This window comes from Mizuhopecten yessoensis, unplaced genomic scaffold, assembly GCF_002113885.1.
Source record: "Mizuhopecten yessoensis strain PY_sf001 unplaced genomic scaffold, ASM211388v2 scaffold9963, whole genome shotgun sequence".
In the NCBI taxonomy this organism is placed as follows: domain Eukaryota; kingdom Metazoa; phylum Mollusca; class Bivalvia; order Pectinida; family Pectinidae; genus Mizuhopecten; species Mizuhopecten yessoensis.
The window spans coordinates 1,121,024-1,189,414 of NW_018408310.1; the positions used below are offsets into that span (position 1 = coordinate 1,121,024).

Here is a 68,391-nt window from a genome sequence, read left to right on the forward strand (position 1 = left end):
TGGTACAATATTGTTATGGTTTGAGTCCTGTGATAATCTGTGGTACAATATTGTTATGGTTTGAGTCCTGTGATAATCTGTGGTACAATATTGTTATGGTTTGAGTCCTGTGATAATCTGTGGTACAATATTGTTATGGTTCGAGGTCTGTGACAATCTGTGGTACAATATAAATATGGTTCGAGGTCTGTGATAATCTGTGGTACAATATTGATAAGATTCGAGGTCTGTGACAATTTATGGTACAATATTATTATGGTTGAGTCCTGTGATAATCTGTGGTACAATATTGTTATGGTTTGAGTCCTGTGTTAATTTGTGGTACAATAATGTTATGGTTTGAGGTCTGTGTCATTCTGTGGAACAATCATTTTATGGTTCGAGGTCTGTGATAATCTGTGGTACAATATTTATAAGATTCGAGGTCTGTGACAATTTATGGTACAATATTATTATGGTTTGAGTCCTGTGATAATCTGAGGTACAATATTGTTATGGTTCGACCTCTGCGGCAATCTGTGGTGTACAATATTGTTATGGTTTGTGTCTTGTGATAATCTGTGGTACAATATTGATAAGATTCGAGGTCTGTGACAATTTATGGTACAATATTATTATGGTTTGAGTCCTGTTATAATCTGGCGTACAATATTGTTATGGTTTGAGTCTTGTGATAATCTGTGGTACAATATTGTTATGGTTCGACCTCTGCGGCAATCTGTGGTGTACAATATTGTTATGGTTTGAGTCCTGTGATAATCTGGCGTACAATATTGTTATGGTTTGAGTCCTGTGATAATCTGTGGTACAATATTGTTATGGTTTGAGTCCTGTGATAATCTGTGGTACAATATTGTTATTGTTCGAGCTCTGCGACCATTTGTAGTAAAATCTTATTATTGTTCGAACTCTCTGACGTACGCGATGATTCAGATATGTGTCGTTGTTTGTGTTCGTGCATAGTTATCACAATTGCGGTGTTATTTCTTATCAATACAAACGAAGAAAATATACATAAGTTATGAAGATTGCCGAAAATCGAAAAAACATACCAGATCACAATTGACTCAGTATACATAGCAACAAGACACAGTGTCCAATGGATACCTAATATGAGGATAATCTTCGAAAATACACAGCAAATGTATTCATCCTCTGGTCGCCATGGTTTTAAAATACTACTTCTTTGAGAATATATTTCATACATAATCAATGTAAAACAGATGGCATTGGTCATAAAGTATAAAGATATGGGACCAACAACACTATATACAGCTGTTGTTCTGGATAGCATGCACATGTTTAGATCCCTGTCGTACGCGTACACATTGATGTTATTCGAACGATGGAGGTCCATGATTAGACATATAAGATTGATCGGGATCGGTCCTATCCAGGAGCATGCCGCGTGCTTTAGGTATAAAGTGTTGCTTTGAGGTGATTCAGACGGCGTCTTCTTCCTAAAGATTAACATTAACCCGTATGATAGGATGGATGTCCAGGAGAAGATGGATAACCAACAGTAGTGCAAGAGAACTCCAATGACGAGACATGACTCCGGTCGGTGGTTTCCAGCTTCGTAGATATAGATGAGTTGAGAAAAGAGGAAGGTTAATGACAACGATAGCACATTTTTGCTGTGAATATTCCTCAACTCTTTGAACGTAGCAAACACGAACAGGGTCATTACAACAGATAATGAGGATACCGTTGTTAACACAAACTGGATTATTTTGAAACTGACAGGTCTTTCAGTTGGACTTACTGCATCTGATATGTTTTGCTTATGTATTTCAGTCGGATTTGTACAATAATTTGGAAGTAAAATATACGTCATTGATTTCAACCTGGAAGGTTTAGGTATCATTTTAAAGCGTCCCGATGAAAAATAAGATATTTGAACAGAACAAGTCTTTATATGTTGATATTTTAAAGATGTGTTTGGGGACTTTATAAAACAAGAGCAAAAATATATGTGCCTCTGGCTGGCGTTGCTACACCGTGAGTATTTGCTCATGTACAATGAATCACTAGACAACTTCCGCTCCTCGAATTGGATGTCATTGTTACATCTTCTTAGAAATACTTCGTGTTTTGACTCGATACATCCCCGAATAGACGTAGTAACGGGATGCAGTTGATTTTCTCCTTGAAATTGTGACAAAGTCCACATATTGAAAGGGACAGTGCTATTTTCAGTGTCCAAGGCTAGTGACCTGTCACACGCACAGAGCTTGCCCTGGTAATGACAGTAGAGAATCCCGCGATGGAGAAGACCCATGCTGCTGTTATTGATTGATATCATTTCTACGTCACGTGTTTCGTTTCTCCGATGTGCGTCTTCAAGGGAATGAACATCATCCCTTTCAAGATGAATAACGTCATAGTGATGCACCTTCTCAGTGACTGATGCAACACCGTACTCCCTATCAGTCGGTATGGTTGACGCACTCCCTGGAGATAAATAGAAAAAGATATAAGATGTATACAGTCTTTCATTGAACGTACCAGTTCAAAACAAAGTAAAACTAAGATTTAACGGATACATGAACGATACACACATATACGAGTAGATCTAAATTGATATGAATATTGAGCGTAGCAAAAATCAGAATGATCAGAAAAGGGAATCAGTTTCCAATGCTTCATTACCAATTATGGTAGTGGTTCAGGGATAAATAAGCTGAGGCTGCATGTCGGCAACTTCGAAAATCACAACAAGAATAAAAAGATCAAGAAAGGTTGCACAATTTTGAAGAAATTAAAGCGATTTAGAACATTTTAAGTATGATATGTACATCAATATGACAAGAGTATAACATGTATCAAGAGTTTATAAGGACTTATATATAGACAGCCACTTTACCATACTTTGCTTTTCGTAGTTTTTAATTTTCGCAGATTTGCTGAAAAGTTCATAGATTTAAGAGTAATATCCACGAAAATATTCAACGGTCAGGAAGGCCGGTTATACTATCTTATCTAATATCAGTTGTTCGTATATATTACGTGTTCCTCTTTGTGTGCTCGTTTGCACAAAAGTCCACAATGTTTAAGCATTGAAATGGTGCTGGTAGCATTCATAGTTAATATGACTGTCAACTGAATGTAACAAATTCCAGCAAAGGCTATAGTGTTTCATCTTGAATATTCTACGTTCCAGTTGGCATACACATTGACAATGAATTTCAAGTAAAAGATGTTCAATACTTAAAAACTTACTTAAAAAAATGTATCTTATTATATTTTATCTAATCAAAATGTATCATTAACGCATAGAGGCTCGTTTAATGAATACAATAACAATTTTCAAGAAATGATCGGCAGTATCAAACGTTCCCACTATGGCCTATTATATTATAATAAAGACGTGAGCCAAAGTAACATCATCTAAATATGTATCATAAATTGCTGACCCTCAAGAATACCTATGCCATACGTTGTGTTTTCTTTACAGTGGTACACTTTTTATCTTTTTACATCCCCTGGCAATGCACCGAGCTACAAAGTGCAAACATACCCTATTATTTTAATAGCAGGTTATGATACATTGCTTTGAATTTTGTCTCTATGAAGGGTTTCCCACCAGATTTATCATTGATGTATATGCATCATCTCCTCCTGATACTTTACATGCTTATGGCTAAATGAGATGTGATAACATTCAACCGAACCCTGGTCTTAACGAAGATCAGTATACGTATCTTTAAAATAATTAATTGTGTCGTATCAACTTAACTGGCTATATGAAACTTATCTCAATTAATCTCTTATAACCACTTTTGCACTATTAAATGTTGGTAATATTACAAATATATAATAAAGCTAGTTATAGCGGAGATCATCCCTCAAATAGGCTAAAATTCAAATAAATATATAAACTTTAACGTAGCTTTGATCTTGAGACAGATGATCTTTGATATTAATTCGAGTAACCACCCATGACAAATCTATTTTCTCTTTCTGAATGTATGTACAGATCCCATAACTCTCTTATTTGTTAAATTTGTTAATGGCATACATTGGATGGTATTGTTGATCTGCAAAAGGAAGTTATTATGACGGAATTTGTGGACCAAAAACGTACATTCCGTAACTGTTCCTACTAGGATCACTGTCCTATCCATACATTACTTGATATAGTAATACAGTACACTCAGCAATAGCAAAAATACCAGACAGCACTACCCTTATTCACTGTCCAGTCACCACTGACTTTAAACGTTATTTCTTGAGTAATCGTGCAAGCATGGATGCTTTGAATTTATTCACAAATACAGACTGTGACGGAGCAATTGTGTTCTTTCAAAATCTGCAACAACAAGGTGTTATTGAAGATATCATGCGCAGTTCCTTGCTTGCTGATAAATGGTAGTTGTTATTCCATGCTAAACGTTCAGCATTTAGGGGAATTGCAACAACTGTTTCACCCGTTTTCAGTATAATGGTACCAGGCGGAATGCTGTGCTGGGTGCCTTCGGCATGGAATTTAAGTGAGATAGCACTATGAAGTCTGCATCAGATCTGCGATATCTTAAGGAGGCATGCACACCAACATACTCTGTCTCCTGTATACACACACGCAAACACGCATACCCTACAAACATGGAGGCACGTCCTTAAATCACAATAGCTGTTAATAGGAGTTAAACAAATTAAACCAAACCAAACCAAACTAAATCAGGCCCCGAGATCATAAAACAATCTTAAGTAGAAAATATAAGCTTCGACTTAAATAATAACATAACGTCAAGTTATAAGTGACGTGATACGTGTTAAGCTAACCAGAAACTTAAGTCTAAGATTGTTTCATGATCCCGGGGCCGGGACTGTTATAGACCTAGCTGAAACTGGCTCTTTTCTTGTTTTCCACTGCGAATGATAGATATATTGACTATTGCTTTACAAACTTCAATATCGGTAACTGAAACGATTGCTAATGATTAACCTCGAGACAGTCCCCGACACCAATATTAATTTAAGCAATTTAAATCCCTGAAAAAGTCATTATTATCAAGATTAACGTACTTAATACTAATTACGTACAAGCTCCAATTTTCCCAAAAACATTAAAAGAGGTTTTAAGTCATTTTGTGGGAAATTTATGCCAACATTTATTCCACCTTATACGCTGGAAGGGCACGTGCTATGGTCACAATCATCATATCATTCTTTATTATACGTGTATGTTCACCAGTGGGTCTTGTGGTTTTATGAAAGTGCCATAGATATTGAGTTAGAGCGACGGTTTCGTTTCCACTTCGGTCTTATCCTCATTTTCTGTTGTGTCGCTGTGTGATATTTACTTCTAGTGTGTTGACGCTATTTAACGCACTGTCATGACTACAGTAAAATTCCACAGATATGTACACGATAACTAATAACGATCCTTTCAAATACCATCTATTTTTATATACGTGTAACCTTAATAGACTAAACACGAAAATAATCATTTACATATGGATCAAAATGAGCCCTTACAAATTGGTTCACGTCATCGACCTTTAGATCAGTATCGTGCCATTACATAGATAACAAGATAGAAGATCGCCCCCATCACGAATTGACCCTTATGGGCATCACGAATTCGTCACATAGTCATTATCTCCTCGTTAATTCACACTTCTAGAGATAGAACAGACAACGTTAACCTATGGCCAATACATGCGACACGTATTCTCAACAAAAAAAGAAAGCTCAAAACTGTGTTTATCGTGTAATGACATACAATAAGTTGTAACATAGTATCAACTATCGACGTCTGAAGAGTGAGAGACATTCCGGCGAGATCAGCGCTGACCTTTTGCGTCGGGTCACGAGGAAGTGCTCGAGCTTCCAGCTTTGTCAGTGTTCCCAGCGGCAGCTAAATCCACTATAGAATCGGAAGGTATAATGACAGACGACCCGTTAAATCTGTAACACCCAGAACAGCGTTATCGATTATTCACCTTGGAAAAAGCAAAATAAAAACGATCTCTCAGACAACAATATGAAGAACAAAAACATTCTTATTTATTTTGATTTATTTCGTTTTTTGTCTTTGTTTCGCTTATTGAACATGTTCTCGTTTCATTGATGATTATATATTTGGACTACTTATTGGGTTACTATTTTTACGTGAAAACTAACTGTAGATTTAATTGGGAAAATACTGATGATTTTCGTGTCAATGTATATACAGCGCTGACAAATGTTATCAAATTATTATCCTAACCTATCATTTGGAATTGTTAGGTTGACCTGGAACGGTGTGCAACTGTTAATATTAGTTTAACGATGTCATACAAATTGAGTGTGAAAATAAAGTAAAAAATGGCAGTTTGTCGATTGAACTTAATTACAGGGACAGTATTTTCCCCATGGTTTGCGATCATTTACGTCGTTAGTAACTGAGTCTGCTACACATTTATTGTATAGTTACTGAGCTTTGGACATGTATCGGGAACCCCAGAACAAATCCAGATGCGTGTCATTTTTACTGCCTAGACACGACAGGACTACGTAGTAATGTGACCCTGGGTGACTTACTGAGATATTATCAGCTCAAGCAATGTACTCTAATGTTTCTCTTGTTGACATCAGACCGGACACATTATACTCCAAATATTTACATTGGCGCTGCAACCGCCTACATGAACATTACCAGCAGAAATTCATTTCATTTGAATATGGAAGCAAAACACTCTCGTGACGTAACACGTGGTTTACTTATGGCGTCATAGATTAACCTTTGACAATGCGAGTCTTGTCGATTGGCTTCGGATAGCATAGATAAATGCCCTTGCGTCAAGCGCTCAAATGACTACGGTAAAGTATTGGCATCAATTTTATTTAAATAGGGATGTCAAAAATGCAATTTCATTTGAAGAACGACGCATATAAAAAACGCAGTAAACAAATAGATAAATTATTTAAGAACAAATACATAAAATTAAACCAAAAAATTAAGTATGTAAATATATGATTTGAACGGCGTTTTTTTAATTTTCGTGCATGTATGAAAATAATAAAAAGAACGCCGTTCAATCCCTATTGATAATAGTCTTGTTCAGTAGTCACAGTATGGGTTATAATGTTTCCACCCTGAGAAATGAGGTTTGCTTCTCTTTATTGACCTTGACGAGTACACAAATACACAGGGGATTGGGTCGGGGGTTGGGGAATATCCCAACTTTTGCCATTTAAACATAACTAGTGATCGTATGCATGTATATATATAATCTTTTTTTTTTACCAACATTTGTTTTTTTTAATAGGAAATCAGTGGATATAGAATATGACAGCACATTAGGTCAGTCTGTTCTATGTTATGTAACAATACAAGCTTATTCAATGCAGGTGTGGATTATTAAAGTACGCAAACATGTTAAATAAACAATCAATAGGTCAAAGGCATAAGAAACACAACAGTTTGGTAAACAGGTTGAACAATTTGATGCGTTATTACGACTCTCCCATCTATAGTCGAATTTGGATTATTATTGAAACAAATAAAAGGTATAATGACTGTGGCAGTGGAACAAGGAAAAAAATAGAAATTAATAATTTGGGTATATAAGGTAAAATATTCAGAGATACATGTATAGGACTTTCAGTACTCAATCGACCTTGATAATAAGATTTGATATATTTCACAACCGTTTGGTTTGTTATTGATGTAACTTTAAAAACATTTTGCACTTTTTATTTTTTGTTTGATGCATTAATGTTTGCTAATGCCTCCTTTTACAGGCCCTTAATTACTCACATTGTCGATGGGCCGAAAATAATACAAGAATCAAAACAAAACCATACAAAACCTTGGATATACTGCCAATCTCTTTCAAAACGACAACATTCTGCCAAACAAATTAAGTCAGTATAACGAGGTTTTGCTCTATATGCATATATATTTAAGTCATATCAAACTTTTTATAAATAAACAGCTCCACTGATAGGTATGTGATAAAAATATTAGAATCGGGTATTTGGCTCATGATCCATTGACGATTTGGTGAATCCTTCCCCTCCAATATTGCCTGGTGTACTCATTTACGTTTTTAAAGGAGGAGGGTCGCTATGGATACTTGACAATATCGTGGTGAAATTTGAAGAAACGCTTGGATGAATATAATAGACAAACAAAATGATAGGTATATAATTTAGTGTAAAATGAATACAATTGTATTTACATTCATTCGATTGATAAATCAATGGCACCTCAAAGGTTTGTTTCAATTACTTATTTTACATAGAATGCATAATTCAAAACAAATGGTTTAAATGATTAGGAAGAAACAGACTTTGTTCGATTCATAGTATTCAAAATAATAAGACAGTTCCTGAAACAGGAAGGCTGATTAAGAAAGGTTAGATGCTTCGATATAAACGCGTGCACCTTGAAGAAGTTGAAATGTGTTTTTTTATTTATTTTATTTTATTTTATAATATATAACTGTTAATTATTAATATATTATGAGGAAATATGTTATTTTCGTTAATGGATCACAGTACACCTGCAAAAGCACAAGTCGGCATCTAAATTATCACTTTTACTAATTTTTCATTGGTTAATTTTAACTTTTAAAAACTGAAACCTAAAAATATCGTTTCATATATAACGTAATGAAATTAGATTAAACATTTTTCGGCAGAGTCCAGATTTAACAGATACATTCAACTATTTTAGTTTGTTTTACCACGGACTTAGATAACAATCAAGAAAACTGCAGTAAGTGTTTATGTGTGTGAAAAACAGCTCATCGCTTGGTTGACTCTGTGTTATAACACTATTTAATTTACATTAAATTGTAGAAATGTAAGCACTCTGTTAATGTCTTTTTTAAATACCTAAACTTACAATGAATACACTCTTATAAGAAATCGTAATGAAAACACATTCCATTCCGCTGTCATACAATCATGATTTGGTCCTTCTACTACTTCAGAAACACTCTACGGACATGTATTGTTGTCCACCGCATTAAAATCAAACGCTGTAATACTCACCGATCAAAAGCAACACTTGAATGACATCCGCCAATACGTTCCCATGTATACCAGTCATGATTTGTACTGCGCTGTAAGTCCAACAGAGAACAGAGAAGTAAGGTTATACGAATGCAACTGTGTCTGGCATTCCAGTATAAGTAGCTGTTCCTGGTTAGTGAAATAAGCTTTGGTAAATGCAAGCCTTAATTCCACAAGATCTGTGAGTTAATAATGAAGTCATTATTCCAGGTTACAGCGTTCGTGCTGCCAAATACGTTCAGACATGTCGAGGAGATTATGCAGGAGCTGTTGGCTGCTCTATCCACCACTAGTGTTGATCGATAACTGATCCCCTTATGTACGTACATGCTTCAATTCCTCACAGTTAATCACATTACTGTAGGAGTCGTTAAGTTTGCAGGCTAATATCTACCTGTGTCGCAGAAACAGCACTCCTGTTGTTGCCGCAGTGTTACACTGTACTACAATACCACAATAGGGAAGTTTGTGACAACATGTTAAGAAAACTTAAAAACAGCTTCTTGCAAGTACAATTGAACAAAAGTCTAACACAGCAACGACACACAGTCACCTTTTTCTCATAGCGTCGAAACACAAAAACAACGTATGTTTTAGCACAGTACATATGTACAACATAGTACAATTTAAACAAGAACAAAATTACCGCAGCAGCAGCATTATTTGACAAAATATACCAGCATCAAACCCCCCCCAAAAATACACTACAGCATTAAAACCCAAATCTATTGTACACGTACAATTTGACAATGTATTGAATCTTTTTATTGCATATGCATATGCACCGTTCTTCAAAAAGCATCCCGCTCATTGCAAATGAAAACAAGCCGTTTGTGATTTGTCTTTTCCAAATTATATTGGTCGATACTGTCAAACAGCACAGCATGACCACTCGATCTACGACAAGAATACAAGACATCAGCTTATGCGTAAAATGAAAATAAGACATTGCGCGACAAATAGTTGCACACACAAAAGTATAATCTAATTAAAATACTTGGATGAACAATGTCATGTTGTCTTATAAACCCTAAATAGACATTAAGCACATTCATTGTATTTTTGATTAGTAGATATCTTCAGTATATGTTTATAGATTCATCATTGATTATATCTTATTTGCCAGTTGCTACACGACAAGATGTACGATAGTAGTATACATATAATGTAGCGAAAAGCTATTCTGAGGTAATATAATTAGAGCTGCAGCTGGGGTCTGATTGCATGGACATTATGTTAATGAGTAGTGTAGAAACAACGGGTGTAGAATTACTATAAGAAATAATTGGAATACTTTTATATCTGAAGTTAATTGGTACATTAGCCATGATCAACTATTGAAGTAGAATACCTCTGATGTTTATGACACCTACGCCCTAATGGGAACATTAGACTTCCATAAAATGTCTAGTTACCGGAGTCCCGTAACGATCGTACGAAAAAGCTTAAAATGTCGTGAAATGTTTTATAGATCTCCCAAACTAGTTTCCGAATAAACCGCAGCGCTAGCGCACAGCTAAGTCACATACACATTGTCACTGTGAACCTTAACATGAAATATACTCTTAACATTTTACAACCTATATTATAAGTACTTATCACAAGTTGATAACTAATGCTTCTTGAATTATCACAATGTAATCTCAATCACAGCCACATAATGATTTAACTATTTGATTTATCAGAGTACGCACAAAAGATCATCCTTGAACAAAAGACATCAACTGTAACATATGCAGGGAAGAATTCTGATTTAAGTCTGAGTCTAATTTATTTTCATTTGTATTTTAACACTGTACTTTGTCTATCCTGTCTCTGACGGTGTAGTAGTTTGAGACGTTGTGTGATGACGTCGTGATATGTTTGTAAGCTATCCCTGTGGGTGACTGATCCTCTAAAAACCCTTCAAAGAGGGTCAATGAACTATACATGTTATGAAGGAGTAGACCTAGCCTCTCAAACATCTTTTTACTCTCCATAATTGTAAACATGTAAGCATATGACAACATAACGAAGGTATTGCATTGTGGTCCTTTCTGTCTCAAATTGAAAAATGGCTTCGAACTGACACATTAAACACTTTGATGCTTTTTGAGACTTTGCTGCCTTTTTAAACATCCAGTTAGTGGTCGTCTATCAAACAACTTAATATTTGTTGGCGCCCTATTACTTTGAACAGCTTATATACGGCGAATGAGACTGGCTTGGCGTAGTACCATTTATTTTATCACATAATGATTATGTAATGAGTACTGACACAGTGAAATTTCCGGTTGTTTCAGTTTTGAAGCGCTGAACAAGGGGCCCAGCAGATTGTCCTCAAATCTGAAAGCGACAATCTATTGAAAACATAAGGGGCATTTCTAATCCATTTTTGTTGTTGTACATTCCTGCTTACGTACAATGTACCTGTTGTTGTTTGATACATGTAACGCTGAGGTATATTGTGTCTATGCAATATTTTGTCTGATGGACGTTCCTGATAGTATGTTCACCGAGCAAACAAAATCAATAGGAAACTTCATACAGATTGAACAGCTGTTAACACCATGCTGAAGCCAATCTAGGCATTTACTGTAAAGTTATATAAGTATATTTGATTCCCGGTTGCTACCCATTTTACGAACAAATCCTTTATAAAACACACTACTTCCACATATTTCGGTGTTCCTGTTTCCTTCTTCTGGTATATATATCATGTAACTGATTGAAGCGAAAAAGTGTGCATACTAACGTCACACAATTAACAGTAATCAAATCATACATTCGTTCTTCGATATTTCAAACTTGGATATCTCGAACTGGAATACCAAGTTGACCTCGAAGTCGATTTTAGTGAAATTACAGATTATTGCTACGGATATTAATTAGAATATCTCAAACAGCTATATGTTCCCCTTAGGTCCAATGCCTACAGTATTTAATTTGATTGTAAACAAATCAGATATAGCATATCAACAACTGGTAAAACAATCTTTGACATTATGTAAAACCACCATTTTTCATAAAAGATCATTAACTGTGTTCAACTGTCTTTGGCGTAAACAGTCATACATAACACATAAGAAGACATACAAGTAAGCTCGATAAAAGCTTTGTGTTGAAGCTACATGTACCAACAATATCGTTAATAACAAAGAACGGAACACTCCTATTTGTATTGTTAAATTGTTGACTATTCTCCGTGTAAACGATTCTCTTACAAAATATGTTAAATGAATCTAGATATGAATGAGTACAGTTTAGTTATGCACTTTATCAATTGACAGACTAATGATATATTACTTTATTTTTGTGAATATTAAATTTTTTCGCTTTAATTCAGGAGATCAATTAACTAATCAAAATGTTCCACAAATGTATATTTTCCACGTATGTTTACTATTAATATTTTTTTTTCTCAATCTTGTGATAAGCTATAAATAAGAATATGCTTTATTGGTCCCCCGCCGGTTCCCTCACTGTGACACATATGGTTCGACCTTTGACCTAAACCTTTGAAAAAGAATTGCCCGGGACAAGCTTCTTAACTATTTCAACCGGAGTAACCAAATTTGGTATGCATCAAGTACATCTTGTAATGGCGGATTACAGAGTAGCAAACGTAGGTCACTGTGACCTTAAGTTTGACCTCTGATATCAGTTTATGAAAAAATGTTAACTGTAGGGGACTTAAAATTGCGTTGCAATACTTTGACTTGTTGTAATATGCACGTTTTCAAACGGAACACTGTCGATAAAATGCACTTTTTTTGTATAATCTATAACAGATACAATGTAAGATTTCACTTATGTGATATACAAAATCGATAGATACATTGTTTTGGACAGACATTGAAAGCGACTGTTTGGATTGTTTTCAGGAAACATTTGTCCTGAAATGAGACCGGTGGGTAGCTTAATTGAAAACTGCAACAGGTTTCTTTGGAAATTTTGAATTGAAATTTCTCTTTAGTACAAATTGTTTAGTATACATATCGGTGATACATACAAATTATCATGATGGATTTTTAAAAAAAAACAAAAAGAAAACGACATGGATAATCATGTTAGGACAAATTCGTCATATTATATGAAAACATAAAGTCAGCTGGTCATAGCATCACCGAGTAAGTTGGCCCTGAATGAGCCTTTGTGATATAGCAATAATATAGAGATTATGTGAAGTGCTTAACCTCCCTAGTCTATCAACGCTATCAGTACTGTTTGGAGAGGACTCAAACATGCTTTCATCGTTATTATCATCAGTTACTAAACACATCTAACGTATGAATGTTTGTGATAGCGACGTAGAGTAAAGAAAAGTGAATAAAATATACAAAGAGTACAAACACAGTCTTGATAAGACGTTAATGGATTTTTCCCATTTGTATGAGTCCATATTGAAGGTATACAGGAGTACGGTTGACTGTCAAATTTTCAGGATACAGCTATTAACTTTTATGTGAAATAGAAAAAACACACACATTTTAATGACAGTAGTTTGAATAAAGCGCTAAATATTCTAGCAAAGGCAGCTGTTGTCCCACAGGACACATCACTATCGGTGACAAACTATCAAAAACACAGATAAAAAAATATATCTTCATCATCATAATTATCCCGTACTAATTTCAAATAACTTCCAGAAACCATAACCTATCTTTCATCAATTAGTCGATTTTATCAGTAGATAACATCTCATGAGTTCAAATCAAAAAGGCGTTCTGAATACAAGTTATATATCACACACCATTCTACTGAAGAAATCTTTTGTGTGAGATTGATAAAGATAAGACTCCATTTTATCATATTTCATCTGTCCTATTACAAAGTAAGATATCATCAACTTAACAAGTGTGTTTTTTAAGATATGCAGAGTACGTGACTACGAATAAACATGGTCTCGAATCAGATATGTAACCTGAGTGTGTTTGAATATCGTACATGAATGACCTAGAAAGATGTAATGATGTACATATGTGTACTTGGTACGTGAATTGTTGTCGGTACGTGTGGATATACCTGAAGGACTACGCTGATATAATTTGATGTAGCAAGATTTAGTTCACCGACAAGTCTCCATTATGGATGCGCATCAGCTAAAACAATTGGCCTGTATAACTATTGACGCAGCGGCCGGTGATCTCAACGAGCTTAGTCAACAAATATGGAGTCATCCTGAAACTGCAGATCAAGAATATTTTGCTCATGATGTGTTGACCAGATTTTTGAAGGATCATGGCTTTGAACGAGTGGACAAAAAGTACCAGCTTGAAACAGCATTTAGAGCCACGTATGGCGATTCAGATTCTGAGAAACCACATGTGGGACTTCTATGTGAATATGATGCACTTCCGGATATAGGACACGCATGTGGTCATAACTTGATTGCCGAAGTTGGCATAGCAGCGGGTCTGGCATTAAAGGCAGTACTCTCACAAAACCCAAGTCTTGGAAAAGTACGTATGCTTAACTACCAGTTAACTCCTGGGTGATTCGCTTCACTTGCCCGTGTAAAACATTATATACACTGTATAACATGACGTTGTGTGATGAACTGTTTTATGTATGATTGTGACTTCTGGTCATATCATAATTTATGACATTTCAACATATTTAATTTTAAATGTATTACTTGAGTACATGAATAGTGTTTGTCACATGACAAAATTAATAAATTTCAAATAAGCATATGACACATAGACATTTCTTTGGTTTAACAATATAAACTCGTGTAAAAGATATGTTCTAAAACATATCATTTATGGTATATAAAACGTCAAATCAGCTGACTATGCAACATACAATGTATATTTTAGTAAAATTTCGTTGTTTACTGTTTGCGTATAAACTTCAAGTGTTAGTGCAAATGCTGACAGTAATGAATAATAATTATATACTGAAGAGACTATAGACAGGAGGCCTTTATAAAAGGCGAGCCATTACATGGTCAAATCAACCTGTATAGAATTAACTTGTTATTTGTAACAAAACAAAGCACATGTCAAATGAAACGAAACAAGGCAAAGTATTGCAAGGCAATCCATAGTTCCCACCGGTGATGATTTTTATATTTAACGAACAGTACATTTATGTCAGGTAGCATATGTAACAGTGGGGTCATAGATACATGGCCCGGACAAACATTTTCAAAAGTAAAGGTCAAGTCATAGGTCACAGTGACCTTATTCTTACACTCTGCAATCACAAGATGTCCTTGTATACCAAATATGGGTACTCCGGGGAAAAAAAGTAGGAATATATGCCTCGGAAAAACTTTTTTTCAAAAGTTTAGATCAAAGGTCAATTCAAAGGTCAATTCATAGGTCAATTCATAGGTCAAAGTGACCTTATTCTTGCACTCTATCCTCCGCCATCCCAAGATGTCCTTGTACAGCAAATCTAGTTTATCCATGTGATATAGACAGAAAATAAATGCCCTGGACAAACATTTTCAGTCAAGTAACAGTCTAAGGTCAAGTAATAGTTCACAGTAATCTGATTCTTGTACTCTGTGATCCGCCATCCCCAGATGTCCTTGTACACTAAATCTTGTTACTCCTGGTGAAATAGTATAGAAAATAGGCCCCGGACAAACTTCTCGGACGGAGGGAACGTACGGAGTGCAAACATATTGCCCCCCCCCCCCCCCCGACACACCGCTAGGAGAGTTATAAAGGGACGAGACCTTTGGAAAGAAAGACCTTTTAAATTCCTATCGGTCTAAAAGCATTGCATTTGACAATTAACAAACAAAATGCTGGTCATATCCTACAAAGTATAGAAACGAGATTTTTATGTAAGGATTTAAAAAGGGGGAAAACACTTGTAAAATTCAACACAATATGCTTACTTGCAAAGGTAATACTACTCAAAACATCCTCATAGAAGTCAATTATCATATCCAGATGACCATTCTTGGAACTCCGGCTGAGGAGGAGAATGGTGGCAAGGTGAGGCTGCTGAAAGCTGGAGCATTTGAAGGCATTGATTTCGCAATGATGGCTCATCCGTCCAAGTACGAGCTGCTCAAGCCAAACTACGTCGCGCGCAAAGAGTATGTCATAGGTGATAGGTTTCATTTTTATATTTATCGATAAACGTTTACATATTATATACAGTGAACAAATTTGTCGAATAAGGAAAGTGTCATTTGAAATAATATGTTCTTTCTTTCACACTCTAAACATATTTACTATTAAAACGTAAGATAAGTAATAATACAAAATTATCAGTTCATTTTGTATTTTGATAAGGTTTTAGTTTCATACAGTTATTAATTGAATAAGCTTAGTGATAATACAAGGCATCACAGCTGTTCAACAAGTTACGTTGAGAAAACCTTTTTGAATTGAGGGATATGTCAAATATAGATAATATATACCTTAAAAGAAAATCAATTAGATGAGGTAGTATCATTGCCATGTTGCAGGGACCCTGTGTATACAGCTCTTGAAATATAATTATATATAGCAATCAAGTTCGTGAAATTGTTTAATTTCTTTTTTTGAATCCTAATATCGATTTACACTCGTACATGTATTGCAGATTTACGAGTAGGAAATGCTCTCAGGTTTTTCACATGTTCAATTACGAAATATCATCCATATTTAAAAGTGTTGTCTACGCAGACTTAACGTCACGATTCGTTTGGCTACTTGCATGAATGTTTCCATGGTGATCCTATGATTATATTTGTCTCTCCTGATTTATTTCCGGTTTTATTTTATGTATGGCCGCTATGGAGATTGTTCCCCGTTTTACTTTCGAATGTAATCCTTTCTCTGTTTATGTCTTTTCTCTGGTTTGATGTCTCCTCGGTCTCTCGTTGTTTGGTTAGAGTTTTCTTCAGTATGGACCAGCTACATGTATAAGACCTGCACATCATCAGCAAACACTAACAGTGTAAGACATTACCTCACGTGTTTCAGGATCAACTTTAAGTACACAGGGAGGGAGTCACACGCAGCGGAATGGCCATGGGAAGGAATTAATGCTCTAGACGCCGCAGTGCTTTGCTACCAGAGTATATCCTGTCTCCGACAGCAGATGGTGCCAGGCTGGATGGTTCATGGTATATTATTCGTTTCCTTACTCCACATCGTCAAGTTGTTCCATTCTTTACGTTACATTTGTACATTTTTGTTTTGTGTATAGAGATAATATTAGTTCTCTGGGTTAGTAGGGGTCTACGAGCTCATAGACCCCGAGCTAAAGACGAGGGGTCTAGAAAGATCAAAGGGGTCTATAAGCCAGTAGACCCATCCTTACCCAGAGATAACAAATGTGTCACCCTGATAATCTTTTATTACCTTTTTTTCTCCATTAAAATTATAAGTCACTTAGTGAGTTTGAGTTGTACTTGACTGCTACCCAAATAGCCCTACCAAACATCTTTTCAGCAATATTTCGGACAATACACAGCCATCTTTGCAATAGGCACTCTAGCGGTTCCCTCATTGCCTGTTTCGTTGAATTTGCTATCGTTTTAAATTGCGTGTAGGCTATTTGATCATGTGAATGATTTGTAAACCTCGAACGCTTGTGTGACTCGGACGCCATCTTTGTTGTTATGAAGATATTCTAGTTTGAGTTATCAACCCTCGCACGGGATTTACAGACCCCGGCAGAGCGGGGTCTATAGAATTATAGACCCTGGCAAGATATCCAATCAGAAAGAGTGTTACAAATTAGAAGGGTGACAAACACCAATATAGCCATGTTTCCACTTTATAAATTATCAACGTCATTTTCAAGGAATGTGTTGCCGTTAAATATAGAGTTTGGTGTCTTAGTCTTGTTTGTAATTTCTGGTGTTTTGACGATATGATCTGTTCCTTTTTACTTCCCTTCCTGCAATAGACTTAAATGATAGATAAGAATTTATTAGATAAAATCATATCCTCTGTTTCTCCCATAATATGAGTACATGTACTACAACCAAATCTCCCGTTGTTTGCTACGATTTGATTGCAACTATAAGTGTGAAGTGGTTGCCACAAGGGTTTACAATAACAACATTTTTTCTCCCAACGCTTCAGTAGCATTTTGAACAGAATATCTGCGGCTACGGATGAAATAAATAGAAAATACCATTCTGATTGGCCGACATAAAAATGATACTTGATCTTCATCACATGTGGATCTTTATCTTTTCGTTCACATATATTTTTACTATTGCGAAAATGTAAGTTTTTATCACATTGATAAGTTCTGATATTTCGCTGGTGACAATGTATTAAAGTGTGGTACTGTAATTTCGGTATGTGATAGTTTAAATGTATCGGACAGTAAGAATGCAAAAGTATGTAACAGCTTTAACATGAGCATTTAGTTGTCATTCTCATGAAATGCGAAGGGTGATATAAATATACATTCGCAACCTATTTCGTAAAATAACAAAACAAAAGCATAAATAAAACATATTGAGGTCGAAATCGTGAAAATGGTTCAGTTACGAATTTACTATATCAGTAATGAGTTCAGTAGCAATGTATTCGTGACAAACTGTTTCATTCTTCTAGTCTTTACTTTATATACTTTTAAGACTGATTCTTTTGAGGATCAGGACCAGTAATACAAGCCTCGCCAACATCTTTAAGTTCACATCTCGGATAAAGCGATGATATGCTGTGTTAAACTAGATATTCTATTAACAATTTCTGTCTTATATAAAAATCGATTATTCTTTATCCTGAGCCACTTACCTCGACATTTGTTTACAACATCACAAGCCTATGACTGCGTAGCTGTGAGAAAACCGTGACAACTTCGATTAATCAAACGTTACCACTTTCTTCACTATAGCACCCAAGTGGCTTTGACCTTCGCTGATTACGATTCGCTGATAGCTCGGTATTCAAGAGTTTGCTTTAAATATCTTGATTTCCAAGATAGATTTCGACTTCTGGCGGTAAAAAGTAGTAACACAAGGTTTTGAGATAAGAAGGTTGATGGAGAATATGAGAAGGTTTATGGTCGCCTTTATGATTATTTATACATTTCGATGTGTGATAATGAAGGAGGACGTGGTCTTACACTGTTACCTTGGATTTGACCAAGATTAACATCGCGGGTTTTGTCAATAAAGCTGACGACGCTGACCCGTCCGGAATTTCTGAACTAGCGGTCGCCATGTTAATTTCCATTGGTAATATTCTGCTGTAGTTAGAATAACGAATTTATTGATACTTCAGCATTCCTTGTTTTGACCATGAATGTAGCAAATGTTGAATATGTTGCCGATAACATCTGATTGCATGTTTTAATATCAGGAGCTTGCGTGTTCAAGACTGTAGCATTAAGGATAGACAAGTTGTTTTGTAGTGGTCTGATGCCTGAATAAAAAAAATTGCTTTGCAAAAGTGTGTGCTTCGAGGTCAACTTTCATAAAAGGGATTGGGATTGGTACGGTTGCTTACTTATATCANTGTGCAAATTAAAACGCCCCGAGAGCTAAAAGTATACAGGAGTGCATAACATTTGACTTACGTGACGTGCCTTTGGGAACTAGAAGTATTCTCAGTCATCATTTTTGCAAATGACCACCGCTAAAACGAATAACTAACATTGTTTCATTCATATGTGGGGAATATATGCTGGCATATCTCAACTCTTTCCCTGAACTGCCCCTCTTTATAAACACAGGTACAATTTTCTATAAACATTGAATGCCATTGTAGGTTGACATGAACTTGTGCCATTAATCTATATCTTGCCGACTCTCACCAGCAAAATGGATTTTGTGCGATTTATGCCTGAGCGTTCAAATAGCAATTAAGAATCTGCGCAGGAAACACCTCCCGCGGCAAATTAATGTCTTTGCCAAGTTTAATTTCCCAACAAGGAATTGTAATTGTAAGCCCTGACATTTGTTTATGATAAGATTACCTATGGTTCTATCAGGGGCATTTCTATTGCTACGGGAAGTTGATGGGTAGTCATGCTGAGTCAATGTCTTCGCGAGAAAACACAAATTGGGTCAACTAATCTTGTCCATTACTTATTGCCATGAAGGTAGACAGAGTAAAGTGTTTAACACTTACAAACGCTTTCTTGGAATTTGAAAAAACACCGATAATGTAAGCAAGTGCGACAGAATCAGCAAGCTTAAGTTACTGACAGTTTTGCTTGTTCAGAGACGTTACATCATCCGTAGCCAAGTAGATTGACTTTTTCTTCAAAATTATGGATAAATTGAACACCCACATCAGGTTTAGGTATACCTACAATAGGGCTAGAAATGAGAGGAGGCTTGTCCTTTACGTATGTTCTCAATACGTTCTCAATATCTATGCATTATTTGTGTTGCCGAAGTGCTGAGATATTGACTTGTGTATAAACTGTTCTATACCAAGCAATTGGGTCTATGGTGTCAAATTTATTTTAAGCCTGAACAGGTTTTGTCTCCTGTTAGCTCATGTTCCAGCAGAAGAGACTCTATCACTTTTTGGGGGGTTTGTGCACAAAGAGGACCAAAAGCTGGATGTTCAATACACTATATGATGAGGTCAACTGTGTTATGCAAACAAAAATAAATGTCAATTTGTCATCGGGGCAAAGCAATACGGAATGAAAATGATGTTGTGATAGACCTTGTGGCCAATAAATTGGACAGTCATTTTGATGTTGTGAGTTTATGATTTATTGATGGCAACATCGGGAAGGTTTTCTCTCCGTCCACAGAACCATTTATACTGTATATAAGCCAAGTTTGACAACGACGATACATGTTCTATTTCTGTATTGTTCTATCCATACATTAGGCGTTATTTCAAACGGAGGACAACGCCCAAATATCATCCCCGGAAACTCTCAAGTAGACTACTACATACGCTGTCCTACCTCGACTGAACTGAAGGTATTCGAGGAAAAGGTGTTGAAGTGTGCCGAGGGGGCTGCCAGTGCTACCAGCTGTAAGGTACAAATTGATGAAGTACCGGATGTGTTAATAGATTTAAGGTTACATTTTTAAGAAGTCGCTATTGCTGCTGGATGCAATGTACCAACTGATGAAGTGCAGTCTTAGCTGTTAAAATTTGAAGATTCTAATTCATAAAAAACCGTCAGTGATACCCGCTGCAAGGTACACATTGATAAAGTACCCCTAGTGACTCTAGCTTAAAGTTATCAGTTCATAACAGGTCGGAGATATTACCGAATGGAACGTACAAACTGATAAAGTGTAGCCAGTGTTACAAGCGTGAGGTTATAAGTCATCAGTAGTGTAACTGACTGTAAGGTATAGGTTGATAAGTGGTCGCCAGAGCTACCGACTGCATGGCAAGAGTTGAGAAGGGACTCAAGTACTACCGGCTGTAATGTGTAACTTGCTTAGTACTTAATCGATGTCACATCAACGAAACACGGAAATGTTAAATATAGTTAAATGATGTTAATTGAGAACAAAAATAGATAAACAAAAAAAGCAAAAGGAAAAAAGAATACCTCTAAACGTATGTCGTTTGTTTACGAGATGTAAATTAGGTTCGGCAAAGCTATTTAATGTATTATTCTCAAATCTACATGTGACAAGGGTGCTATACGACGACGTATCTTACAGTTCTCCAGTGAGAGTAGTAATGCAATACGGCATATTTTTGTCTTGTCTTAATTTGATCACGTCAATCGGTTTTAAACCGAAAGGATTCTTCTCTTTTCTAAAGTTACTACTTATTTTATGTGTCATATACAGCTGGAAGTCATCCAAGGTGAGGAGTACACGTCTCTGATGACCAACGAGACAATGATCGACCTGTACGAGAAAAACGGAACCTCTCTCGGTATAGAATTTGAAAGGAGAGAGAAGATAACAAAGAAGTTGGGAGGCTCGTCAGATATGTCAGATGTATCCCATGCAGTTCCCTCGATCCATCCAGAATTCCGTATAGGAACAGACTTTAACAGTCATACCCAGGAATTCGCACCTGCATCAGGTAACAGGTCTTATCAATGGATGTCTGTCCCACTGCTCTGTGGTTTTCCGAGTTCACAGTTACCTCCCCTTCATTTCATTTTGGATATAACTGTAAAATAGCTGGGCCAAGACACTTCCGTTGACCAGGCAGCTCTGTCTATAAGAGCGATAGTGTAAATCTCTGAAGTCCAGAGATCATATTCATTAAACTGTTCTAACGCTCAAGCATGGATTTGTGCTCAAACCAATTTTCTTGTAACTCACTTATAATTAAATCAAGTCAAACGATCAAAACGTCAAATCTAAACATAGAAAACAGTATTTTGCTTTACATTCTGTAAGTCTATTTATATTTTTTCCCTCAAATTGTTGACAAAATAACATTTTATTTATAAAATATAAACGGAACCGAAAAATTAGGCTGGAGCACAAAATCCATCCTTGAGCTTGAAAACGGTTTCGTGAATACGGGCCCATGGTTCGAATCCGGGTCTAGTCCCACTTAAATTTAACGATCAAAACACTATAATTTTCATGTTTACTTTATCTCTTTATCGCGAAAGGTATAGACTTACTTTCAGAGATTATTTATTAAAGCTATAGTCAAGCTCAAAAAATCAGTTTCCAAACATTTTTGCAGTGGTACAGGGTTCCTTACAACAGCAATATTTTTGATGCAATAATGATCTGAGTTAGTGGACGATATGTGTATATAATTTAACAATGTAAGGTAATTATCGCAAACTTTCTTATCAAATGGGGTTTTCATTGTTTAACATTACCTCTTAAAAATGGAGAGAAGGCTTTGTTTTTCAAATCCCACCACTTATAGCAACACAATGAAAGACATCTGTTATTATATATTTGTCTACACAAAATATGATACGTTCAATCTGCTGGGAAGAGAATGTATCTAGAACAGGTTATTCTACACGCTGTCGGTATGTCAACACAGTTTCTGCTTAGGCGTTGTGCATGATAAACAGCAACACACGTTTAGTATAAACAATCCTATGGTCCATCCTTCCTCGCAGCTTGGCAAGGAAACGTATAATGAATATAATATCTATGAGTTTTTCATGCAGTTTCTTAGTTTGTCTGAAGTCATTCTCGAGTTCATTATAATTGTTTTTATTATGCAAATATTCTTTATAATAAAACTGATTTGTCAATCGATTATAATGTTTCAGGGAGTGCCGAGGCACAAACGAACACGCTGAAAGTGGCTAAATCTCTGGCTATGACTGCGATAGACATCATGCTTGACCACAGCCTCATGTCAAAAATCCGCAAGGACTTCGAGGATGCCCGAGAACGCGAGAAAAACGCGGACAAAATATAACACATGGATCTCGTTATTTATCGCTTTATTGAGTTTCACACTGTCGGGGTTTTTCAAAGAATCTTGTTAACATTTATGGTAAAGTGTTCGGAAAAAGTTGATAGTGTCACTAAAATTAGTAAAATATATCCTTTTTTAATCTTCAGAGTTAAAAGTTGAACAGACACAATAGAATAAAAGCAGGAGTAAAGTTTTGAGACTGAAAATTCACTCGTCGTTGTATATCTTTCCTGCTTTCTTTCTTTACAACTAAAGGAATGCTTTGATAATGTTTCAAGGGTTTCTATAGTTGTCATACTCTACACCGGGAAACATTATCGTCGTCAAACTTTAGCCCTTTCCAAATCGCAGTTCACATTCGATTACATCTTATGGTATGATGTGACCATTCGGCGAAATTAAAAAAATACACTCATTACGGAGTTCAATATGAAAAGTATGAAAAGGATATATGGGGCGACAAACTTTCAGTATACAGTAACTGTATTTATCCTGGCTGCATTCTTAAGAGGCCAAGAGGGCCTGTATCGCTCACCTGGATATGTTTAAAGTACATGAAGTGAGGTAATGATAAAGCACTCCATGGTAGGTACTGTATGTACATATGAAATATCAGAAAGATCCATCCAGTATTTTTGGAGATATAGCCAATGTCAAAATCCAAGATGGTGGCCTAGTAACGAAAACACCCTAATAGTAACAGGCACTAATCCAAAAATCCCTATGGTAGAAGAGGGATTTTAAATGTTTAACCTTTTTTTCCCATATTGAGCCCCTCTCCTCTGCTCCTAGGGGGGCAACATCCATCGTTTATACAAAATTGGCCAAAGGATGCCCCAGACCAAGTTAAGTTAAAATCCACTAAGTCGTTCAGGACTAGTATCGTTTTAAAGGACGGACGGACGGACGACGGACGCTGCACCATGGCAAAAGCTCACTTGCCTTTCGGGCAGGCGAGTTAAAAACAACCAGACACACACAGAAAAAAGACATTTGTAGACTTGTATTTGATGCCAGTGTTACTGTTAATTTGGCTGACGTTAAATTTGTTAAAGTCACTATCGGTCTCAGAGGACACCGATTCAGTACATTGTACATTGTCTAATTGACATGTTCGAGCGTTCCACACAGGGTTGTACAGACAGGTATGTTTTAATAGGTGGCTTCTGATTAACTGTGCACTTAAACCAAGTTTGCATCAGGCGCTGCGTATGGTGTGTAAGTGATCACTTCAGCTTCCAGGTGGAGAACTACCGAAGATGGGCTTAAAGCAAGGGATTGCGTTTAATTGGTATTGATCTTAGAAACTGCTTTGTTCCTTTTTAACGGAAGAAAATCCATACTGATTGTACAAAGACATTCCTCGAACCAATTAGGAGAGTGGTGTGATTGTTTATTATAATCCTTAATACGTGCAATATCTTTTTTTATCTTTACTATAAGGAGAGGTAATCTACATTTGGAACATTATTATGAGTTATATTTGTTCCTCACTGCCATTATGTTGAATGTTTTTTTTTTTTTTATTATTGGAATATATCATTATTTGGAATGATATTCATTTTACTGTATTATCTACCCAAGTTCGTATGAACGTTTAGTTTTCTGGACTCCTCATTTTGAGTGGAGGTATTCGTTAACAGCTGTTTTACTTTGGACTCCTTCTTTTGAGCCGATGTATTGCTTTTGCTTTTACACAGTCTTGTTCGTTAACAGCTAAGGTTTACTTCGGATGTCTCCTGTTTTCAGTTGATGATGTCGTATTTCTCCCACCCTTCACAGGTGTGTCTCCCGTTTTAGCCGGGACAGATCAGCTTGTCACACCCTAGGGGGAGATAGCCTCGTGCCATTTAGCACGTGTTCAATTGTGACGTCATTAAAATGAGTCATCGGTAATTGTGACGTCATGAAAAGTGAATGACGATATGCATACCCCAAATGTGTTTTTGTTTACCAATATGGCAGACTACTGTCGGTGAAGCTGTGACTTAAATAATAGGATGAGAGAAAATAATTATCCCCTACCTTGAGGGTGTTACAGAGAAATCTCTAACCCTCGGGTGATTTCTTGGTTGTCTAACCCTCGGGTTGGAGATTTCTCTCAAGGTAGGGGAAGATTCCATTAATCTTACATTGTTTTCGTGTGATGACGCTGTCAGGTATGTATGTACTTTTGTTCTGACGCTGTTGTTTAGGTTTTCCTTTAGTTTGACGACTCGGGGGTCCTGAAATTTACAATTTAAGTAAAGCCCCTGATGATCTTTCTTTCCATGCAGAGAAAATGAATGTAGTACCTCTAAGCTAAGTCTGGAGGAGAAAAATTTGGAAATATTGGTTAATTTTCCCTTTGGGGACCCGCCCTGGCCCCTAGGGTTGGGGTAGGAATTTCAATTTTACAATTTGAAACCATCTTCCTCCAAGGATAATTCTCACCAAGTAAAAATAATTTCCTACTGAAAGTTGTCAAAATATACACAAAAGTGTTATTTCCCTATATAAACTATAGTAAACTTTACCCCCTCCCCAAGAGAGAACGGATAGCTCGGGGGTCCTGAAATTTACAATTTAAGTAAAGCCCCTGATAATCTTTCTTTCTATGCAGAGAAAATGAGTGTAGTACCTGTGTGTCTGAAGAAGAAGATTTTTAAAATATTGGTTAATTTTCCCTTTGGGGCCCCGCCCTGGCCCCAGAGGTTGGGGTAGTAATCCCAATTTTACAATTTTGTAGCCTCATCTACCAAGGATGATTCTGACTAAGTTTGAAAAAAAGCCATCCACTGGTTCTTGAGAAGAAGTTGAAAATGTAAAAAGTTTACGCACGACGGACGACGACGGACGGACAGCGATTAGAATAGGTCACTTGAGCAAAGCTCAGGTGACCTAAAAAAAGGACACAAACTGAAAAGGTTTACATTTGCATACATTTAATGTGTGGATTTCTGATCCAGCAGTTATCACAATAATCAGAAAATCACCATTCATTCATATGTGGTACAAATCAAGTCAGCATCATCCGTTTTCAGTAAAACTCGATGAATATTTAGAAATCAAGAATACTTTCCTTCCCAATCAGTAAGTCTCTGTCGGTAATCAGTTACAACATTGTGTAAGTACATTGTAAAGGTCCATCTTGAATAAGCATTGACTTATACAAAGCTACATTGAATGGTATGCATGCCGTATCTTGATATCTGAATGATTATTCGGGAATTCCAAATATTGATTTATTTCGCTACCAGTTTAACTGATTTGCAATTTTTCCAATTATGCATGTAATTATACAAGAATACCTGTACTGGAAACGTTAACATTTATGTATAGGTTAATGGCATTAAGTTTGACTGCATGCACATATAAGAACAAGCGAAACAGTTTTATCTTCAATGTATCAATCGCATAAAGTATTATAGTAAAACAAATTCTAACATAAACAGGAAATACCTAAAAACTGACAGCAAAATTAAACCTACTGTGTGACAAGCGACGGAGAATTTGGTCAAGCATCATGGAAGTAATGAGCTTTGAAATGTTTTTGACTTGTTTTTCTTTATTTTTTATTTTTTTTATTGCGTTTCATTCTCCATACATCAAATGCTAAACGTTTGTAAATATTCCAAAAACAGGTGTGTGGTAAAAGGGGAAAGGGTACGGAACGGATTTATACAAAGAGCTTCAACGCTAATATGTTCATATATTGATCCAAACTAAATGCTATTAGTTTCTACATCACACAGTACACAGGATCAAAGTTACTGGACACGCTTCGTTTACAACTAACACATTAAGATGCCGTCTTGATTGACCTTTTTATCCACGATATATTTTGATAACCTTAATTAGCTACATGTACAAGCTGTTGGTTAAAGCTTCAACACTAATATGTTCATATATTAATCCAAACTAAATTCTAAAAGTTTCTACATCACACAGTTCACAGGATCAAAGTTACTCGACACGCTTCGTTTACAACTCACAAATTCAGATGCCGTCTTGATTGACCTTTTTATCCACGATATATTTTGATAGCCTTAATTAGCTACCTGTACAAGTTGTTGGCTGAAGCTTTCAAAATTATATCAATTTATTTCAAATATACAAGTTTATGCATAAATGATTTTGAAATCGTTACAGAAATTAATTTCAAAGGCATTTCAAGGTCATACGTGGCTGTAAATGCAAATGTCATGAACTGTTACAGACATAACAATACTAATTAACATTAAGTAGTTATATGGTTCTCTCTTTAATCTTCTTAATCACCATATACAGTTTTATGCAGTTAATACATACATATATATATTTTGCATATTGTCTCAAGTAATATTGTGACATAAAATTAAGACAAGACGTCATGATAACCTAGCGTCACTGAAGACACAAGCCTGACGATAAGGTGGTGGTATTAGTGTCTTTATAATCAGAGGTTCTTTTTTTGCAAATATTCGAGAAATTGTTTCTGTAGTTTTAATTTCTACAGATGTTTTCATTTTAAAAAATATGTTTTTCTTTATATTCTATAATTTCTAGAGACTCAACTCAACATTCATGTACTTTAAAACAGTAAATGTTCTTCCCCTTTCATTTATTTTCTTTAGATTATAAAAAACATATCCAGTCGATTTTTTACTGCTTTCATGTCGTTCAACTAAATTGAAAAGTTAGAGAAAACAAATCAAGAACCCTTTAGCTTATTTGACTGTAATACTTTTCTGATATTTCTACATCAGCTACGTACTAACATGTCTTGGTGTTACACCGAAACAAAACAACGAAAAGAAAACAGAGAAACCCTGTTGTAGTAATTTCGTCTTTGCGTATTGCAGAGTTATCTTCTCTTGGGAGCCGGTATTGATTGTTACGTCACTTGTTTGTGAGAGTAACGTCAGCAATTTTTGAGAAAATGACGTAATTTTCTCACACAAACCAATGACGTAACAATCAATACCTGCTCCCAAGAGAAGATAACTCTGCAATACGCAAAGACGGAATACATGTACGTGTCTAGGTACAAGTAAAACGTATCCCAATACTAGTACATTACTAGTCGAACACAGTACTATATAGGTACATAACGAACAAACCAAAATAACATTAACACACATAACCAATTCCATTATCTGAGAGACATTTTCACTGACCATGACGTTTTACAGCTTAAATCATAACTGGAATCGAGTCATAGCTGCCTGCTTAAAAGGTAATGTATTAGCCTTGAATCTGAACCAGCCCCTCCTTACAGCTGTGTCATTTCATATGTCATCAGGTCAGATGTACTTTTTACTGTATTTATTTAAAAGTGTATTTTATTGAGATTTAAGACTAATGAAAATCTAATGGATTTCAATGTTTGATCACTCGGGGTTGATTTCCATGTGGTACGTGTCCAAGACAGTGAATATCAATGAATTTGCGACGAAAAGCAAATAGTGCTTGGTGAGATAAATTGCACTGAATATCACCGCGATTTCACTGAAACCTGAAATAATTCCTTTTTTTCTTTCTTCTCTTTCAGTATGACATATACATTAAATTTGTTTCACACATATTTTACAAGCTCATTTACCTCACGATCAGGATTCCTTTTTTATGGAGTATATGCAATCGATAGAGGTAATATAAGCTTAGTTTAATGCTTTGATTCTATTTAATGAATACTAAAGCCTGACCAGGAAATGGTCAGGACAGTATTATGAAACTTGACCACAATATCTCCCTGTCTCTATACATGTCAGGAAATGGTCGGGACAGTGTTATGAAACTTGACCACAACCTCTCCCTGTCTCTATACATGTCAGAAAAAGGTCGGAACAGTACAATCAAACTTTACCAAAATATCTCCATGTCTCTATACTTGTCTCTCACACTATCTCTTCAGTGATTACATGTATATATCACATCAACTCTACATGGACGTACCTTTGCATTCATACAAACATGATCATAACATATCAACAACACACATTAATTCCCAACCATGAAATCGATATTCATTTTAAAACAAACAATATACAGATAAATTCAAAAACTTTCATCTTTGACTTTAACAAAAACATGATTCTCAAAACTCTTCATAATAACTGTCAATACATTAGTTATACCTTTAAATTCACAACAAAGAGGATATCTATATCAATATCTATATTACCTATAAAGCTTTGATTTGTTTTAGTTTCAAGGTAGCAGAAACAGTTTTAAAACATAACTTATAAAAAAGGGAAGAACATTGAGAGAAGGGTTTACTTCTAACCTTCAAAGCTGTTTACCAATAGCTGTGTCCCACTATATTGGCTTCAATTTTCAAAACGTTTAGATTCGACCCTTCAATCTTTAGTGACACAAAAAATGCATTATGCTCTTGAAAGTAGTGCTGAAACAAATCAATATGTGTTTGTGAAAAAAACCCACAACCCATAGCCTTTTATCCTTTTTGTTGTACAAATAGAAATAAAATTACTCACAGGAAATTTAATGAAAATTTGGGGTTCTTTCTTTCAAATCTTAAAAATGTGAAAACTGATTACATTTAAAATAAATATATTCATACGAAGGTCTTATTAAGGACATATTAAAACAAAAATCATGATAAAATTATTTTTTTAACAACCTGTTTTAGAAACACATGTGTGGACATTGGAAGTGTACAGACACCGTTCAATAATGTCACAGATTTTTACAATACTTAATTACAATTACAGGTTCAGCTAAATGTGTACATAGGGAGAGAGGGTGAAGAGGTATTTAACTTTTCAAACTTCCCACATCGATCATGGACAATCTTCAAATTTTGTTTTCTTTTTAATCATTAAACATCTAATGACAAAATTATACTATTAAATTTAGATAAAACCTGTATGTAAATTATAATGTCTTTCTTGCATTATTGCATCTGGCAAGGTAAGTAAATTTGAGCAAAGTTGAAGGTTAGGCGTTTTTATACAGAACTTATTATGAGGCTAAAACACTAAAAGCTTGTTACTTTAAAACAACAATTTTACCTAAACTGAAAGGTAAAACTGTTCAACTTAAATATAAGAAAGTTTTGAAATCATTATAACAATGACAAGCAGCTTTTCAAATATTGCAAAACTTTATTTTCTTTTATCTATTTAGAATTGGATTTTTTTTTTTTTTTTTAAATCTGCCAACCTAAGGTTAATATAGTATGATGCTGAACTGGAATTTTCATTCCTGTTCAGAGACATTCAGTAAGTTTGAATACCATGTACATTCTTTATCTTAACCAATCACTTACAAGGAAAGTCGTCCTCAGAAATCAATCTAATTTTTATTCTTTCCTGAAAAAAATGACCTTCTTAATGACTGCATGCATCACAATCAACTATTCTACAGAAATAATTTAAAAACCAACTTTTGTATTATATGTTGTAGTTTTCTTCAAATACTGATATACCCTGATTTCTTGTGTTTGCTTTTTATGCTTTGTCAAATGTACATATAATATTGTATAGAAAAAATGGATTTAATTGTAGTTTTACACATATATATATATGTATATCACACATCACGTACGAGCCAATGATTATGTTATGCCAGACATGTGAAAATGATTCTAAATTCAAAATAAATTTTATCAAACCTATAGATACTCGGTCAGAAACACAGCACAACCCTTACCAGGCCATTGTGTGTGCCAGGGGAAATAAAGACCACCTTTGAGACAGAGAACTAGGTCACAGCACTGTATGTATAACCGTATACTTGATTCATAGTCATTTCTCACACACTTAAGATGAAGTAGCACGTTCAGTACATTTAATACTACCTCAACACATACATACAGTACTCACTGACCTTTTGGGTGTCTTTATTTATGACATCATTTACCTCCAAACACTCTTTACAATGTCTGGTCACATGAACTGGTGTAACTACTAATGAATTATTATCTTGTCATCCCTTTTCCACTTTGGGTTTGTCCAGTATACAAAAGTGGAGGTAATTGTCCGGATAACTAAGATGCTCCGACATCCACAACAGGGGCATATCAAGGCTTGGTTCCACCCCATGTATCACAACTGTTCTCGAGAATGTCTTATCTAAAATATAAAACAGGAGTTATATCAAAGCATTGCTGAATTCATTGTGTAGGATAGAAAAATCGTTTTTTTGTGTTTAGTCGAGATATTCAACCAAACTTCACACAACTATAACATACTTTTGTTGAAACACAGAATCATTGACCAGCAATATGAAGTAGTATTTGGTTTGTTTGTATTTTACATCCTGTTAACAGCTATGGTCATTTAAGGATGTGCCAGGTTTTGGTGGTGGAGGAAAGCCGAAGTTCCCCGAGGAAAGACCATCGTCCTACGGCCAGTATCTGACGACTACCCAATGTAGGCCTTGAGCCTGCGACCCAGTGGTGGAGGGCTAGTGTTAGCAGAATGCCAGACGCCTCAACCACTTGGCCAACGCAGCCACATGGCAATAGAAGCTATCTCATAAACAATTGTATGTATAGACTAGTTAAGGCAATATATATCAATATGTTTTTCCACAGAAGCCATGATCACTAGAACACAGAATCAATCAATACTGACTGATCGATTTATTTATTGATTGATTGATTGATAGGTTTTAGGTCCGCTTTACTACCAAGTAGTTCGGTTATCCAGCAGACGAGATGGTTACTTAACTAAACAGTCTTAAATGGTAGTTTATGGTACATGTACCTTCATTCCACAAACTAGGTACAACTTCCATCAGGAGGTCGCGAAGAGTCTGACTGTAACCTTCTGCATTCACAGGTCGAAATAACTGCTGTACATATGGCCTCTCAGACTGTAACATAAAAGTATAATAGGTTGCGACACTTAGTTCCTACTACTAAACCCCCCTATCCCACTCCTTTTGTTTTGTTCACATTTCTTACAGTCTTGTCCAGTCAATGATTTCACTAATATCATTCCAAACATTTATCTATACATGTACATTTATTAAGAGCCCTTCTTTAGATGTCTGACACAATGTACTCGTAACTTAAATCAGGAATAAACCCAATGCCTTTTAGTACCCATCAGATCAAACACCTTCAAAAGCCCTAGACAGCATGGCCAACTGAGATTTTTTTTCTGTTTTAGATACATTTTTCCTTAACCGTGGCAGCAGATTTTATAGTTACTACACTGTACGAGATATTTTTTGGCAAACATGTGTTTGCATTTCAGCCTTGACTTGACTTGACACAGAAAGAATGTATTTAATACTTATACAGTCATGTGACTCATTAAACAGCAGAAAGACATTCTTTTATAGCAACCTATCAATAGAACAATCTTCATCATAACCAAGAAACTGCAGCCACCTTGTAAACAAGACCACCATTATCAATAATACTTACAAAATATAATCTAAAGGGAATACTTTTAAACATATCTTCTCCTGAGGATTCCATTAATTTCTTGTTGACTGACCAAAATTGATCAAACTTTTCTGAAATAAAAAATAAATAAAAAGAATATTGTACTCTATTGTTTACTGTTGACTGACCAACATTGATCAAACTTTTCTGAAATCAAATATAACTAGAAAATACATTGTATTATATTTTTCTTCAGGATTTTTGTTTCTAAAATATGTTAATGTAAATTATAATGACTTTTAAGTGAGTGCAATGAGCATGAAATGGGAATAGCAAATTGTCTTCATTTTGTCATTGTATTCAGAAAAACATGTAAATCTGAAATCTTTGTTCAGAAGTGAACATATTAAGAAATGCTGGAAATTTTGTATACTTAGTTTTCTAAGTAAGATATATTATATGCATGATGTTAAATATCTAGAACAATAACAGAAGTCAAGATGTGAAATCTTGACACATTAATGTACATTCTTAATATGCAAAATGTATACAATATGTATGACATTGTATGAAATGCACTGTACAAATTGTACTTTTGGGCTAGTTAGCCTAGAACTACTCAAAAAAGTATTTTGAATTTTCTCGAAAAAATGAAATCATGTCATTTGCAGTACATTTATACAGTGAAATGCTTATCAATGTTTCCACGACAATACACCAGGTTGTCACAAAATGTGCCCTATAGATAACATATATCAAACCATAATGTTCAAAATGTTTCTAACATCGATGGAATTGGTTTTTATCATTTATGTGAAGAGAAAACTGAATTAAATTTACCCCAAATTGTGAATCTGAAAACTGAAATATTCATAGAGTGACATACATGTAGACACTAAGATCAAGTACAAGATGTGTGTGTCCCCTGACGATGTCATTGAGGAATGCATTGCTAATACATTTTCCCCCCTGTTGTACAGGAAGTAAGACATAGCATATAGTACAGGAATTTAAAGATCGACCCTAATAGTACAAGAAGTCAGACCAACCATGATACCACAGGAAGTAAGACTTACCATGATATAGTACAGGAAGTAAGACTTACCATGATACTACAGGAAGAATGACCAACCATGATATACTACAGGAAGAATGACCAACCATGATATAGTACAGTAAGTAAGACCAACCATGATACTACAGGAAGAATGACCAAACATGATACTACAGGAGGAATGAACAACCATGATATAGTACAGGAAGTAAGATAAGACCTACCATGATACTACAGAAGACCAACCATGATAAAATACAGGAAGTAAGACCAACCATGATACTACAGGAAGAATGACCAAACATGATACTACAGGAGGAATGAACAACCATGATATAGTACAGGAAGTAAGACCTACCATGATACTACAGGAAGAATGACCAAACATGATATAGTACAGAAAGTAAGACCTACCATGATACTACAGGAAGAATGACCAACCATGATAAAGTACAGGAAGTAAGACCAACCATGATACTACAGGAAGTAAGACCAACCATGATAAAGTACAGGAAGTAAGACCTACCATGATACTACAGGAGGAATGACCAACCATGATATAGTACAGGAAGTAAGACCAACCATGATACTACAGGAGGAATGACCAACCATGATATAGTACAGAAAGTAAGACCTACCATGATACTACAGGAGGAATAAACAACCATGATATAGTACAGGAAGTATGAGCAACCATGATACTGCAGGAAGAATGACCAACCATGATACAGTACAGGAAGTAAGACCAACCATGATACTACAGGAAGAATGAACAACCATGATATAGTACAGAAAGTAAGACTGACCATGATACCACAGGAAGTAAGACCAACCATGATAAAGTACAGGAAGTAAGACCAACCATGATACTACAGGAAGAATGACCAACCATGATATAGTACAGGAAGTAAGACCAACCATGATACTACAGGAGGAATGAACAACCATGATACAGTACAGGAAGTAAGACCAACCATGATATAATACAGGAAGAATGACCAACCATGATAAAGTACAGGAAGTAAGACCAACCATGAAGGAAGAATGACCAACCATGATACTACAGGAGGAATGACCAACCATGATATAGTACAGAAAGTAAGACCGACCATGATAAAGTACAGGAAGAATGACCAACCATGATATACTACAGGAAGAATGACCAACCATGATAAAGTACAGGAAGTAAGACCAACCATGAAGGAAGAATGACCAACCATGATACTACAGGAGGAATGAACAACCAAGATATAGTACAGAAAGTAAGACTGACCACGATAAAGTACAGGAAGAATGACCAACCATGATACTACAGGAAGTAAGACTTACCATGATACTACAGGAAGTATGACCAACCATGATACTACAGGAAGAATGACCAACCATGATATACTACAGGAAGAATGACCAACCATGATATACTACAGGAAGAATGACCAACCATGATATAGTACAGAAAGTAAGACCTACCATGATACTACAGGAAGAATGACCAACCATGATATAGTACAGAAAGTAAGACCTACCATGATACTACAGGAGGAATAAACAACCATGATATAGTACAGGAAGTAAGACTGACCATGATATAGTACAGGAAGTAAGACTTACCATGATATAGTACAGGAAGTAAGCCCAACCATGATACTACAGGAGGAATGAACAACCATGATATAGTACAGGAAGCAAGACCAACCATGATACTACAGGAGGAATGACCAACCATGATATAGTACAGTAAGTAAGACCAACCATGATACTACACGAGGAATGAACAACCATGATACAGTACAGGAAGTAAGACCAACCATGAAGGAAGAATGACCAACCATGATACTACAGGAAGAATGAACAACCATGATATAGTACAGAAAGTAAGACCTACCATGATACTACAGGAGGAATGAACAACCATGATATAGTACAGAAAGTAAGACTGACCATGATAAAGTACAGGAAGAATGACCAACCATGATATAGTACAGGAAGTAAGACCAACCATGATACTACAGGAGGAATGAACAACCATGATATAGTACAGAAAGTAAGACCAACCATGATACTCGTGAAGTTTGGTTTGGTTTGTTTGCGTTTTACGTCCTATAAACAGCTATGGTCATTTAAGGACGTGCCAGGTTTTGGTGGTGGTGGAAAGCCGGAGTCACCGTAGAAAAACCACTGACCTACATGTACGTCCATTACCTTGCAACTGCCCCACGTAGGTCTCGAACCTGGGACCCAGTGTTGGAGGGCTACTGGTAGCAGAATGTCAGATGCCTTAACCACTTGGCCACCGCGGCCCCTCTACAGGAAGTTAGACTTATCATGAAATAGTACAGGAAATAAGCCCAACTATGATACTACAAGAAGTAAGACTTTCCATGATATAGTACAGAAAGTAAGACCAACTATGATACTACAGGAAGTTAGACTTATCATGAAATAGTACAGGAACTAAGACTTACCATGATACTACAGGAAGTATAACCAACCATGATACTACAGGAAGTATGACCAACCATGATACTGCAGGAAGTAAGACATACAATGATATAGCACTGGAAGTAAGACCTACCATAAAGTACAGGAAGTAAGGTCGACCCAAATATTACAGAAAGAAAGACATACAATGATATAGTAATAGAAGTAAGACCTACCATAAAGTAAAGTAAGTAAGACCGACCCTAATAGTACAAGAAGCAAGACCAACCATGATACTATATCCATCATATTTTGACAACAAATATATATCTATGCAAAGCCGGTCTCTCTAATAATCCTTTATGTGTTTTTTGTAATCTAGACAGGGAAACAATAATTCATACATTATGGGAGTGTGCCATTGTACAAAATTTCCTATACAGTTTTGAAACATTACTAGAAGCTTTAATTATCCTATTTTCTTTTAATAAGGAATCCTTCCTTTTCGGAATAGTGTCACAGTCAGGAATAGGCAACAGACTAGATAATGAAATTTGTTATTATGATCAAACACTATATTTATAAAACAAGATGCCTTCAAAACTCTTTGTCAGTAAATGCTTTAATTAACAGCATAAAAGACCATCATTCTGTACAAAAATATATAGCATGTTGCAAGGGGGATAATTTTGTAAAAAAAACTGGAAAGAGAATGGAAAAAATGGAACCACCTCCTGGAATTATAAGCCAAAATTAAATAATTTAATATCATCAAGTCAGCAGACACAATACATCTCCTCCCACAGTAGTTCTCATTTTATATTTTGAAAATACACTGATGCACATACATGTAGCCAGCACACACTAAGTTTTCACAAGGACTTTTTTTTTGGCAGTTATGTTCCTTTTACCATACCTGTATTGAATCTTGCCTGAACTCCAAATATATTGTTTTTGTCCCTTTTTTGTGAATCTAAGTTGATGTTTCTGTCTGAACTTATTAAAGTTAATCTCTTTTATGATATAAATATATTTTGTCCTGAGTATTACCCTCATTTCTCAGTCACCTTTATATGGCTGTATTTACTTGTAGTTTAAAGCCGAAAGCACCTTACTTACAATTAATACAGAAGATTATCTTATAATCTTATTCTAAACATTAAGTTTTTTATTATTGAGCTGCAGTACAAAAAAAAAACAGTTTCTCCTTTTTCTTCCTATTTCTGTTGACTTTCTCCGTTTTTCATTGCTATTTTTTTTCGTTCTTCTTCTTTTCTATTCTCTCTCTCTCTGTGTTCTCATAAAGGCAATATATGTGTATATGGGTACCATTACATGTACTTATGTCTAAATATATCAACTGATGTAAGTAAGAGTATATATGAGTCGTGTGAGGTCTGAATATATAATATGAATTGTTTGAATGTAAATATACCATATATTGCAAAATAATCTTGAATAAAAATAAAAATAAAATGATACTATACAGCTGGAAGCAAGACCTGTGATGATACTACGGGAAGTAAGACCAACCATAATAGTACAGGAAGTAAGACTGACCATGATACAGTACAGGAAGTAAGACCAACCATAATAGTACAGGAGGTAAGACTGACCATGATACAGTACATGAAGTAAGACCAACCATAATAGTACAGGAAGTAAGACTGACCATGATACAGTACAGGAAGTAAGACCTACCATGAAGGAGCCCTGACCACAGCTGCTTGTGGTCACGCTTCTGCATACTGTTGATAACCTGGCCGCGGTGTTTCAGCGTGTCTGCTTCCTTTACCGTGGATATATAGTGTGACTCCACTGCTTCTTTACTGCTACAGTGTATAAGGTCCTCTTCTGGAAAGTTCTGTACATAGAAAATTTCATGATTATATTTAAAGACTACAAGTTGTTGATCATTATGGCTATATCTGGCATGAACCATAGGTTACAGTATTTTACAGGCAGGTGATATTCATTATAATGATGTAAAGTAGTGTTAAATGTGGAATACTGTTTGATTTGTTATTAGAAATCAGTCTACTTTTTACATATAGAAAAATCTCTAGGCTTAGTCTGGCTAATTACAGGTCTTTTAAATAGCAGATGTTCAGCAACTACAATTTTTGGAAAGTTTTTACATTGTAGCAATCGGGTCTTTTCATTGTATATCAGAAAATGTACGGTATTGTTGCAGAGAAATGTGTCTTTTGTATTAGGGAGAAATTTTCCAATTAGTGATGGCTTAAAGCTAACTGGAACTCTTATCAAGGGGCTATCTAATCCCATCCCACATCTATATGAATCCGTTACTGCTGCCTATCACAATGCTTTATCCTGAATGGTTTAAGATCTAGAGGTATTCAAGGTTTAATAATCCTGTAATCATTTATGCCAATTAAGACTGCATTTAATTTTCTTCTAGGTGTTGATTCTTAATTTGATAGCTAATCACTCTTATTTAATTTGAAGGAGGATAATGATTCCATATTTCATACACAAGATGAAAGTATCAAGGGACATAACTCTTCAGAGAGTGAATGAAATAGATGGTAGTTACATATACTATATGATATATGTGTACATTGACAGGTTCATATGACAAATTCACTTGAAAACTTTAGCAGCATCTGATAAGGACAAGGCATTTTGCTAGGTCAGAAACTGTTAATAAAGTACTTTATCTCAGTATAACCAAAAATCCAACAAATTATCAACAAAGATTGCTCCCATGAAATAAATAAACAGCATGACTCCACCCATGATAGGCTAGCTACTGTGGTTTCCTTGAATCCTGAAACTTTAAAGTCAGTCATTTAACATTGCTCTGCAACATTTATGATTATCTCTATGGAGAGCTGAGATATTATATGAAATGATATTTGATAAACTGTTAAAGATTTTCCACTTGTAAACATGTACATGTATTAACCTGCAACCTGACATGAACACAATTCCATGCAGGATTTTGGGCATGGCAGTCCTGTTTCCTAACTAAGTTTGACTCACAGAAGAGCTATATGTTGTAAAGAAACTTTCCTATAGAAACAATAATCAATTGAACTTCAACTTTCTTATTTTAAGAACAATTACAAGCAAGAACTTTGTTAAAGGAATCTTGGTGTGGAATTCCCATTTGATCGACTAAAGAAAAATGAAAAAATTGTAAGGAAACAATAAAATCCCATTAAACAAGTTAAAGACAAGCATCATTGCCTAGTCTACATGTAACATAATTTGGATCTTCAATGTACGATGAAAGATTCCGAAAAATACAGGAATAATGACGGAGGCGTGAACACATACCTGGAAATGTACAGTGACACTCCAGGGTAGGTTGTCCTTACAGGCAAACAGGTCAAACAAGAGGCCGATAGGGTAATGCCTGCAACAAACACATACAAGATAATCTCTACATAATACTAGTAGGATAAACCGATGAGTATATCCCAGATAATACTGTTTCCATTCACATTGTTCTATACACAAGATATTTCAATGTAAACTAAATTATACTTTAGTTTCCTACATTTTACAAAATATTTATATGTAGGCAATATTATTTTCAAGTTTAAAAATTAAAACAATAATAATTCAAATGGCATGAAAAGGAACAACTAATTCCATATGACTTACTCTACAACAGAAAAAGAAATAAGATTTTAGATATGCACATTTTGATTAACTAAATCAGTACCATTTATTTGGTATGTACATTGTACATCTTATAAAGGAGCAAAGCAACGTGTTCCTGATGTTAACACTCTCATTTTACATGTAAACAACATATCCATCATAATCTGATGTATAAAATCTCTTTGATGTCTTTCTTTTCTTTTTTACTGTTCATGTCATATCATATGTAAGCTTAAATCCTTGATTAATGATAATATCTGAATGAAAGGAATTCAGTCCAATAATAATAATAGCATAATAATAATACACTTGTATGAGTCTGGAAATAGTGGAGCCTATTTGATTTGAGTTCCACTAAAATCTTAAGAACCCATACTTACCATTTTAAGGGTTGGCCTTCATATTCCAGCCACATTTCACCTTGCTTTTCAGAGGAAACATATTTTATAAAATGCTTCTGGATTTTTTCAGTCACTAACGGGAAGTAACTTAGACGCGGCATCATTAACTGTGAATTGAAAATGAAATAAAATATCATTCAGGGCATTAAAACATGTAACATGTTTTGTTGATACAGTATTGTGTAACAAGGTCTCTAAAAACCTTTTAATTAGATAATTATGTCGATCTGGTAAACAAACCTGTTTTAATCAATTAGAATATGAAATATAGGATGCTATTTCTTTCGACAGTTTAAGATTAAAATACTTTGTTAAGTATTACATATCTTATATAGGTCATTGCTGTGTGGCCACCCAACACACTAAAAACACTGTGTACACAACTTTTCACTTCAAGGGCATACAGTACATCATGCATGTGTTTAATAATCAATCATTTGCCCTGATGTGAGATTTGGTATGATTTGCTAAAGGGTATGAAAGGCTTCTGTCAATTCCTAACAAGACAGTTTGTGGTGAATTTACAGCAAATGAGGTGACATTTTCACACCTCAGCGAATAAGAATGTGGTCTTATATGTGTCAACATTCACAATGCTTGCTTCTTCAAATATTCTGTCTTGTGTGCAGGTAAAATGTTTACCTTTTTAACGTAAAACTGTCCATGTAAAAACAATAATTGTCAGTCACAAAAGCGCGACCATGTTTTCCTGTGTATGCGTATATAAAGATTTGCAATCACACAGCAGCATATAGAACAACAATTTTGACTTTATTAGTTTTAAATGTTGGTAACACGCAGTCAGAAACTTATTTTACTATTCGCGGGCCTAATTTGTTTTCAATTTTGCATGAGTTAAAACAAGTTCATGTATCACAATCATGTATCAAAAGAAATATAAAAAAAAATGAAAACAAACATAGACAGATTCTGGTTCCTCTGATTCCAAATCCTCCAGGTATATTGAGAAACACACAGGTATTCGTCCGTCCCATATCTCTCGCATTATTTCCCTGTCTTCAGCCATATTGATGTGTTTCATCAGTCAACCATCATCTCATGACTCGAACAGTAGATCAGACTGAAAAAAAAAAGTGTAAAGAAGTTTATGATCAAATTTTGAATGTGATACCAAATATACATGTAGAAAATCAACATACATGTGTCTAATTATTATCATCGGTTGACAATAAATCTCAATCATATTGGTAAAGGATCAATTTGAGTGTATAACCACGGACTTAATCTAATTCCGTGGTATAACATAGTTGATGAATGGTATATAACTTCTGTATGCAAAAATAATATGTGCATTTAATTCAGTACTTCATATAGCTTTGTTCAAGTTCGGGACACTGTAGTGTGGTAATTATAATTAGCGTATTGGAGTTAGCTGCTACCAAGAGACCGATGTCTGTTTAGTTGGTGGTTTGAGGCCATGCCAGCCTTAAGCACATGTTGTTGTATCTTTGGTCGGGATCATTTATCCATATATGTTTTGCTTATCCTGTGACTCATAACATGGAGAATAATATGGTTTTGGTTGGATATAAAACAGTTGAAATCTCCCCCAATTTCTTGGGCAAAAACTGTTCAACAAATGTTATTTATAATAGATCTTACAGTTTTAAATATCAAAATTGAAACCCAAAATATTAAGTCCATTTTGCTTTTTAACTTTTATCTATTTTTTTTAATTTGCCTGCCTAACCACATGTTTTTTATGTATTCTGGTTTCCACCCAAATTAAAAAACCCTGCATGCTACCATTTTATTTAAATAGTATCAACCCTGTTAACTGGCATGTCAGTTTGCAATCACTACCCTTAATCCTTACTCTACCATGACCAGTTATTCAATTCTCTCGTCATAACTGAACAACACCATTATGTGACCTGTTCCTATCTATTTACAACACACAGTGTATGAACTGTGATACTGATACAGTATAAAATGGAAGTGGATCTTGAGAAAATGTTTTCAAAATTATGCTGACGTTTAATTTGTTGTGTTTACTTGTACTACACAAAAAAATATGGAATCAAAACACTTGCGGTATCCACACAGCAATGCGCAGAATATCAAGACACAGAGACAGATGTAGCAGAGAAACAGGTACTTCTAAATTTAGACATGAGCAAGGGTTTTCGGTAGTAAATTTTGTAAGGGTTTTTCAGTAGAGTCCTGAACATAACTTTCAAAATGAGAGTTCCATTACTTCGAGATATAGTGGGTTCCAAAATACAGTAGATCTTCACAAGACATGAGTCTGGACTAAAAACACGTATCCAAAATCACTGCATCAGTGTCAATATCTTATGACATGCATCAGCTGTCTATGATTCTGGCTGTTTCATAGCTGTAACTTCGACGTGTATGTCTTACATTATCTAATTTCAGTTCAACTAAAGTACAGCATGTAACGAGATTGGTAGAAAACATATACTCAATATATATATATCGCTTGTTTTGTTACCTTGCTTCAAACACAGAGCGTGTTTAGACATTGAACTGTAGCAATTTTAACGTAACAATCGAGAAGAAAACTCACCCGGAAGTAAAGATGCTTTACTACCTCCATGGTTGAAGAGCTCTCGAGCTCGTTCCTCGCATGCACCGCATCTCTTCAAACAGAGACTTTATACGTCTCTGCTTCAAATAAATAAATTTTTGAGTGTCTGTGACAGCGATAAATACTTTGATGATGCATTCTTTCTTTTCTCAAATATGTTTATTTTTTCTATGATCACCAATCAAGAGTTTCTAATTAATTGTTTCTCTCGGTCACAACTTGACATACACAGAAAATTGTCCGGTTCTCTTTAATTTGATTAGGGAGAGTTAGTCTATTTATTGGCTTGTAACGTAAATAGTCTTGTAAGTAATATTATTTGCAAAAATACTAATAAAAAGTTTCCTTTTTGGGGAAGCTGTCTTTGTCGTAACTACAGATATTCGGCTGAAGATTTGAATATTCGTGGATAGATTTAGATAAAAAAAATGTGACTTGTGTCTGTCATTAAGGACGATGTCTTGCATAATCACAAGATATGCCTACCAAATTGATTAATAAAAACCAACGTTGTCAAAACTATTTATCTAATTTATAACCGCGTTAGGAATATGGTCACCATCATAGTATTATACAGAGGAAGAGCGTTCCTCTAAAGTCTGTCGTTGGTTGAACGTCTGTTATAGATTATTTCACATATTGAGAAAATATTTTGACGTTTCGTTCGTATCACCACGGAATTTGATTAGATCTAAGTCCGTGGTATCACCAGAGACGTATAATAATACTTATCCGTCACAATAATATAATGTTGGTCTTGATTTGACTTTCTCCAGAGTAAAGAAACAACACATTTGGTAAAGTTCATTATATAGTGTATCTAAGATAAAGAATATTGTTACACAAAAGTATAGTCCAATACATCACTCAGACTCAGGCTCACGTCAGACTCATCCTCTCACTCACGATCACACTCTTTAATACCCTACTTGTTTACTCCGGCCTATATGTATTTCTTTACGAGATAAATAACGTTAGGGGTTGTGGGCATCTTCTGAATGTTTTTGGGCACCCTTATAATTATTAAGTGGGCACTTTGTTACTAAGTTTAGCCTAAAAAGAAGTGGAGTCGTGGGAATCTGTCTTTGCACTAATACAACTCATTAGCTATCTCTGACTGCCAATATAATTGTTTAATAATGGTACAACTTATAAGAGTTACGTCCCTTCTATTGAAATACATACCTGTACACTTATATAATATAGAAAAAAATGTAAAATTGATAAAATGAGAGGAAATAATATAAAGAATGCGTTATGGACAAAAGAAACCGTTACATTTTGCACACATATTTTCAATGTATTAGATCTTAATGTGCGTAGTAATATATGTAGTATATATACATGGATGTAGTATACTAGTTTATATATATATATATTTGTGGTGTATTGTTACTTTTTTGCATCTTATTTGATGAACGAAAAGATAAAAGGAAATACTGTATAACCCATCAGCAATACTATTTGTTTTGTTTAGAAGTATACTGATAAAAATATAATACCATTAGAGGACTTTTAATGACTTACCCTTGGCTCATCACTTTAAAACGTGTAGCCAGGGGTCAATGGTTGTTGTTTCTTATACTGATTAACATAAAATTCTTAAAGGTCCATCGATATGTAAAGTGCCCGTGTCCTACAGTGGTAACTGCTAAATAGACAAAGAAATCAGTCACATACATAAATAACCTGTTAAAACTAAGCTAGACTAGATCAACACTAGACCACAGCAAAGAGAAAAGACGGATAGATGGTTGTCACATGTAAGACAGGTGAATCTCAAGAAACATGACAACACTGACAGAGAAGCAAATAAAAAAGACGCGAATGGAGGCTAAAACCGAAATAAAGTAAGCATATAGATAAACCACAAAACGCAATGTCTGAACACATGCTATTGCCTTACGACAAATGTCCGGCCTGGCAAAGCTTTTACGACTAATTAAATCATATTGTTATCCCCTTTGAAAAGAAAAAGAAAAAGATAAGTGGAAGTTTTGACACAATTGATACTGTCATATACATTATAAAGCCTGGCCCGGTCTGGTACAATCCGTTCTCGCATCTTAGACAGAGATATCCTACGTCATACCACATGCTTGACTTTTCTATCTCGTCCGATCTGTCAGGTACCTTTACGTGACATTTCTCGGAAAATTTACACTGCGATGTATTCGTCCGCGCGTTAAGGGCTTGACATTGACAATCTGCATTATACATATTTTGTTTTGCCATTTTTTTTATGTTGTAGATAAAATATAATCACACCGTGAAATACCCAGTCTTCTTTAAACGGACGGACTACGTTTTACGCGGTAGCATTCAAATATAGCTTTAGTATTGTAGAGGCCATTTTTTAGTTGAGGCCCCAGACGGGATACTGGTGTAGTTTTTAGCAAAAATGATATATTTTTTTCGTACTAATAGGTGCGAGAAAACAAATCAATTACCTGTAACTGAGCAAGATCGGGTTATCTCAGTCTCGGGCTAAGATTCTGTAACATAATCCCAACCTCGGCTTACTTACATGTACGCCTCAGTTGGAATTATGTTACAGAATCTTAGCCTGAAACTGTAATAAACCCGATCTCGCTCAGTTACAGGTAATTGATTTTATTATTCTGGTACAGTCGGTTCTGGTCTGGTCTCAAAATTTGTTCTGGTTTGGCTCATTGGTATATTTTCACAATTGGTTTTGTTCTGGTCCCATTGGTCTGGTGTCGAATTTTGTTTAGGTCTGGTCTCACTTGTCTGATGCCCTTCTCTGTTTTGGTTTAGAATTGCCTCATCGACAGTCAATACACATATATTGACTAAACATGAAGATGGTACACCGCCGTGACAAACACACGTTGTAAACAAATCTATACACTGACTAGAACTTGTCTACATAATAACTGTTTTTTGAGTAACATCTCCTACTCCAAGTCCGCTTCTCCTTACATGTTTACTAGAATCATCTTTCTATAAAGTTTTGGGAAACAAATGACCCTACCGAAGATCAAAACCCACTACAATCAATAACAACTTAAGCATTGAACTGTTTTTGAATGGTATTTATGATCTATTTGAATGACACAGCTTTGCAAGCAAACAACATAATGCGCGCTATATAGTGACAATGCCATGCAAATGTAAATATTAACTAATAAAAACTTTCAATATCACACAAATTGCAAAACAACATGACATACATAAAATACATGTACTATAGTACAAAGGTAGTTAGCACTACTCTACCAGTACATCCACCAGCTTGCCGGTAGAAGCTTGCCCTACCAGCGATATTCGTAAACAAACTCAATAGCCTGTCTGTAAAATTGAGATCTAAAAGGAAAACATGAATACATGTTTGAATATATTAGAACCTGGCTTTATTCTTCTAAACCAGAATAGTGTAGGAGAACCTTTTATTGCCAAAAATTAACAAGATATACATTTTATGATTGATCGAGTTTTGCAAGCAACGAATAGTGCAGATGCATTGCTTACTGATAAGGAGGTCAGCTTTGAACTCTAGGTATAAGAATACTGTGACAAAATGTTGCCCATCAGTAATCCCACACACATAGTACATCAGCACCTGGACATATGACGGTCCTGACCCGTCAAAACATTGACAGGTATTTTACAAGAAGATCACCTTTGATACATCAAGGAGACTGAACTAATTAGTCCTTTTTAGGTAAGGAACAACTCGTATATATCACTGGTAGGACAATAAGGAGAAAGTGATTTTCCATCGGCTCTAAGAACCGCGATAGATATGTTCAGCACATCATTTCATGTATGCCATTAAATAATCATAATTCTGCTTGTTGGAAATCGATTAGTTACATTGGGCCTATATAGACTTATTTCCTATATATATCGTTCCATTTAGGATGTTGACCAAATCATCAAATCATAACATCTAAAAGGTCTATAATTAATGTGTCGACTACAAACGACTACCAGCACGAAATTATATTTCATTTGCGCAATATCTGTGTGCCACCTGACAACTTGTAATACTACCAACTGTAAAATTTGAACACGTGACCGTGATTCGGAAGTGCCTTCAACTTATACTAGTGGTTAGTGTAGTCCCTGGGTGCTCCGCAAACCAATCGGAGGAATCTACCAACGACTGAAAACTGGCAACAGTGATCGTGCCTCGGTATGATAAGACGTCTTATATATATGTGTGTGACTAATATATCTTAGAAGATTTTAATATTCTAGCTACTTGCTCTTTAAATGGGATGTCACTCCCACAAATAGTTTCTTTTCGTACCTAATTCCATTAAGCTTGTATCATTGCATTTTACTTATGACAAAGGGGGAGTCCATTTCTTCGATTAACAACATTGATGTCACACTATGTTAGATAATTTATATGACATCTTATAATTATTCATCAGAGAAACTATCAAGGGTCTTCTTAAAAAAATCAGAAGATTCATTAAGAACAGAAATAACATCATTTCTAATACAAATCACAAGTTTAGAACATAACAAACAATTTTTAGCCATCATTTACAAGATTTTTGAATATTGATCGTTCGAATTTTAATATAAATCACGAGATGTCGACATGAATAACATGTTTAAAATATAATACAATGATAGGACGTTGATAGGGTCGATACGCGGTTTTAAAGATATTGGTTAGCAATATCAGCCGACAATGAGTTGCTGATCTAGATTGATAAAACCATGTATTGACCGACATGATCCTGACTACAAACAACACCCTGTATTCTGTAGTCGAATACACATATTTAATAAGAAACTCTTAAATAATATGACTTGTAAAGTGAGACCTGATTTAACACATGTTCCTTGCACATCAATTACTGAAAGTCATTTTTGGTAAACGTTTACAAACGCACACCTTATCTCATTGTTACCTCCGGGAAATATTAGTCTAATGTGAACATGAAAAAAACCCATTATCGTTTGGCTTCGCACGACTGACTGAAGAGCTAATATCCCTTTCTACATATATATGGGTGTGTGCTACCTCTGTTTTCGGTATCAGCAAGCCAAGAAAATAGTTCCTCGTTAAATAGGAGACGTTTAATTATTGTGAAAACACAAACTGATCTCACTATCTATTGCACTTAAGATCTTCTGAGATATTCATAGTTTGTTATACAGATAGTTTTTGTTGCTACATACTGTTAGTTGATATTTAAAAAATAAACATGCGGAAGGATATTTTCAAAGCGTTGTAAATCAATGTGTGTTGATGTATTGCTACGGGTCACATAATATATAAGCTGCTGTCGTTTTGTAAATGAACCGCTGACTTTAACTATATGGCAAACTGGACATGATGAACCAACTTCAGTTGTTTAGGTACAGGTAAGTAACACGAATAAATGTTTTGTTGTTGTTATGTTAGATTTATTTAAATAGACTGATAAATATAAATTGTTTGCAATAGATTTGATTATCAACATTAAATAGCGGAATTGGAATGAGTAAGCTCTTGTTTGCCCACATCTAGAACAAAAATCCTTACATTAAGCTGTCGGGTTAATCTTGTTTCTATATCCACTGGTACGTCTTAGTATGTTTTGGCTATCCTTATATCTATGTCTTTGTCTTTATACACAATGCAGTATTCAACGTTGGTCCTTGTTCCTACACATGTGTTTGTGAAATCAACACCAGTATGGTACTCTTCTTCTTATAAAGTCGGCAATGTGCTAGATCTACGGTGTACTTTCACAGTCAAAACAGTATTGTACAGTTAGTCCAGCAGACAAATCCTAGCTTGATTTTGTATATATTTTAAAAGGTTTTTGGTTTTGCTTGTTTGTTTTTTCTGCAAATGGTCTTTAACATTTGATGACATACGTTTACATTTGTATTCCTTTAGATGTGTTTTGGCTGTGGTACTCTTGATCAACTTCATTCCCTATATTTTATACAAGAACATAAAGAGTAATAAACTACCAGACAGACATGAGAGAACGTCAGATTTTGCAATGCCAATCACAAGTCCTATTGATGTAATAGCATTGCAAAATGGCACTCGGCCACCGAAGCAGATTCACATGCATTTTTATAACCCGCCAAGCTGGATACATGAATTTAAGGGGTGTCTTAAGAACTGTACAATGTCGTTTGGAAAAGGCCAGGATTATTTTAACAAGGATGTGGTACTGTTTTACGGACCAACTCTTTGGGCACTTCCGGTAGTAGAAAAGAGACGAGGACAGATTTGGGTGCTTTATGGGAGAAAGCCACCGCCATATTATAAACCCCTCTACAGGTGGAATAAGCTTTTCAATTGGACAATGACGTATCGCAGAGACTCGGATTTTCTCGCTGTGTATGGGCAATTTCAACCTATTCCAAAACCGTTTAACAGGCTACCAAAAACAACACAAAATGTCAACGATGTTTTTGATCCAACAAAATATGTTTTATCCTCTGTAAATGAACATGCCACAGCTTGGTTTGTGTCTCATTGTCGTACGCAGAGCAAACGAGAAGATTACGTCAAAACTCTCAAAAAAACGCATTATGTGGATATATATGGAGCGTGTGGTACCCTTCAGTGTGATGAAAGTGACAGACTGCAATGCTTATCGTCGTTGAAACAGAAATATAAGTTCTACCTTTCATTTGAAAACTCCCTATGTAGGGATTACATTACAGAAAAAAGTTTTGATATTTACTCTAACATGCTTGACGTTGTCCCAGTTACTCGTGGTTTTTGTGGCATTTACTCCATGTATTTACCTCCGGGATCATTTATAGATACAAGTTATTATAATGATATCGATCAGTTAGGGCATTTTCTAAATTATCTTAGTAGAAATAAAACATCATATTTACGATATTTCCAATGGAGGAAACACTACCAAGTACAATATCCTGACCCATTCTGTGAACTTTGTGACCGGATGCACGAGCCAAATATGACTACAAAGTATTACAGGTTATACCTTGACATCCATCGGTGGTTCTTAGGATCGCCCAATGCCTCTATGTGTACCAAACCAAGAATATGACTACACCGTATTACAGGTTATACCTTGACATCCATCGGTGGTTCTTAGGATCGCCCAATGTCTATATGTGTACCAAACCAAGATTATGACTACAAATTATTACAGGATATACCTTGACATCCATCGGTGGTTCTTAGGATCGCCCAATGCCTCTATGTGTACCAAACCAAGAATATGACTACAAATTATTACAGGTTATACCTTGACATCCATCGGTGGTTCTTAGGATCGCCCAATGTCTATATGTGTATCAAACGAAGAATATGATTTTCCTGTTTAATATTTGTCCTTTTGCACATAATGTATTCGATATGTATAGTAAATTATGAATAAAATATCTTATTTTATCTCATCAAAATAAATGTATACAGATACGACAAACAAACAGATTCATTACATACATAATGCTACATGAGAAATGAATAATGGAGTTTTACTAAGGACGAACCAATAGTGATTCCGAGGAATGCATGAAATTCAATACAGAAACGAACGAATACTTAGTTGGATTGAGATTTGGTTAATCGCGGATCTACATTTGATGCCATTATAAATATCATCCTTATATTACAACGAAGACTGTGGTTTGAAACCATATTGAATATGTCTTTATTTTAATCATACATGACTCTTAATTATGATCTGATGAACTTTCGTCAATAGTCAAAACGGAAATGTTATCACTCTCTTATCTATGAAATAGAATGTTTTCTTTATCATACCACCATATTTTCGATCACTAAGGTCAAGGTCACCTATCTGTCTGTTTGTTGTCTAGTATTCGATACATAGATATGTCACTGACTTGACCGCAGTCGTGTAGATGTTTGTGATAAAATTGTTATGCATGTATATTACTGGTAGTGTATAAAGAAAAGTGAATAATTTCCTTGGTCACAAGAACCGTATTTGAAATGTGCCGCCCTATATTTAGTTTGGTCTTTCAAATTCAACATGACTGCTAGTTAGAAAACACGTTCTACTTAGGGCGATAACCTCTTATGAATTCTTACTAGTAAACGATTTCAATATGTTGTCTGCAAATGGCTCTATGCATGGCGGTATATTCCTCTCAACACTGACGACAGTTGCTGTGCCTCGGTACGAAATGGCGCCTGTAAGTCTAAATAGTTTACTAACGTTTTAAAGCTGACAGTACTTCTACAAATTGTATCTTTTGTATTATCTTCAGATGTATTCGTGTCGTTGTATTTCGCAAATGATGATAAAGAAAGTCCATGCCTTCAATTAGGAGCATTGATGTTTATTTGCCATCACTATTATTTACAATCCTATGCAATTCATTCAATAATATGTTTTTTTATCAAGTAATTCACGAGAGAGTACTTAGGATAGTTTACCTTTACAGGCACACATTTTAGTAGGCGTCGCGCTTTCGCCTAAGTTCACTGGCTCTTTGTGTTAGATGAATGATAAAACTTGAGCCCCAAGAGCATAAATTAAACAGTGATAATTGATAAAAGTGAATAACGACTGAAACGACGGCGACATTGTTGTCAACTTAATTTGCATCAGGTAATACTTAAAGGTCATGAGCCGAGACTCTCATATCAGCGCGAGGGGCCGGGGGCATGGCGGGACCGCCTTGCACCATAACCATCTTGAAGCGTAAAGTTAATTTCTATATATGTTTGGCATATATTGATTCACTATAATAAACACTTAAACTAAGAACGACGGTGTGAACACATAAGGATTGAATGGAATTTTTGTTCATGTACATTGTGGCAAAGAATAGCAGTAACTGATCTACATAGCCTGTGGAGCGCGTTAGCGCTCCTCAGAAGATATGTAGATCAGCTATGCATCAGCTATTCATTTTTTGGCCGAATGTATTACCAAATTATATAAGTATACGTTCATCTTTCAAGAAACATAGTGTAAAGACTTTGCTGGTAGATGTTTTAGCTTCCGAAGCTTGCAGGAGCCTTGTTGACCGCATTTATCTCTTTTGTGTACTGGCACGGCTCATAAGATACACACTGACTATCCATTTGAAATAAACCAATACTCTTCTAATTCTTGAAATGCATGTAATCAAGGGATTCTCGTAATGTGACTTATGGAAACCGGTGCTTTGGGAGGGTTTCGGGCAAGTTGTGGAATAGCTTACCATTTGCTATTAGAAAGTCAAATACCCTGGCCAAATACAAGAAGGATGTTAAGATCCATTTCTTCACGTCTACATTTAAGGCTCTTTCCACAGACGTCATGTACACACCATTCTTTGCATATTCATTTATATGCATATTGAGATGATTATCTTCGCATCTTCTCACTTAAGGTATAATGGTGATTTGTATGCCTTTTTTGTTTATCAATTCTTATAGTTGGAAAACGCTTTAGAGTAATTTTACAAATTATATAGGGCTCTCTATGACTGTTGTATATTATGATTATTATGATTTTTATTCTACGCACCCCAATTCTGTCTGAACAGTATTTTAGACCAATTTGGATCAACGATAGGTTTAGAGGGACGAAACAGCTGTATGGTACAGTGTAGTTCAGTTTTGATTAACTATATATTTCCATATCTCATATGTGCAATATTATATGTCTGTTTTATGTTCATCATCAGAATGTACGCCATCAAACAATTTAGGAAGGTACAGTTTTAAATTAGTCTTTATTAAACGAGATTGAAGCTAGCATATTAACTTCGGAATATAAAGTATCAATGTAAAAGTTATAAGAATCTGAATCTTAATATGTTTATATCTAACCTTTTTAAATATGGTAATACTCATCATATGCGAAATGCACTTGCCGCATTATATCGCGTAGTTATGTCACTAATTTGCTTACTTTCATGTGTAAATAACCGTACTTTTGGACATTTTTGCTCTAGATTGGGTGATCAAAATTTGACGTATGACGATCCTGTGTGCTAAACTGTGGTGCTTTTCGATCATGTGATTATTAAGTCGCCCTTTCAGTCCATTCTGTCACAGATGTTGTGTCCTTTGTAGTTTCAATATCACAACAATAGAGGAGATCAACTTACGCCTCATTGTTTCTTCTGCTTCAATCACTTGGAACTCAACTGTGATGTATCTTACTTCCTTCTCTATAGAGGTCAATAATGGGTTGATATAAACGAGAGCACTTGAGTATGTGAGGGAAACACGATATTTTATTTCCTCGATATGTCATCAACATCAGTCAGATATGCTGTTATGTAGATGTCTGACTCTTAATAAGAACAAAACCTGAAAAAAACATGCACGAAAACGTAATTTTGCCGCTTTTTGTGGAATTTAGAAACCAAATGGCGATTGATACTGAATTTCGGGCCCTTAATTAGTAATTGAGTTTTCCATCAAGTTAAGTTATGTTGAGTTATTTCTTTCACCAGCCAAACAAAATTTCCACTCAACCTGCTATTGATGAAGGGTTACACTAAGACAGCAGGCATGATGGATGTACATTGTATCTGTTCGTCCTTATCGATTCTCGTATATTTTCACTAAATCATCAAACGATAAGGCAGATATAATTCTTTCCAAATTTATCCAGGCTAAACAGGACAAATAAAAACTACTGATAACATGAAAATTAATAAATTTTGTGAAATTGTGAAATAAAGACATTGGAATCACGTGATAAATGTTTGCAGGTGCAAAAGAGCTGTTATTCGATTATCGAGGTCATCTTACATAATTACGGCTTGTTGATATTGAGGTAAACACAAACACGTACTTCCGTTAGATAAAATCAACACGTTTGTATTTTCTTGTAGAACATATATAACCCCAGTTTCAAAAATGTTGGCAAAATAATTAACGGAGGCCGCAGTTAAACATTTTCTCTAATGCTTTCGAATCCTGAGTCATATATATATATATATATATATTGTCTAATCTACATTAATACATACATGTCCAAATGTCGATTTTTCCTAAACAGACATTGAAACTGCAGTTTGGTTTGGTTTGTTTGTTTGTGTTTATGTCCTATTAACAGCTATGGTCATTTAAGGACGTGCCAGGTTTTGGTGGTGGAGGAAAGCCGGAGTTCCCGGGTAAAAANTTTTCTGAAAGGTACAAATTTGAGGAGCCATAAAAAACAAACCAAGTGACCTAAATCTTTATACTTTATAGATTTTTGACCACAACGGCATGGGCAATGCACCACCAACAGGAAATTTGAATCAGAGAAGGGGCCGTTTTGGAAACCGGCCCTTAGGAAATCTTCAATGGTTGATTAAATACAAACTGTGTATTGGAAGTGGAAATATACACGGACAAGGAAGAGGATACACTGCATCTTTCCTTACCTTAGTTAATTGTAACGTAAAGTTTGATGATGAATAAAAATAACTCTACAGGGCAAAAGAAAGGGCAAGATGAAAATTGACAAACACCAATATCTGTAACATTCTGGTTGTAAGGTAAGCAGCTGGACCAGTGGAACTTCAATGATGATGGACCGTGTTCAGTGGAAGGGATGGGGTAGACAACTATAATTATGTCGGCATAAAGGCACATCAACCATATCTCCTTACGGTCTTTCATCTCAACACTTTATGCGAGATAGCAAGGTATATAGACTTTAAGATGTTTGCTATGAGGTGATTAAAAGTTTAAAAATGTTTTTTCTTGGTATGTTATTCAAGTTGGAAAACAATCTAACTTTTGTCAAAATTGTTTAAAAAAAAAAATCATGTATTTAAAAGTCACCGAACCTTTAAATACTGCTTCTTAAATAATGTATTATAACTATGCTTATATTTGTTAATTATTAAAACTAATTACATCGATGGTGTACAAATGCTCTATATTTTAATTCCAGGATCAGATCATTACCCAGTAGCCTTTTTTCATGATTATTTGCAAAGTTGCACCCGAACTTTGACAAGTAAGTTGAATTATAGAAAAATGCAATGGGCAACAATTATTTGGTAATTGATGAAATAGACAAGTTTAACCATTAATCAATCACTAAATGTAAGTATACTGAAGATTAATGATGAAAGAAGTAATTTTTCTGTTTTACTTTACAGGTTAGTGTTTGTTAGTGTTTTCGCATTTGATTAATTGTTGCTGCTGATATAAAAGGAGGCACGGTAGTCTAGTGGTGGGACGCCGGTCTCGTGACCAAAGGGTTGATGGTTCGAGTCACGGCACTGTACTGTGTTGTATCTTTGATCAAGATACTTTACTCCGTTTGTTCAAGTCTATTAAGCTGTAAATGAGTTCGTGTTGGACAGTGCTAGAATTGTTGAATGCTAGCTGTTCGCGCCGAAATGGCAGCTCTGGCTGTATGCTCCCCAGGGAGTAGAGAAAGGTATTGGCTGGTTGCAAAGGCCCTATAACCACGGATGATAATTTGTGAACCGCTTTGAGACGACTGATATGGATGTGTACTTTTGTTTTTTTGAACAGTTGAAGGACTCCGCGTCATGACATCAGTTCATGATCACTTGATCTTTAACCAGATGACCTAAAAATATTTAGTCGTACAGGTAGATATTTATCCTGCAACACGTTTGTGAGAGGTGACCCAGGAACACCTTGTACAATGTCGAAAACGAAAAGAAATAACAACAATAGTGTGATAATTTATCGATTTTATTTAACACCATCCGTTCCTCCTTTCATATACTAACATCAACATAACCACTTGTATATATCACGCTCATGCTTTTCAAACACATATAAACACGCATTCTTATCACAGATTAAATTGCCAGTATGTTCGTGCCCAACACTCCTCAAACGCACTGTTTCCTATCTGTTACATAAAGGCGATAGACAAATAAATAGATGGTCCCAATTTACACAAATATCATGGTACCATTTAATTGTTCCTCTTTATATGGTCTAAACATAGATCGCAATAATATTCTAGTTTAGCAAAAAAGATTAATCTCATCACCACAGCACATCACATGTTTCATGAACAGAATGTGCATACTTACTGTATATACATCACAGGTTTTAAGCCATTTTATGTCTAGCGATGAATACTATTTAGGAGTTTACGATCTCATTTTGTTCTTCGAATAGAAAAAGCTAGCATAATCTTGCTAACATCTTGGAGAATATGTTTGAACGTAACTATGTTGCATACCCTCATAAGTGTTAAAAAGATGCATTTCAAAGTTTAGATTTACGTTCTATCAAATCTACATTTAGTTTTTCACGTTAAAAAGCAAAGCACTGTCATGAAAACATTAATTGAACAGCCTTTTTCGCGGGAAAGATGATCATTGTCAACGGTGACGAAATACACAGTTGAGCAATAAATGTGTGAAATCATTCATCAAGTATCAAATATTTACTCCAACATCCTCTTCTTTTATATCGGTTCACACATACTTGGTAATGAATGATTTCTCAATGTTCTCCAACATCCTCTTCTTTCACATTGGTTATCATACTAATGAATGATTACTCAATGTCCTTCAACATCCTCTTCTTTTACACTGGTTAACATGCAGTCCCGAATGATTGATTATACATTGTCTTCCAATATGCTGTTCTCTTGAGTCTGGTAATTATTACTCTGCATTAGTCTCCCTGCATTCGGCTGCAATATGGCCAGGTTTTTCACATTTAAAACAGACACGTCATGTTTTACATTAATAAGGTATATGTCCTCGTCTCTGACATTTATGGCTCTTGACATTGCTGGAAATCTGTACTAGTCTCTGTAGGTTGTCTACTTTCCTAGCTAAGGGTTCAATTGAATTGTCATCAACTGTTCTAGTATCATCATAGGTTTCTTCTCCATCATCTTCTTTTGCAACCTGTCGGAGGTTTTGACGTTCTATCCTCCCCTTATTTCGTCCTGTCTTGAATGCCTCGAATTTGAGAGCCAGATGTAATGCTTCATCTTTATTCTCCGCGCTACCCTGACACATGGCCCATTCCATATCCTCGTCATTCAATGCGCCTCTGAAGTATCTATACCCTAGACTTTATCGACCCTTTGTTGGTGCTGTCGGGTATCCCAGACTAGCAAATCTCTTTACATCCTGTACTAATGATACATGTACCAGTGACCCTTTGTTCTTTCTCATCCTAGACTCGGCCTTTGCTCTATACATCTCACATTGGTTCTTAGGTTCAAATTGTGCTGATAGAGTTGGGACCAGTAACTCAAAATTCTCCAACTCTTCTGTTTTCTGATCTCCCAATATGCTGCAATCTGCTCCAGTCAAACATGAGGTTAATTGCAATGCTTTTACTTCTGTGGTCCAGTGATTTATGGTAGCCAACAGGTTAAAACAGGTCAGGTATTTTGTCCAACTTGTCTTTCAATCATAGCTTTCAGGTTTAGAACATGGGGGTCTGTCCCTTGTTTGACTGGTATTGCTTTGGTACTGGTAAGGATTAAGCTCTCCATTAAGTAATGAAGGTCTTACACACATCTCTCTCCCTGTTGCTCCATAACACTGGTCATGTGTTTTACTTTGGTATAAATGGTCTACAAAATCAGCCCTATGGTATGTCCAGTTAGGCTTTCCATCATAACTCTGGGTAACATTCTGATCCTCTTGGTACATCGGTCTACTAGGTTGGTCTCTTGTCATCCTTATAGATTGGTCATATATTTTCCCCTCTGTATCCTCCTGGTACTCTGGCCTACTCTGTTGGTCTAAAATCAACCTTGTAGACTTGTCATGTCTACTTCCCTTACTCGGTTCACCCTGGTTCAGTCTATTTTCAACCTCCCCATCTTCTATCTCACCTGGTTCGTTTGGTACTTCTAATCGATCGGGTCTGTCAATTATATTTGAGAGCATAGTTCCCATCTCTTTCTGAAGGTTTAAAAACATGGTCACGGTTACCGGAGGGTCATTACTTGTTATGGTCACTCTGATTTTAGTCATTGTTCTCAGGGGTTTGTATAAGTTCTCCTATAACCTCATTGTCATGTTCATCCCTATATCTTATAGGCTTTTTGTCTCTTCCTCCTCTCATCTACCTCTATATTTCTTTCTTCAACATCCACCAAATCATTCCCACTGATCTCTACTACCCTTTTTGTCTGTTTCTGACCTGCATTCTTATCTGTGTCCCTATCTTACCTAGCGACTGTCTGTGACCTACGCTTCTTTGTACCTCTTGGCATTTTGTACATTTAACTCCAACTCTACAAATTCTCAAATTTTGTCACTGTCACGGAGTGATTCTTTAGGCTCACCGGATTTCACTTGTATCCCAACGCTGCCACCAATGTAACGTGGTCGTAAAGTGTATTTTTGGTGAGCCCTCCGGTACGCCAGGTGCCCTCTATTACCTTTGGTTGCAAATCTATTATTAGTCAAAAACCTCTGGTCAGTGAGGTGCACTCTCCAGCCTCTGGTTACAAGGCTTATATTTATTTAGTAACCACTCAGTGACATAATTGACAACACCAAATGTAAAGTTAACTAAGTCTGTTTAATAAGTATTTACATAGCAACCACAATGACAGCCAGATGATATTTCAAAGAATAAATATATGTACAATTTATGTTCAGTTACATTGCTTATTACGAACTAATATGGCACTATAGAAGTTTCTAATGGAGTACACTCTCCTCATAGTCTAAAACAACTGACTATCACAATAACAGACCATCTATGAGTACTGTGTTTCGTAAGTCTAACGTACGACCTCGACCGTAGTTAAATGTAAATAAAAATACAAACCTCTACTCTAAAAATAGCATAAGACGTCGCTAGAGAAATTCCAAATAAACATTATTGATGAAAATAACGAATGCGGCAAAGGACAGCTGTGCACGGCGAGCTTTGCCTAATCGGAAGCCTCAGTTGCGTATTATTTTTTAACCGGAAATGGAGTATGTGAAAGTGCAAGTAGAAGTTCAGTGTCACCAAATATACGCCTAGATTTAGCGGGATTTACATTATTTAAAAAAGAAATAGGAGATATATAGGGGTAAGTGGTTGAGAAAGGGTTATTCCTTTGTATTTCACAACGGAAGGAAAATAGGTCCTGTATGTATAACTTACTGTTAAGTCATTAAATGTTTATATCTTTATTGTCTTCCCTGATTTCCTTTAGTTTCCCGTAACTTAATAAAATTGAATTAATACACCTATTTATTATTAGACAGGTTATGAAATTTTAATTATCGCTTTAAGCCTCAGTCACACATTCAAAATTTTTCGGATTGATAGGACCGCTCCCGATTAAAATTTGTCAAAAGTCTGATCAAGATCCTGTGATTCGTGGCGGAAAATTCACAAATTGTGAAAACATTTATTTAATCGCGACAACAATCAGATATTGTTCAGGAAGCGTCCCGATTCAGCCGTTTCCAGACGAATCTGATCCGATTTGTATCTTCCGGTAAAAAACGACCGAATCTCTCCCACAGCGTCCCGATTCTCCCGAACGCGATCCGACAGAGATCCGACAGTGACTGGACAGTGAACCGACGCATTCGGCAAGATCTGGACCCAATCTGGACGTATTAGGCAAAAAAAGGCAATGAAAAATGTCTCCAAATCTTGCCCGTTCATCACGACAGCGTCCCGATCCACACGACACCGTCAAGACACCGTCCAGACAACACTGGATATTGTTTCGATTTTGATCCGATACAGCAGAATCTGTCACGACATAGTCACGATTGTAATCCGACTAGACAAAATCGGGGCTGAGTTTCTCGAACGTTACGGGACGCACCTAACTGGCGGGAGTGCTTGGCCGACCTCTCCGGACCATTCCCGATCGGTAGGACTCTGTTACGAACCTATACGACTGCGTTCAGACAATGATAGGACATTCCAGATCACTGAGGAAAGAAATCCGACGTTTTCGCTTTTCGTGTCGTAGCGATATCTGATCTCAAATGGAAGCCATAATCAGCACTGTGTGAACGCCGCATTAGACTAGTTATGAATGTGTGTTAACTTTCACAAAAAGTAACAGAAACATAACATATTGTTTAAAACTGATAAAACATGTGGATTTAATTATATTTATTATTTAAGCTGACATGTTAGGAAAACTTATAACTTGTATCAGACTGGCTATAACATTTGTATTACTATCACAAGCAGGTTATCAATTTTTAATTATTGTTTCAGGCTGGTCATAAATTTGTGTTAACTATCAAAGACATGTAAGAACAAAATATTGATAGTTTCAGACCGGTTATAAAGTTATCTTTTTTATTCACAGATAGGTTATTATAAAACATGAATTTCTTTTGTTTAAGACTTGTTATACACATATTACTTATCTTAACTATCATATAAATTATAAGGAACTTTTATCTATTGTTTATAAACATATATTTACTATCACAGACAAAAGGTATATTATATGTATTATAGACAAGTGATACACATTTCATCATCAGATTGGTTCTTTCAAGTCTTGAATATCACTAGATAATTTATAGTTGTGTAGATTTGTGTAAAATCTCTATGTCTGCCCTAAAAGATCAAGATCCAGCACCCCCAGCATATTATTTGTTTGATGCACATTTAGCAATATTAAATGGTCTATAATATATATGATATATACCTATTCGTTTAACAAAATAATGCATGTAACAAAACAATAAAAAAATGTGTATTTCTCAATTACAGGTAAAGCACTATTAGGTATTGTTAAAGCCCTGATATATCTTCACCCTCTCATTGAAATTAAAATAATACCTATACCATTTTCTGTTTCACCTGTTTAAAGAGTGTTGCATGTGTCATAATACCTGTCCATATATACAGTGTTAGGCAATCAAGTATTATTACCTGTCTTACTGTCAAAAGTGATACATGAATCTTCCACTGCCTGTATAGTGATGTATATGTATATATAAATGTATGTACAACACATATGTATCAGGTAAATGTAATGGACAATTATTGTATAATGTATATAAATATGCATGTGTTATACCTGTTTGTGGTAGTATATATACATGTGTAATACCTGTGATGGTGTATACATGTGTAATACATGTATGTGGTAGTATATACATGTGTAATACCTGACTGTGATAGTACATACATGTGTTATTCCTGTCTGTGATAGTATATACATGTGTAATACATGTGCGTGGTAGTATAAACATGTGCAATACATGTATGTGGTAGTATATACATATGTATTACTTTTCTGTGATAATATATACATGTGTAAAACCTGTCTGTGATGGTACGTACATGTGTTATGCCTGTCTGTGATAGTATATACATGTGTAATACATGTATGTGGTAGTATATACGTGTGCAATACATGTATGTGGTAGTATATACATATGTATTACTTTTCTGTGATAGTATATATATGTGTTATTCCTGTCTGTGATAGTATATACATGTGTAATACTTGTCAGTGGTACAACTGTACATTTAATTATTCATAAACCTCGTTTCGTTACATTGTTCTTGTTTTGTTTGTTTGTTGATTTTGTTGTATTTCTTTCTTCAGTTGTTGATTTTGTTGTGTTCCTTGGTTGCTTCTGTCAACGCGTTATATGTCGACCTGTTGCTCCTGGAACTGTTGCTGTAACTTATGTTGGTATTGCTGATGATGACTCCGGTTGTACAAACCATTGCTCATAATATACACCTCGTCAATATCTACCAACAGATACGTGTATAATTTTCGAAGTTCGAGCTTCTGTCGCGAGTATTTAAGGCTGTTTAGTCCGTCCTTTTGCAATCGCTTTTTAGAGCCTTGTAATAAACGAAATCTGCAAAATAAATCAATATATAAGGATTCACACAATCACAAAGAAATTATATCCACGATATGATGTTCATTTTAGCAATTATGTATATTATCTTATCTGATATATATTTTTATGAGTAGTTTTCGATTAATTTTAATTTATCTAAAACGCTGTTCACTGCACAATATTGGTGCCGGCATTTTGTTGTGTTTGTTTTCCTTATTGTATACCAGGAAAGTTTCGCACAGTAAAATATTAATATTTCCTTGCATTCTCCTTGCATTCTTAAAGTGTTAATTTTGCAATTTATATTAATAATACTGTGCGATTTAATATGTAACTTATACAAGCTTTTATGATGAATTTGTCCTCATTACGCTAGGTGAAATGCCACAATTAAGCTACGACGATCATTCTCCCTCACAAAGTTTCACCATTATGATGAAAATTATATAAATGCAACACGAAATATTCAATATTTCGGGTCGTGTTATTGGTCGAGAGTTTAAACCAAGTTTCATGTTCTAATCGCCAGTATAGACACGAAAAACAACGTACTATCCCCATTCTAACACGCCTTAGCAAATATACTACGCTTATATGTTTAGAAACATTGTATTTCCTTGTACAAAAGTACGGAGTAAAATACTTTGTGACCTGAACTGGCGACGTGTCATTCTGCAACGGACTGACCAATCGGAAAGGACCTTTAAAATCGGTCATTTGGCCCCGCCCATACTGGCGAGAGATTGTTTGGATTGTTTGTGAACGTCCTGTTACCAAAGTTTATGCGTCACATTTGGATTAGTATTGACCAAGTTCTTATATTTCCATGTCAGTATGCATACCAATCTTTGCTTATCGACAAAATCGGAAAATCGATGATCATTTGTATAGTTTTGTATAAATGCATACGACACATGTGAAATGTTTCATTTGATTTCGGATCTAAATAGATGCCTTCACACGGATGGAACGAACGTTTCAGTAATAAATGGAGGTAAGAACAAGGAATGTGTACTTTTTACTTTTGAATTCATTCAACAAATGCATTTTATCGGTTGTTTTGTTCTGTTGCCTACTAGCTAGCCTTATCAGCGGGGTTTCGGTAAGAGGCGAGCTTGACGCCATATTGTTTTTGCTAGAAACGGGGCGTGGCTTAAGAGCTTAACACGATTGATCATGATTATATCGTAGATTAGAACATGGTCCGTATCCAATCAAAACACGCGTTGCAAACGAATCGTGTTAGAATGTGTATTAATGAGCTTCAAAATCGCATATTGGTATGTATAACTGTATTGTGGTCATAAACATTATTTTGTTTGGATACAGGACATGTCGAAATCATACGTATAGCAGCGAATATATTTGGATTATATAATACTACTTATATATGCTCATAAATTCTTCGAAAATCGAAAAAAATGCTAGAGCGATTGAAACAAAAAAATCTGAAATATAACGTTTTTAACATTTTTAAAAAATAATTCTGGGTCAATGTCAGAATTTTTGTTTTGTTTATATGACTCGTTTTGAAAAATAGAATTAATATTCCCTTGTATTTCGCAAAATTGCAGAAATAGTGAAAAACTTGATATTGAACAAAATATTATTATTTGATTATAAATAACAGGGAAAATCTATTTTACTCCAATATTGAATACATCTATGGAATTTTACATTTCTATTTATGAAACAGGGCCAAAACAAAATACAAGGCAACAACAAAAAATCGACGTGATCAATATATTATCGTCAGAGGGAAACGGAAATTGTAAACTTTACCTATCTACATACAGCAATTTTAACTTAATTTCAAATGTAAAACATAACATAGATGGGCTTCAGTTGATATTGACTATGCCGTATTTGAATAGTTAACTTATATTTGGGAAGATTAACACTTTTGCAGTCTTTTCCTGATAGTATTGATGATTAAACATATATAATACTCACCTGTCTGGATTTCCGAGTTCTTTTCTATGAGACAACATTTTATAGCGGGAGACGTCGACAGGGTATCTCGTTATAGACATGTTGTTATGTCGTATTCTGTAACAGAATATCAAATCTAAATGAAACCAGAGCTGTGAACATGAACTTTGAATTACATTCCGTCACTTTATGCAAAAATATATAAAACCAGCGCCGTAGACATGCAATAATTATTGTCATACTTTTTCATTAGGTATATTGTATCTGCTCATGTCATCTTTCATAACGCTCTGCGATTCTTCCAATTGTAAACAACAAGTTAAAGAAAGGTGTACTTACAAGATATAAAAAATAATATATCATAATGTACTCTCCAGTTGAATCTGTTTTGATCATTAGAATTGTTTTATAATTACGATTCCAAAACAGGTGAACACATTCATTCAAATGAGTTTAAGATATAATCTACAAACCTGGCAAGACGACAAATAAAACCATCATGTATTATAACAAACAACACAGTTGAGTTAAATATTTTATAATTCCGTTATTCTTCAGCGACCGACTAACTGTTTTAAAAGGTGTTTCCTCGTACCTAAACAATGCACGCTAGGTCGACAGTCTGCTGTATTAGGAGCAGTCTTAAAAACGACAGATATGTAGCATTTAAATAATTACATACATACAAAATGAAAGGCGTAAAACAAAAATGCGTTCTACTTCTTAACTAAAATACCTGTTAAACATGTCATCGTCTTCCCCACCCCATCCGAAGTACTTGTTGGAGAATCCATTGACCTGCTGAAACTGCTCCTTTGTCATGGCTACCACGCCTCCAAATATATTGTTGTACGGCAATCTGTTGAAAAAGGACATTCCGTTTCTGGTTATTATATTACAGCTCATAAACTTATGTATGTATACGTTATTATGTCTGTCTCTGCTATGCAGAGTACGTTACATAAAACTCAATTTGGAGTCGTTTGGATGTAGCTAGGTATGCCTTTAAAACCAAACTATAACTCACAATGTACAGATATACTAGCTATATTTTGTACCAAACAGTTATTATTCTATATACTTAGAAAGTTATAAAGTTACAAGTACAAAGTAACAATGCACCGAGATGTGTTAATCCCACAACTTATATATTCCAAACAAAAACAGGAAATCTGTACGTGCTTTTTCATAAGATCATTGAGTACAAGACGTTATGGAAGGCACTGGCAGTTTTGTTTTAAGATGATGTCTTGGACGTTCCTAACAGACTATTTTGGTACAAATTGGTCTTGATACACGATTTTGATAGGAACTACAATTATTTCCAATACCTGCTCACAGAGGATCTGAATTGAAAGAATAGTAGTTTTACGAGGAAAGGGATAGCACCGTGTATACTTTGTATCGTTATATGCATGACTGCTATTTTGATTCCTGGCGGTAGTCATATGAAAATGATTTAAGTGGCGGATAAAAAATCTTCCCATTATTGTGATGTCTCGTATATCACATTTTTTGTCATGCAGACTTCTGAGTTTGTCCTTGTGTATTGTAATCGTGATATATTTTTTTCTACTTATTTCAACATTTTTTTTCCCAGTTCATTGGTAACAATAACCCGATTCATTTAAATGAGCGTATATAAGACTTACCTATAATTCATTGTGTCTATAGCAACTGACATATGACGCGGGTTCTCTGGACAGCTGTACATGTTATGTCCCATCTCAGGTATAAGATCCACATCATGGAAAATAAAACACTGGTAATCATACTGTTTAAGGGCCTCTGTGAAACCAATGTTAAGTAGCATGGCTCTGTTAAAGGTTACTTCCGGCATCTAAAATAAAACAAAATCAGTCATAGAAAGTAATGTTGGGAACAGTAGTCAGATATTATATGTGATACAGGAAAACGTTAAAGGCGGGGTACCACAGGGGTCAGTTTTAGGGCCATATTTATTTTTACTGTACATACAAACTGATAAACAATATGATATTTTGAGCTATAATTTTACCAATTTATAAAATATTTTGATTATTAGTATAATTTGCCATTTACAACCTTGCGGATAGTTTACCTTTCTACTCTCGCAGCAAACGTTACTAAATTGTGGCACCTCTGGATTACTATGACAATTTACCTAGTTGTAAAGAAAAAGGTTTAATTTTTTCCTCTGAAACACTGCCTTGATCATAAGTCAATAATAACATCATCAAAAAATTGTTTCAACTTAGGTTAACTTCTTTTTGGAAGGATTATAAAAACAGTTTGGTATCATATTATTTTGTTGTTTTTTATATGAAAGAACATTTCTAAATATTTGCTTACCAGATCAACAATAAAGATGGCGTAGTCAAGCTGCTGATTTTGTAGGAATGGATGGAGGTTGTTGAGCAAGATTTTCAGGTGTATCTCACGGTCCCGGAAGGGTACCACTATTGCCACCCTGTGACGGGCTGTACAGTGGGTGGGGCGGTACCGACCTCCCATCTCAACGTTATGAAACTTCTCCTCTAGAGACTCCCAACTATATACTGCTGTCATTACAGGAACCTTTCCCACTGTAAGAATAAACAAACACACGCACACACTCATATATTTAATCAATGTAATACTGTATGAATTATCAAAGTTGAGTTGCAATAACATGTGAGTGTCACACTTTCATCTTGCAAGACGTTTTATAACTTCAGAAGCCACAACTCTTGTTTTGGCTCGACGTTATTGCTTATTATCTACTGACTGATCAAATCGATGAATCGAAACAAGAGTTGAGTTTCAAACATTTTCCACCTTGTGCTTTTGTTCATGTACATGTATGTTGTCTTCGGTGTTGTGTTTTCCGTGTTTGATTTTCTATTTAAGTTTTTACGATGCAAATCTCATATTAAAACGGGCATACAATGTAATGATGAGTAATGATTTCCGGAAAATAAAAGCAAACGCATATAAAATCATTGGAATGTAAGGAATTAAAACAATACCGCAAATGAGTTTATCTTGCACCCTGTTGTTGCGAGATTAGCGAATTCCAATCGGGCTAAAATCTTCATGTCATTTACCAATACTCGCAATTTTCTTAAACAATTTAAGACGTCAGATGAACATATCTATTTGTGATTGCCTGTCATAGAAATTATTGTCTTATGGACACATTGATTGAACATTGCTTCAATCATATAGACAGGTTCTGCATCAACAGGTGATCAAATTAATTGGGCTAGAAATGATTTTATATAAAATGCAAAAGTGCAATGATAAACACCATTTTAGCTCTTGTAAATTAATATTTTGTGAACCATTTTTATTTCGTCTTTCGTCTTTTTTATATAAAACATTGCCTGATTGGAAAATGTTTATTAATAACTTTTCCCTGATATATTGTCACCTTCAAAGCACATTCCTACATTATACACCATAGGTGGTGGTTATTTCTTATTTCTACTACTATTGTTCAGACGATTGATTTTCTGCACTTCAGGTTGATTAACAAGCATTTTTATTGGCTGAAAACATATCAGATAACCTTGATTTCCCCCCATCAAAAACGCCAATCAATCTACCAGGTTTCGTTGACGAAACATCGGTATAGATAAATTCATTATAGATGAACAGATCAGGACACACAGAAAATGACAGAATCTGACATGGACAAACTGTCAGAATTTCTCTGCCAAAACCTGAAGGAGTCACGGCCAATCATTACAAATACCACCTCAGGAACTATGCAAACGTATTTTTGTAATTTTTCATGAATGTGAAAGGAAAGGATGAAACAGATCTATAACCTAGTATTATTAGGAGAACTTAACGTAGTGGTGACAGGCACCTGGAATGTAATGATTACGGCTTTAAAAATTCAACAAGTAAACAATTTCAAAAAGTCATCAAATTAGACGAAACAAAACCATTGAGTAATGACAATCATGAATCCCTCTTACGAACCATCTGGTTCAACAACACCATACATTTCGGAATGCGGAGCATTACAGAAGATCACGAAAGGAAATGGGGTGTTGTGGTCGTGTGTAATGACTATGGAAATGACAATTATTTGCAATACAATGAACACTTAACCAAAACCAGACCAGGTGCCAACCCAAGAGATGTTAGGGCACTACCCCCACGAGTATGGTCTACTCCCGAAAACATCTCCTGCTGTCCCGTGGTCGCCTACACCCTGTACAAACAACACCGGCCAGTGAAATATTGCTTAGACGTTTTATATATCCGCCAACACCAACATGTCAAAATCCCGGAGGTGGTATAAAGGACAACCAGTCCGCGTAAACAAACTGGGAAAAATCATATCGACTATGGAGAAAAATGCAGGTATGCACAAATGTACAACATATTACTCTACTGTAAAGTAATATAGGCATTTAACCCATAATTTACATAAAAATAGGTCTAAAAATATTTGAAATTGGTCAATACATCGATTCAAATTCCACGATTCAGTCAGTTTGAAGCACAAGTTGGCAGTTGCCTGTAATGAATATAACTTTCAGGTCTGACGGGGCCAAAATCTAGATCGACTGCTACGCCGGCAGAACGACTAGCAGTACAGAAGTTGAATGACCATGGAGTACCCCCGAATCAAATAATGCAGGCAGATCTATCTAGATAATAGGGCTCCAGTACAGTTGACCTCTATACTTTATGTTTAAACAGCTATTACTTAACAAACCATACAATTAACAATAAGCTAGATTCTAGTCAAAACTAGCTGCAGACGATATTACTGACTTACCTCAGTATTAAGAATTATAAAATTCAATCACAATAAATTCAATCGATCTCATTTCATCACAATTTCGCACAAAATAGTCCAAAACACCGGACTTATCATCGCATTCTATTCTAGATTTCAGGTCATCCCAACATTTTTTTTTTCATTTCAGAATATTTTATTGTACTGATCTGATGTACAAAAGGAATTGGGCAACAGGCATAGCCTATATAAGCCCTCTCGTTACAAAACATAACAGTATATACATATCATATAAATGTTACTTTTACAGATGTTTCTTTAAGTATTAAAAGAAAAGATTATTTGTACTTTGAATTTGATTTGACAATACATATTTCAAATATCACAATTGTTGTGAGGGAGATTA

At 35.3% G+C, this 68,391-nt stretch overlaps 4 protein-coding genes across 5 annotated transcripts in view; 1 reads left to right on the forward strand and 3 right to left on the reverse strand.

The window, feature by feature from the left end:
- The first annotated feature begins 13,953 nt into the window (after positions 1 to 13,953).
- LOC110459077 (peptidase M20 domain-containing protein 2-like) lies at positions 13,954 to 23,446 on the forward strand. Its single transcript, XM_021511155.1, has 6 exons — positions 13,954 to 14,450; positions 15,900 to 16,048; positions 16,923 to 17,065; positions 20,757 to 20,911; positions 21,686 to 21,926; positions 23,098 to 23,446. The coding sequence occupies exons 1-6, from the start codon at positions 14,076 to 14,078 to the stop codon at positions 23,247 to 23,249; spliced, it is 1,215 nt and encodes a 404-aa protein (XP_021366830.1). The 5' UTR covers positions 13,954 to 14,075; the 3' UTR covers positions 23,250 to 23,446.
- A 7,299-nt stretch (positions 23,447 to 30,745) lies between these two features.
- LOC110459064 (autophagy protein 5-like) lies at positions 30,746 to 42,677 on the reverse strand. 2 transcript variants are annotated; one of them, XM_021511115.1, is made up of 8 exons: positions 42,632 to 42,677; positions 41,000 to 41,161; positions 40,060 to 40,187; positions 39,350 to 39,428; positions 37,748 to 37,910; positions 32,611 to 32,702; positions 31,943 to 32,051; positions 30,746 to 31,306 (listed from the first exon to the last, which is right to left on the reverse strand). In XM_021511115.1, the coding sequence occupies exons 2-8, from the start codon at positions 41,120 to 41,122 to the stop codon at positions 31,161 to 31,163; spliced, it is 840 nt and encodes a 279-aa protein (XP_021366790.1). In that variant the 5' UTR covers positions 41,123 to 41,161; positions 42,632 to 42,677; the 3' UTR covers positions 30,746 to 31,160. The 2 variants fall into 2 exon arrangements, with proteins under 2 accessions (XP_021366790.1, XP_021366789.1); XM_021511114.1 differs by having other exon boundaries at positions 42,557 to 42,642.
- An 18,278-nt stretch (positions 42,678 to 60,955) lies between these two features.
- On the reverse strand, positions 60,956 to 67,241 carry LOC110459060 (beta-1,4-N-acetylgalactosaminyltransferase bre-4-like). The gene is made up of 6 exons (XM_021511108.1): positions 67,217 to 67,241; positions 65,600 to 65,832; positions 64,921 to 65,108; positions 64,005 to 64,127; positions 63,290 to 63,385; positions 60,956 to 61,351 (listed from the first exon to the last, which is right to left on the reverse strand). Exons 1-6 carry the CDS (start codon positions 67,239 to 67,241, stop codon positions 61,129 to 61,131), a joined length of 888 nt encoding a protein of 295 aa, XP_021366783.1. The 3' UTR covers positions 60,956 to 61,128.
- A 147-nt stretch (positions 67,242 to 67,388) lies between these two features.
- The window catches only part of LOC110459061 (beta-1,4-N-acetylgalactosaminyltransferase bre-4-like), a 12,301-nt gene continuing 11,298 nt past the window's right edge, over positions 67,389 to 68,391 (reverse strand). Inside the window, exon 5 of the mRNA XM_021511109.1 lies at positions 67,389 to 67,451. Coding sequence (XP_021366784.1) covers positions 67,389 to 67,451 — 63 coding nt within the window. The remainder of the gene's footprint in view (positions 67,452 to 68,391) is intronic.

Bases quoted from the DNA above. Each gene is read 5' to 3' on its own strand.
- LOC110459060 (XM_021511108.1), bottom strand. From the start codon at position 67,241: ATGTATGGTGTTGTTGAACCAGATG. The intron at 65,833-67,216 runs GTTCGTAAGAGG...TTATTCTTACAG, and splicing joins TGGTGTTGTTGAACCAGATG to TGGGAAAGGTTCCTGTAATG. The intron at 63,386-64,004 runs GTATTTTAGTTA...ATTCTGTTACAG, and splicing joins GACGATGACATGTTTAACAG to AATACGACATAACAACATGT.
- LOC110459077 (XM_021511155.1), top strand. From the start codon at position 14,076: ATGGATGCGCATCAGCTAAAACAATTGGCCTGTATAACTATTGACGCA. The intron at 14,451-15,899 runs GTACGTATGCTT...TATCATATCCAG, and splicing joins AAAACCCAAGTCTTGGAAAA to ATGACCATTCTTGGAACTCC. The intron at 16,049-16,922 runs GTATGTCATAGG...CACGTGTTTCAG, and splicing joins AACTACGTCGCGCGCAAAGA to GATCAACTTTAAGTACACAG.
- LOC110459064 (XM_021511115.1), bottom strand. From the start codon at position 41,122: ATGAAACACATCAATATGGCTGAAGACAGGGAAATAATGCGAGAGATA. The intron at 37,911-39,349 runs GTATGTGTTCAC...TTCTATGTACAG, and splicing joins GTGTCACTGTACATTTCCAG to AACTTTCCAGAAGAGGACCT. The intron at 32,703-37,747 runs GTAGGTCTTACT...TTTTTATTTCAG, and splicing joins GTGGTCAGGGCTCCTTCATG to AAAAGTTTGATCAATTTTGG.